We start from the raw sequence: 71552 nt of genomic DNA, 5'->3' as shown, positions 1-71552 counted from the left end.
TAGGCTAAAAGGGGTAAAAAACAAGGGTGATGTCCTGCTAGGAGTCTACTACAGGCCACCTAACCAGGTGGAAGAGGTGGATGAGGCTTTTTTTAAACAACTAACAAAATCATCCAAAGCCCCAGATTTGGTGGTGATGGGGGAACTATCCAGATATATGTTGGGAAAATAACACAGCGGGGCACAGACTATCCAATAAGTTCTTGGACTGCATTGCAGACAACTTTCTATTTCAGTAGGTTGAAAAAGCTACTGGGGGGAAGCTGTTCTAGATTTGATTTTAACAAACAGGGAGGAACTCGTTGAGAATTTGAAAGTGGAAGGCAGCTTGGGTGAAAGTGATCATGAAATCATAGAGTTCACAATTCTAAGGAAGGGTAGAAGAGAGTACAGCAAAATGGAGACAATGGATTTCAGGAAGGCGGATTTTGGTAAGCTCAGAGAGCTGATAGGTAAGGTCCCATGGGAATCAAGACTGAGGGGAAAAACAACTGAGGAGAGTTGGCAGTTTTTCAAAGGGACACTATTAAGGGCCCAAAAGCAAGCTATTCCGCTGAGTAGGAAAGATAGAAAATGTGGCAAAAGACCACCTTGGCTTACCCACGAGATCTTGCATGATCTAAAAAATAAAAAGGAGTCATATAAAAAATGGAAACTAGGACAAATTACAAAGGATGAATATAGGCAAACAACACAGGAATGCAGGGGCAAGATTAGAAAGGCAAAGACACAAAATGAGCTCAAACTAGCTACAGGAATATAGGGAAACAAGAAGACTTTTTATCAATACATTAGAAGCAAGAGGAAGACCAAGGACAGGGTAGGCCCACTGCTCAGTGAGGAGGGAGAAACAGTAACAGGAAACTTGGAAATGGTAGAGATGCTTAATGACTTCTTTGTTTCGGTCTTCATCGAGACGTCTGAAGGAATGCCTAATATAGTGAATGCTAATGGGAAGGGGTTTGGTTTAGAAGATAAAATAAAAAAAGAACAAGTTAAAAATCCCTTAGAAAAGTTAGATGCCTGCAAGTCACCAGGGCCTGATGAAATGCATCATAGAATACTCAAGGAGCTAATAGAGGAGGTATCTGAGCCTCTAGCTATTATCTTTGGAAAATCATGGGAGACAGGAAAGATTCCAGAAGACTGGAAAAAGGCTAAAATCGTGTCCATCTATAAAAAGGGAAATAAAAACAACCCAGGAAACTACAGACCAGTTAGTTTAACTTCTGTGCCAGGGAAGATAATGAAGCCAGTAATTAAGGAAATCATCTGCAAACACTTGGAAGGTGGTAAGGTGATAGGGAATAGCCAGCATGGATTTGTAAAGAACAAATCATGTCAAACCAATCTGATAGCTTTCTTTGATAGGATAATGAGTCTTGTGGATAAGGGAGAAGGTAGGATGTGGTATACCTAGACTTTAGTAAGGCATTTAATATGGTCTCGCATGATATTCTTATCAATAAACTAGGCAAATACAACTTAGATGGGGCTACTATAAGGTGGGTGCATAACTGGCTGGATAACCATACTCAGAGTAGTTATTAATGGTTCCCAATCCTGCTGGAAAGGTATAACAAGTGGGGTTCCGCAGGGGTCTGTTTTGGGACCGGCTCTGTTCAATATCTTCATCAACGACTTAGATATTGGCATAGAAAGTACGCTTAAAGTTTGCAGATGATACCAAACTGGGAGGGATTGCAACTGCTTTGGAGGATAGGGTCATAATTCAAAATGATCTGGACAAATTGGAGAAATGGTCTGAGGTAAACAGGATGAAGTTTAACAAAGAAAAATGCAAAGTACTCCACTTAGGAAGGAACAATCAGTTTCACACATACAGAATGGGAAGAGACTGTCTAGGAAGGAGTACGGCAGAAAGGGATCTAGGGGTTATAGTGGACCAAGCTAAACATAAGTCAACAGTGTGATGCTGTTGCAAAAAAAGCAAACATGATTCTGGGATGCATTAACAGGTGTGTTGTGAGCAAGACACAAGAAGTCATTCTTCCGCTCTACTCTGGCTGGTTAGGCCTCAACTGGAGTATTGTGTCCAGTTCTGGGCATCGCATTTCAAGAAAGATGAGAAATTGGAGAGGGTCCAGAGAAGAGCAACAAGAATGATTAAAGGTCTAGAGAACATGACCTATGAAGGAAGGCTGAAAGAATTGGGTTTGTTTAGTTTGGAAAAGAGAAGACTAAGAGGGGACATGATAGCAGTTTTCAGGTATCTAAAAGGGTGTCATAAGGAGGAGGAAGAAAACTTGTTCATCTTAGCCTCTAAGGATAGAACAAGAAGCAATGGGCTTAAACTGCAGCAAGGGAGGTTTAGGTTGGACATTAGGAAAAAGTTCCTAACTGTCAGGGTGGTTAAACACTGGAATAAATTGCCTAGGGAGGTTGTGGAATCTCAATCATTGGAAGTTTTTAGGAGCAGGTTAGACAAACACCTGTCAGGGATGGTCTAGATCAGGAGTCGGCAGCCTTTGGCACGTGGCTCGCCAGGGTAAGCACCCTGGCGGGCCAGGACAGTTTGTTTACCTGCCATGTCGGCAGGTTTGGCCGATCGCAGCTCCCACTGGCCATGGTTCGCCGCTCCAGGCCAATGGGGGCTGCGGGAAGCAGTGTGGGCCAAGGGATGTGCTGGCCGCTGCTTCCCATAGCCTCCATTGGCCTGGAGCGGCGAACTGCAGCCAGTGGGAGCTGCGATCTGCCGAACCTGCGGATGCGGCAGGTAAACAAACCGGCCTGGCCCGCCAGGGTGCTTATCCTGGCGCGCCACGTGCCAAAGGTTGCCAACCCCTGATCTAGATAATACTTAGTCCTGCCATGAGTGCAGGGGACTGGACTAGATGACCTCTCAACGTCTCTTCCAGTCCTACACTTCGATGATCTCTCAACTAGCTCTAGTATGAGCTGCAGAATTTTCAAAAGACATTAAAAAGCCATAAATTTAATTGTCTTGTTATACCCTTTTTTTTCAACAAGAGTCCAGAAAAGACTGAATGTCTTGGGAAAAAAACCAGAACATGCTCTGGGACTGAAGTTCAAATTAGTCCAACCTGGGAATACCAACTGGCTTTCTCATGAGCGATCCTTGGCTGATGCAATAATTTTAAGACAACTGTTATTACTGGCTTTGGAAAGTATCTACCCAGATGGGATGGATCTAATTAGTGAGGCTGTTGGACTACTTTTGCTACTGTATTCAGAGAAGACAATCACCATTCTCGCTCTTGTAAGTTTACTGTTGAAACCACTTGGGTTATTACACAATGCCATCCAGGCATCTGCTATAACAGTAGTAGATCTTTGTCCAGCAATGGAAGCTACATTTGGATCAATCAGAAAGCTATCCATTGAAAACATACTGGAAGAAGCAAAGACTTCAATCCAGAAGTTGACTAATGAAGACACTTATATTGACTCTTTAGTGAAGAGGACAAGAAATGTTTGTTAAACCAGCTGGAAAAGTACACAGACTTGATTTTTACAAATCTACAACAGCGACTTCTGGGTTCTACTCAACCTTTATGTAGCTTTTACAGATGCCTGTCTTATAAAACACTGACAGTTGAGTAGAGTGAGGCACTACCAGCAATGGGGCTGCCATGTGATCAGGACAGAATAGAGAATCGGAACACAGAGTGGAATGTCATACGACAAATGAATGAAGATTTTACTTCAGCTTCTTCTCCTTTATCATCATCACTAGTGGTTCAACCCAATCTTTGTGCTATGTTTCTTGGGATGAAAGAAGTAGGAATTTATCTCTTGCTACTCAGTCACAGCTCAGCATTCTTTTTCCTCAGTGAATAGAATTTTGTGTTCTGAAAGCAGTCAGCTTCTGCCTGCTCATGTGAATGAACTAATGAGCATATCAATTGAAGGAATGGAAGTACCAGACACACGAGAAGCCACCGAAGATGAATGTACTGCATTTGAGAAGTTCATTAGCAGAGTTGTGCAAAATTACAACAGGAAACCAGGAAGGATGTAAATATAGTGCTTCATAGAAGGCTTGAGTAGCCAACTCTAATTTCTGTGATGCTTTTAAAACAGGAGTTACATCTAATAAAATGGCAGGTTTCAGAGTAGCAGCCGTGTTAGTCTGTATCCGCAAAAATAACAGGAGTACTTGTGGCACCTTAGAGACTAACAAATTTATTAGAGCATAAGAAGTGGGTTGTAGCCTACGAAAGCTTATGCTCTAATAAATTTGTTAGTCTCTAAGGTGCCACAAGTACTCCTGTTGTTTTATCTAATAAAATGGTTGTGAAACATTTTTCAGTTTTTACTATGGTGCCATACAGCCCACCTTCACCCTCATGGTCTCATCCCTCACTCCCCTGTAAATGTGAATTCCTCCCCCCCCCTCCCGCCCATTTCAATTTCTGGGGGAAATATTGGACATGGGGCCAAAGTGGTTCCTACACAACAGCTTGGCTGGGTGGAGAGCTGGCTGGGCCAGGATGGACAGTGTCTTCACCTCTGCTTCTCTCTGCTAACCTGAGGACTTTCTGATGCTGCATTCCCATTGACTAATAAACACTGCTCTTGGAAAAGACTGCCGGGTGTCACTGCAAATACCTGCTGAGGCGCACTGATCCCTGAAGAGGTGAGAAGTCTGACCAGGAATCTATCTCAACTGGACTTGCTGGGCAGAGCTCACAGAGTGAAGCAGGAGGGCTGGACCCCCTGAAGGCTCAGTCTCAGGTGGCATTGAGGCCATGGGGACCACCCTTAAGGAACAGTGGAACCCTGTGGGGGGTCTGGCCCATTAAAGGGGTATCTTTAAGATACTGTTTAGAAGCTAGGACATAGCACAGAACCTGTGGATCCATGACCGTGGGTGGCAGAGGGTGGGATACTGAATGCACCAGGCGTATTTTGCAATAAGTGACTTGCAGCAGTAAAAACAAGTTTAGTCCCAGGAATCAGCGACAGTGACATACATCCACCTCCCTGAGATGAGCATCACTGAGCTGGATGGGGGGAGAAGGTTAAGTGTTGGGAAGGTAAACGAGCTGCAGCAGATTGCCTGGCTGGAGCAGGATGATCAAGCCAAGCTCCAGGGTCCAGACCCAGGCAGAGTTCCAAGAGACCCCAAGGACGATGGAAGCAGCAGCAGCTGAGCATCCTCATAACCTAAGTCCCCGTGCGGCAGGGCGTCCCAGGCCCAATGCCCCATGCAGCAGGGGACCCCATACCCAATTCCCTGTGCAGCAGGGCATCCCACAGCCCAGGTGGGGCAACATCACAGGTCAAGTGCGGGGAGCCTAGATACCAATTCGTTGCCCCAGTTTAAGGGGGTGGAGGTGGATATTGCTGCGTTCCTCACTGCCTTTGTGAAGACTTGTAATTTGAACCAGGTTGAACCTGCTGATCTGCTCTGCTGTCTCACCCCTTTACTCAATCCCACAGTGATAGAGGAGTAAAGTCAGATGGACAGAGTTGATACTGGGGACTGTGAACAGTTCAAAAAGTTTAAGCATCTGCTACAGTGTCTGCCTCGATGGAGAACAGATCCACTGCCTCGGGGTAGCGAGTGGCGAAATCTACCATGCTTATGTTTGAATTGATGCCTGGGGCTTATAGGAAAAGTTTTGGGGTACGCAGAAAACCAAGAGGATGATGTATATGGAAGACACCACCCTGGTGGGAGAGTATCTTCACCAATGGGGTAAAGGTGCTGGCGTCATTATGGCAGAAGGTTTATATCACCTAGTCGGGTTAGATCTGTCCTCACGCATTTAAAATGTGGTTATTGAACAGGGAGCCTAAGGAGCTACACAGTGCACTGCAGGCTGGTTGGCAGAGGAGTTTGTGGCCAGTAGATCCAGTGGTGTGACAAAGCCAAAGGGGACTGGCACAAGTCAGGGACCCAAAAGGGAGAGGGGCCACACAGGGTTCCCCAGAAGTGGTGCAGACTGCCACCCAGGGACCCCAGAGACCTGAACTGTGATATCTGTAGACAGGCAGGACACAAGTGGTTATATGCCTGAGGCTGCATGAAACGGGGTTTAAACAGGACCCTTAAAGGGTTAACTTGGCGAAAGCCCAGGTGGAGGGGATGCCAGCTCCCCAGGCCTGCCGGGCTGACGCCGGACCTGTGGTTCGGGATGAGGAGCCCTCCTAACCAACCCATCTGCTGGTTTCGATGTTCAGGCTTCTGCTCTCAACCCTCCCGCTCCTGCGTCTCCAATTCACAGGGCGTGGGCAGGGCAGGCCCAGGGCAGCAATCGCTGTCGCGTCCCATGGAGGTGCGGGAGGGGTAGGACTACAAAGCCCCATTGCTGAGGTGATTCTGGCCCGACCCAATGTGGTGGACCTGGGTCACTCAAGGACTATATAACCCTGAGAGGGTGTTGGCCCCTCGGTAAGGTGCCCGTAGCGAGGATGTACCCAAAATGGAGTGCCAAGGTGGGGCCCAAGGAGGTTGGGGTGCAGGATCAGTTACTGGCAGAGGTGCTGATGGGAAATGATCTGTATGACTGGCTGCACGGTCCCCAGAGTGCCCTGAGCCTTACCAGGGGCCAGAGCCACAGAGCGCCACCCAGCCCTGACCAGGGTCACAGAATGCCACACTTCGGGCTAGCGAGCCATCACCTCTGGCTTGGGGGAACTGTGCTCCCTGGGGCAGAGCTGAATGGGGCTGAGTCTCAGACTCCGTCCTGAGGGGGGAAACTGAGGCACAGCCAAGCCGTGCTGTGAATCCAGTCACCACCAGTGTGGAGGTACGGCTCACACTCCCCACCTCAGCAGCTGAATTTCAGACAGAGCTGCAGAAGGATCTCATCTTAGAGAAGCTGAGGGCCCTGGCTGGCTGCAGCCTTGCAAACCCCCTTAAGGAGGAGGGCAGGGAAGGATTCCTGTGGGAGAAGGATTCCTGTACCGGGAGTGGGGTCACTCCCGGTACAGGAATCAAATCCTGGGGGGTCAGAAGGCAGCTGGTGGTCCCCCAGACGTACAGCCATGGGCCATTGTACTTGGCCCACGATGTCCCTCTCTCAGGACACCAGGGGATTCAGCGTACCAGGCAGAGGCTGCTGCAGAACTTCAACTGGCCCGGAGACTTTGACACAGTCCAGCAGGACCTCAGGTCCTGCGACCCCTGCCAGAGGGTGGGGAAGGCCCAGGATAAGGGTAAAGGAGCCCTGAGAGCCCTCACCCCTGCCACCTGAGAGAAACTTTTCAGAAGGTGACTGTGGACATAGTAGGGCCCTTCAGCAAGGCAGGCTGGGCAGGGAAGAAATACATTCCGGTGGTGGCAGATTTCATCACCCGCTACCCTGAAGCGGCAGCTCTGTCCTCCAAGGCAGACACTGTGACAGACACGCTGCTGAACATTTTCAGCACGGTGGGGTTCCCCAGTGATGTCCCTAACGGGCTAATTTCAGTTCAGCCCTGCTCCGGTGCTTGTGGGAGAAATGTGGGGTCTTGCACACCTGGATATTACCCTAAGTCCAATGATTCCCCCCCACCTGGGATTTAACTCCCTGCCCCTCCCTCCCCTGGGATCTCACCTCCTCCCCCCCCCCCCCCCGTGTCCCTCCCTGGGATCTCACCCCCCTGTTCCCCTCCCTCCCCTGAGATCTCACCCCTCTGTGCCCCTCACTCCTCCAGAATCTCCCTCCCCCCCTCACCCCCCCCAGGATCTAACTCCCTGCTCCTCCTCCTCCCTCCCTTGGGATTTCATACCCCACTCCCAGGATCTCACTCTCTTCCCTCCCTCTTCCAGACTCTCACCCCTCACCCACCCTCCCTCCCCTGAGATCTCACTCTGCCCCAAGATCTTACCCTCTGCCCCTTCCCCTCCCTCTTCCAGAATCTCAGCCCCTCTTGTACCCTCCCTCCCTTGGGATCTCACCCCCCAGAGCCTCTTGTTTCCTTGGGATCTCACCCCCTGCCCCTCCCTCCTCCAGGATCTCACTCACCTGTGCCCCTTCCTCCCTTGGGATCTCACCCCCAGGAGCCCTTCCCTCCCCCAGGATCTCACTCCCCAGCCCTGCCCTCCCCTAGGATCTTACCCCTTGCCCCTCCCTTCACTGAGATCTCACCCCCTGCCCCTCCCTCCTCTGGGATCTCACTCCCCTGTGCCCCTCCCTCCCCTGGGAGCACTGCCCCCTTCTTACTCCTCTGTGCAGCTCCATCACTTCCAATTTCTCTCTTGATGAATGACCCTCTCCCCCTTTCCCTCTTTACCCCCCTTCCCCTTGCACCCCCTTATTCATGGGCTGCCTGAGCAATTCAGATCCCCGGAGTGCGTCACACAGAGCACTGGGACTGACCTGGGGCTCCACGAACCACTTGCTCAACATCCGGGGCTGCCCTGGGCAGTTGGAGGGACGCAGAATGTACACTGACCAGCGCGGGATCTGGTTGGCCTTGTCATAGAGGGTCGCAAAGCGGTATTGATTCTTGTACCTCTGGCAGATCTCTGCCGTTCTGGGCGTGTGAAATCCACTCGGCTCTGCTCCTCTGCAGAAATATTCTGTGCAATTACTGAACGATCCCACTTCAGCCAACGCCAGCCCAGCCCACAGTGAGACGCAGCCGAGGAGCACCAGCCAGTCCATGGTTCGGCGAGACATCAGTGCTGATTGCTAGGCACCTGCAATTTCTCAGACCCCTGCTAGGTCCCATCCTATTTATAGGATCCTAGGAGCTGCGCCTGATTCTTGTTCATTGCAGGCTTCCTGCCAGAGGCTGTCCAAGTAAACACAGTCAGCCTGCCCAGGCCTGTTTTATCTGTTCTCAGATCAAGATGAAATCTGGATCATGCCAGTTTATGGAGCCATTAACGTTAACATGCACCCAGGAGAGGCTGGGCTCTGTCCGCCAGCCCAGGCTATAGCTGGAGAGACTCTTGCTGAAGGAGTATGGAAATGGATCATGGGACCAGCCCTACTCGGTGTGGGGAGGCAGATCAAAAAGTGTTTTTAAAAATGAGAGATGCCCAAGGGAGAAGCAGTGTGGTGCAGTAGTGGAAGAGGAGTTCCTGGGATGGCGAAGTGTCAGGGATCAGCACTATGCCCCAGCTTTTACACTGTCCCTTGGAGGATCCCCTTTGGTGGGCCAGACCCCCAAGGGGTCCCACTCTTCCTTCAGGATAGGTCACATGGCCTCATCGCCTCCTAAGTGCCTGTCCTACCAGGGACTTCCAAGTTTCTTACAGCACAGTTTCCAGTCCATGGGTTAGAGCAGTTTTACATCCTCCCCTAGGTCTGGGCTGTTAGATGATACTCGTAGGGTGCACATGGGGAGTTTTCATGTGGCTCTTTTGCCACCCCAAAAGCTTTGGGTTTGAAACTGGGCTGGGGTTCTGCCATTACCACTTCCACCTTGTCAGCCAGGGAGTGCGGAGGGCAGTGAACCCACCTTCCTCCATGTATCACCCAAACTGGCTGCAGCCTGGAGTGTCTTCACCCCTTTGTTGGGGTAGGGCGTGACTCTTTGAGCATTTGGGAGGATCGGTGTAGGTTTGTCCCTGTGACGGGATCCCCGGAGTACAACCTGGAACTAGGGTACTGCTGTGCCCCTTAACTCTCCAGCTATGTGTCAGGATTGATGGACACTGGCAGAGCTGGGGTGGGGTGGATCCCAGAGCTGGTAGCAGGAGGCTGCAGGTTGGGCTTGAGGGGCACTGTTAGAGCTGGGGAGGGGGAGCTCAGGGCTGGGGTAGCAGGGGCCTGTGGGTCAGGAGTGAGGGGCACTGGCAGAGCAGGAGGGTGGAGCCCAGATCTGGGGTGGCAGGGGGCTGTGGGTTGGGATTGAGGGGCACCGTTAGAGCTGGGGAGGGGGAGCCCTGAGCTGGGGTAGCAGGGGGATGTGGGATGGGATTGAGGGGCACTGTTAGAGCCGGGGATGGGGAGCCCTGAGCTGGGGTAGCAGGGGGATGTGGGATGGGATTGAGGGGCACTGTTAGAGCCGGGGATGGGGAGCCCAGGGCTGGGGTAACAGTAGCCAATCCCCCTTCCCCACTTTTCCTTCCCATGTGCGTACCAAGCATTTCTTCATCCATCGAAGGCAACATCAAACTTTCAGTCTATCCACCTACCCTATGACCTATCTCCTGACCTGGCAGGTGTTAAAGTTTCTTACTCCCCCTTCTCCCCACACTCTCATCCACTCCCACCAGAACGGCACCCTGATCTACCTAGCAGCTCCAAGCCCACTGACAGCTTCCCCACCTCCTGACCAGCAACCGGCCCTCACCCGCTCCCAGCTTCACCTGTCCCCATGCGCCAGCTGTAGATATAAAGAGGGTGCCCCCTTGAAGCTGTTGGACACAGACAGGCTCTCCAGCGCCCAGCCCAATGGGTACAGTCGGAGCTGCCCAGCATCAGCTCACAGGGCCACCCTAATGCCACCGGAGCAGAGCTGGGTGAAAAGCTGAGTTTTTGGTTCGCTGGCTGTTCTGTACAATGTGTGGGAGGAAAGGGAAACTCATTTCAGGTCAACCCAAAACTGAAACTTTTTGGCAGATCAGGAAGTAGGGGGAAAAAATGTTGTGCTTGTAGAAGGGCTCGGCCGAGTCTTGTCCCTCTGCGGGGCTGTGGGGTATCCCACCGCCTCGCAATAGTTCGCTATGGGCCCAGGCCCTGGGTCAGGGCGGGGCAGCAAACAAACAGTCAGGAGCTCATGGTTCTGAGCGTCTGGTGCAAGGGGGAGACTGCCACCCGCGAGGTGGGTGGCAGGGGGGACGCAGGCCCACCCACTCCACTGAGTCCCAGCCCAGGGCCCTAACAGCGGCAGAAGACTCGCTGCTGTGTCAGTGGGGATCCTGACCACAACACACTGACATTGGTTCTGGCAGTGCTGCGGCCAGACCAGGGTCAGCTGCCCCCGGGCTACTTCCGGACTCCCCCTCGTAAGGTACCTGGGTTAGGGCAGTGTCCTCGGAGGTTTCCAGCACCATTGGTTCCTCCAGGTAACTGGCGAGGGGTAGGCTCGGCTGCTCCTCGGGGTAGCTGGCAAGGGGTAGGCTCGGCTGGCCCGGCCAGTCCTCGGGTCGGCCGCAGCCTGCCAGCGTCTCCCAACCCGGAGCTAGGCCAGAGGCGTCTGGCCTCTCCGGTGGCTGTCTTTCAAGTGAGCTCTGCAGTTGGGCTTTTATACTTCCTGTCCTGCGCTGTGACCTCTGGGGGGCGGGCGCAGGATCCACCTGCTCCGCCCACGTTGGTGCTAGGGGAGGCTGGTCCCTCCATGGGGCTGTGGGGTATCCCACCGCCTCGCTACAGTGCCACACAAAATGTTCCATGTGGATTTTGAGTGGGGTTCCCGTGCAGCCGGGTTTTCCCTCTTTTTGGGCCGCCAGTCTCTGTCCGGGTGGATTTTTCAAATAAGAGGCAACATCTGGGATTTTTCCTTGCAGAGCAGATGTTGCAGCTCAGAAAGAGCCGTCTCCGCGCTCTGATTGGTCCCTTCACTGAAGTCACAGCTGCCGGATCCTGCCCGACGCGACTGCCTGCCCCACCTCGAGTGTGAGGCTGCAGGTACCCCCTCCAGTACCCTCCAAATACACTCTGCAGCACCTCCCAAATACCTCTCCCCGTACACACACACCTCCAGCCCCCCCAATACCCCTCCAGCATCCCCAAATACCCCCTCCAGTGCCCCCAAATACCGCTCCAGTACATACATATCTCCTGCACCCCCAAATATGCTCTGCAGCACCCCCAAATACCCTCCCCATACACACCCCCTCCAGTGCCCCCAAATACCCCCTCCAGCACTCCCAAATACCCCTCCAGCACACAGACACTCCTCCAGCAACCCCCAAATATGCTCTGCAGCACCCCCAATACCCCTCCCCATAGACACACCCCTCCAGCACCCCCCCACCCTCTCCAGCACTCCCAACTGTACTCCCCATCTCCCCCTCCCCTGGCAGCATCCTCTATTTGGACTTTTTAACCCTTTAACCCTTTACAGGTAGAGCAATTAGAGAACAGTGCACACCCAGAGCAGGAGGGCTGGTGGGGCTCACAACACCAGCAGGATGCATGACTAATTAAGTACATACTCTCTTCTGTCGAGGCAGGACAATGGATGCTAGGTCCCATTGACCTGAGCTGGGGCCAGGCAGCTCTGATGTCACACAAAATTGCAAAGATGAAGATATGCCCAAGAACTACAACGGCAACAGGATTTGCTGCTCTTCAGTGTTGCAACAGTGGGACAAGCCAGCATGAGCCAAGCAGCAGAGAACCTACTGGGCACAGGATGCCCCAGCTCCTGAGCTGGTATAAATCGGTGTCGCTCACGTGGCTTCAGAGAAACTGTGTTGATTCACACCAGCTGGGAATTTGGCCCAGGGGTGCCATTAATGGGGTGCAGGAGGGGTTTCTGCCCCCCCCAAGTTTTGTATCCGAGGTCTGCTCACACTGCACACCCTAACCCCAGATGGAGCTTGAGTGTGGAATGTGATAAATTCTGTGCTGCTCCCAGCTTGTGCCCTTGGAGAAGAGAGTTTGTTTATAAACAGAGGCAGGGCGATTAAGATAACAAAAGACTTATTGTTATTAAATTAAATTAAATTAAGGCTCATTAGATGATCCTGAAAGCATTCTCAGGCACTCCAGTTAAAAGGCAACAAAGGATAGAAATAAATGGTCAATTTGCAGAATGTAGAGAGGCAAATAGTGGTGTCCCCCAGGTGACCAGTCCTAATCAACATATTATGGCAAATAGCCGGCACTACTATGATGGGTCTCGCGCTTTCTCTTCTGGGGGGGGGGGTTTCAGGGTGCCATTTCTTGCCCCTGAACTGGAATATTAACTGCCCCACTAGTGTCCTAGAGGAGGGGAGTGGAGAGGGAGGAACCCGGGCTACTTGCCTCTCCTGCCCTTCAGCTTGTGGGGGGGCTTCCTGCCCTCCCTCGGCACAAGCCAGGTGCCCCTTTACCTAGGGTCTTGGTCTTCTTAGCCCACCACAGCACTTCTCCAAACTTTCCTCTGCTTCCCTCCAAACTGCTCTCTGCTCCAACACCAATCCTCTCTGCTCCAACTCCTTCCCCTGTCTGATTGAAGCAGGGGGGTTTTATCAGGTGACTGGCTTCAGGTGCTCTAATTGGCTTCAGGTGCTCTAATTAATCTATAGTAAACTTTCTTCCCTCTACAGGGAATAAGGCTCCCTTCTAACCCTCTCCTGCTGCCCTCAGCCCATGCTGTATCACAATATTCATAAATGATCTGGAAAAAGGGGTAAACAGTGAGGTGGCAAAATTTGCAGATGATACAAAATTACTCAAGTATCAGAGGGGTAGCCATGTTAGTCTGTATCCACAAAAACAACGAGGCGTCCGGTGGCACCTTAAAGACTAACAGATTTATTTCGGCATAAACTTTTGTGGGTAAAAAACCCCACTTCTTCAAATGCATGGAGTGAAAATTACAGATACAGACATAAATATACTGACATATGAAGAGAAGGGAGTTACCTTACAAGCGGAGAACCAGCGTTGACAAGGCCAATTCAATCAGGGCGGATGTGGTCCACTCCCAATAATTGATGAGGAGATGTCAATCCCAAGACAGGGAAAATTGCTTTTGTAGTGAGCCAGCCTCACCCACTCCCTATTCAAGCCCAAATTAATCGTGTTAATCATAGAATCATAGAATAGAATATTAGGGTTGGAAGAGACCTCAGGAGGTCATCTAGTCCAATCCCCTGCTCAAACCAGGACCAACACCAACCAAATCATCCCAGCCAGGGCTTTGTCAAGCCGGGCCTTAAAAACCTCGAAGGATGGAGATTCCACCACCTCCCTATCTAACCCATTCCAGTGCTTCACCACCCTCCTAGTGAAATACTGTTTCCTAATATCCAACCTAGACCTCCCACATACCACTGCTTCTTGTTCTGTCATCTGCCACCACTGAGAATAGCCGAGCTCCATCCTCTTTGGAACCCCCCTTCAGGTAGTTGAAGGCTGCTATCAAATCTCCCCTCACTCTTCTCTTCTGCAGACTAAATAACTCCAGTTCCCTCAGCCTCTCCTCGTAACTCATGTGCCCCAGCCTCCTAATAATTTCCGTTGCCCTCCGCTGGACTCTCTCCAATTTGTCCACATGCCTTCTATAGTGGGGGGATGAAATACTCCAGGTGTGGCCTCACCAGTGCCAAATAAAGGGAATAATCACTTCCCTCGATCTGCTGGTAATGCTCCTACTAATGAACCCAATATGCCGTTAGCCTTCTTGGCAACAAGGGCACACTGCTGACTCATATCCAGCTTCTCATTCACTGTAATCCCCAGGTCCTTTTCTGCAGAACTGCTGCTTAGCCAGTCGGTCCCCAGCCTGTAGCGGTGCATGGGATTCTTCCTTCCTAAGTGTGGAACTCTGCAATTGTCCTTGTTGAACCTCATCAGATTTCTTTTGGCCCAATCCTCCAATTTTTCTAGGTCATTCTGGACCCTATCACTACCCTTCATCATATCTACCTCTTCCCGCAGCTTAGTGTCATCTGTGAACTTGCTGAGGGTGCAATTAATCCCATCATCCAGATCCTTAATAAAGATTTTGAACAAAACTGGCCCCAGGACCGATCCCTGGGGCACTCCGCTTGATACCGGCTGCCAACTAGACATTGAGCCGTTGATCCCTACCCGTTGAGCCCGACAATCTAGCCAGATTTCTATCCACCTTATAGTCCATTCATCCAATCCATACTTTTTTAACTTGCTGGCAAGAATACTGTGGGAGACCGTATCAAAAGCTTTGCTAAAGTCAAGATATATCACATCCACCACTTTCCCCATATCCACAGAGCCAGTTATCTCATCATAGAAGGCAATCAAGTTGGTCAGGCATGACTTGCCCTTGGTGAATCCATGTTGACTGTTCCTGATCACCTTCCTCTCCTCCAAGTGCTTCAAAATGGATTCCTTGAGGACCTGCTCCATGATTTTTCCAGGGACTGAAGTGAGGCTGACTGGTCTGTAGTTTCCCGGGTTCTCTTTTTTCCCTTTTTAAAATATGGACACTATATTTGCCTTTTTCCAATCATCCGGGACCTCCCCCGATCGCCACGAATTTTCAAAGATAATGGCCAATGGCTCTGCAGTCACATCAACCAACTGCCTCAGCACCCTTGGATGCATTAGATCTGGACCCATTGACTTGTGCATGTCCAGTTTTTCTAAATAGTTCTTAACCTGTTCTTTCACCACTGAGGGCTGCTCACCTCCTCCCCATACTGTGTTGCCCAGTGCAGCAGTCTGGGAGCTGACCTTGTCTGTGAAGACCGAGGCAAAAAAAGCATTGAGTACTTCCGCTTTTTCCACATCATCTGTCACTAGGTTGCCTCCCCCATTCAGTAAGGGTCCCACACTTTCCCTGACCTTCTTCTTGTTGCTAACATACCTGTAGAAACCCTTCTTGTTACCCTTCACATCACTTGCTAGCTGCAACTCCAATTGTGCCTTGGCCTTCCTGATTACACCCCTGCATGCTCTAGCAATATTTTTATACTCCTCCCTAGTCATCTGTCCAAATTTCCACTTCTTGTAAGCTTCCTTTTTGAGTTTAAGCTCACCGAAGTTTTCACTGTTAAGCCAAGCTGGTCGCCTGCCATATTTGCTATTCTTTCTTCACTTCGGGATAGTTTGTTCCTGCGCCCTCAATAAGCCTTCTTTAAAATACAGCCAGCTCTCCTGGACTCCTTGCCCGCTCATATTAGCCTCCCAGGGAATCCTGCCCATCAGTTCCCTAAGAGAGTCTAAGTCTGCTTTTCTGAAGTCCGGGGTCCGTATTTTGCTACTCTCGTTTCTTTCTTTTGTTACAATCCTGAACTCAACCATCTCATGGTCACTGCTGCCTAGGATGCCACCCACTTCTACTTCTATTTCCCCTACCAATTCTTCCCTGTTTGTAAGCAGCAGGTCAAGAGGAGCTCGGCCCCTAGTTGGTTGCAGCACTTGTACCAGGAAGTTGTCCCCGACACTCTCCAAAAACTTCATTTAAGTTTGCAAATGAATTGTAGCTCTGAAGTTTCTCTCTAAAATCTGTTTTTGAAGTTTTTTTTTTAAGGATGGCTACTTTTAAATCTGTTATTGAATGTCCAGGGAGATTGAAGTGTTCTCTTACTGGCTTTTGTATGTTACCATTCCTGATGTCTGATTTGTGTCCATTTATTCTTTTACGTAGAGACTGTCTGGTTTGGTCAATGTACATGGCAGAGGGGCATTGCTGGCACATGATGGCATATATCACATTAGTAGATGTGCAGGTGAATGAGCCCCTGATGGTGTGGCTGATGTGGTTGGGTCCTCTGATGGTGTCGCTAGAGTAGATATGAGGACAGAGTAGGCAACGGGGTTTGTTACAGGGATTGGTTCCTGGGTTAGTGTTTCTGTGGTGTGGTGTGTAGTTGCTGGTGAGTATTTGCTTCAGGATGGGGGGCTGTCTGTAAGTGAGGACTGGCCTGTCTCCCAAGGTCTGAGAGAGTGAGGGATCATTTTCCAGGATAGGTTGTAGATTGTTGATGATGTGCTGGAGAGGTTTTAGCTGGGGGCTGTACGTGATGGCCAGTGGTGTTCTGTTATTTTCCTTGTTGGGCCTGTCCTGTAGTAGGTGACTTCTGGGTACCCGTCTCGCTCTGTCAATCTGTTTCCTCACTTCCCCAGGTGGATACTGTAGTTTTAAGAGTGATAACAATCTTGAAGGTGTTTGTCTTTGTCTGAGGGATTGGAGCAAATACGGTTGTATCTTAGGGCCTGGCTGTAGACAATGGATTGTGTGATGTGTCCTGGATGGAAGCTGGAGGCATGTAGGTAAGTATAGCAGTCAGTAGGTTTCTGGTATAGTGTCCAGGAAGTGGATCTCTTGCGTGGACTGGTCCAGACTGAGGTTGATGGTGGGGTGGAAATTGTTGAAATCCAGGTGGAATTCTTCAAGGGCCTCCTTCCCATGGGTCCATATGATGAAGATGTCATCCATGTAGCGCAAGTAGAGGAGTTGTGCTAGGGGACAAAAGCTGAGGAAGCGTTGTTCTAAGTCAGCCATAAAAATGTTGGCATACTGTGGGGCCATGTGGATACTCATAGCAGTGCTGCTGACTTGCAGGTATAAATTGTCTCCAAATCTGAAATGGTTATGGGTGAGGACAAAATCAACATACAACATAACATACAAAAACCAGTAGGAGAACACTTCAGTCTCCCTGGACATTCAATAACAGGTTTAAAAGTAGCCATCCTTCAACACAATACTTCAAAAACAGACTTCAAAGAGAAACTGCAGAGCTACAGTGAGTGGCTGGCTCACTACAAAAGCAATTTTCCCTCTCTTGGGATTGACACCTCCTCATCAATTATTGGGAATGGACCACATCCACCCTGACTGAATTGGCCTTGTCAACATTGGTTCTCAACTTGTAATGTAACTCTCTTCTCTTCATATGTCAGTATGTTTATGCCTGTATCTGTAATTTTCACTCCATGCATCTGAAGAAGTGGGGTTTTTTACCCACGAAAGTTTATGCCAAAATTACTCAAGATAGATAAATCCAAAGCTGACTGCAAAATGTTACAAAGGGATCTCACAAAACTGGGTGTCTGACAGATGAAAATTCAATGCTGATAAATGCAAATTAATGGACATGGTAAAATATAATCCTAACTATACATACAAAATGATGGGGTCTAAATTAGCTGTTACCCATTGTAGCGGGGTGGTTACCAGCTCCTGCCCTAAGGGGTTTAAAAAGTAGGGTTACCATATTTCCACAATCAAAAAAGAGGACACTGGGGGGGGGAAGCCCCACCCTAGCCCCGCCCCCATCCACTCCCTCCCACTTCCCACCCCCTGACTGCCCCCCTCAGAACCCCAACCGCCCCTGCTTCTTGTCCCCTGACTGCCCTGACCCTTATCCACTCGCATGGGTGGCAGGATTGTAGAAATTTTGGTGGTGCCCAGAACCCCCCCCCCACGTGCCTAAGGCTCTGGGAGGGGGGTTGGGTGGGGGTAGGAGGTCTGGGGTGCAGGTCCTGGGCTGGGGATTAGGGTGCAGGAGGGGTGCTCGGTGCAGGCTCCGGGCTGGGGCAGGGGGTGGGTGTGCAGGAGGGGGTGAGGGGTGCAGGCTCTGGGATGGAGTTTGGGGGTGGGAGGCGGTGCAAAGGGAGGGGGTGCAGGCTTTGGGAGGGAGTTTGAGGGCAGGAGGGGATGTGTGGGAAGGGGGGAGGGGTTTGGGAGGGAGTTTGGAGATAGGAGGGGATGCATGGGTGAGGGTTGTGGGTCTGAGGATGAGGGGTTCATGATGCAGGAGGGGGCTCAGGGCTGGGGCAGAGGATTAGGGTGCGGGGGGATGAGGGGTTTGGGGCATTGGAGAGGCTCGGTGCTAGAGTGGAAGGGCAGGGTAAGGGCAGCCTGTCTTCCCATTAGGGGATGGGGGACGCTAGGACCCGGGGGCAGCAGACAGCAGTTGCCTCTGGCTCTGGCAGTACAAGCAGGCAAGGGAGAGGTGGGGGGGGGCAGGGCCGGCTCTAGGTTTTTTGCTGCCCCAAGCAAAAAAAAATTTGGCTGCTCCCCCTCCCCCCCCCACTGCACCCTCCTGCCGCCCCAGCCCTGGGTCACTGGTAACTCGCTCCCAGGGTGGGTCATTCAGCAGGAATTTTGGATGTGCACAGAACACAGACAGGATTGGTTCCCATATGGTTACAGAACTGCAGTAAAGTGGAACAATTTTCAGCTTGTGTGATTGGAGGATATCTGGATGCATATTATAGACTGTCCTACATAAATGAGGAAAAGTTGAGGTGCCTTTATTATTCTTTTGTTCCATTCTTTGTTTCTATGGGGAATTTGCCAATGCAATATCACTGTCTTCCTTTTAAACAAATAAAACTAAAACTTAAAAAAAATAATAATAATAAAAAAAGCAATGGCTGTTGAAAATAGCAATTCCAGTCCTAATAACCACTGGGAAGCATTTCTTGCTCAATTTATTCTACTTTTTCTACAGCAAGTTACAGTGGATCAGTATATTTGATTTGGGAGAAATGAAGTAACAGCTGCCCAAATTGAGCTTGAGCCCTCCTGAATTTTGAGGGTGTTAAAATCTGGAAGGCAGGTGCTAGATTCTCTTTCTGAATATTAGCTAAATCTGGAAAAGAAAGGTCAATTTCTGCTTCCATGGCTCAGAAGTGTAAATCCTCCTACGTGCCTGGTACTGTATCTAAAGCTGCCCAGTCTAGTAGAGCCTCCCTTCCCTTACTTTTCATTTTAAATTCTAGTGGGATCCACGTACCTGCCTTGCTAGGCTTCAGATAGAGAGGTGCAATGTCCATTTAGTCCACCCAGTTCTTTCTTTGGGGGAGAGCCCAGAGCTGGAGCAGCAGGAGGTGCAGGTGGGGGCCAGAGCTGGGGCAGCAGGGAGTGCGGGTGTGGGGGGGAGGGGGAGAAGAGCTCAGGGCTGGGGTGGCAGGAGGTGCAGGTGGGGGCTAGAGCTGGGGCAGCAGGGAGAGCGGGTGCGGCGGGGGGGGGGGGAGAAGAGCCCAGGGCTGGGGTGGCAGGAGGTGCAGGTGGGGGCCAGAGCTGGGGCGGCAGGGAGTGCGGGTGCAGGGGGGGGAGAAGAGCCCAGGGCTGGGACAGCAGGAGATGCGGGTGGGGGGAGAGCCCAGGGCTGGGGCAGCAGGGGGTGCGGGTGGGGGCCAGGGCTGGGATGGCAGGAGATGCGGGTGGGGGGAGAGCCCAGGGCTGGGGCAGCAGGGGGGTGCAGGTGGGGGCCAGAGCTGGGACAGCAGGGGGTGTGGGCGGGGGAGAGTCCAGGGCTGGGGTGGGGAGTGACAAAAAACTTAGAGCTGGCTCTGTCCCTACCATTTACAGCAAGCTGCAGCATGAGGTTTCACAAAAAGAACAGGAGTATTTGTGGCACCTTAGAGACTAACAGATTTATTAGAGCATAAGCTTTCGTGGGCTACATCCCACTTCTTCGAACATGAGGTTTCAGTTCCACACTCCTTCCCTTTCCTGTTAATTGCAGTCAGGGAATGCTGGGAAATGTAGTTCTTTCCCTGCTCCAGGGCTGGCTCTATAGGCAGGGAGCTACCGAAGGAACTACAGCTCCCAGGGCTCCCTGTTGGTTCTCAGCTCCCATGCTGGATTCTTGTGCCCCTGCAAATTTGCCGCCCCAAGCACCTGCTTGCTTTGCTGGTGCCTAGAGCCGGCCCTGGGGGGACCCTACGGGGGGGGGACACGCGGAGGGGGGGTGGCAGGTGGAGGCCGGGGAAAATGAAAAAATGGGGGTGGTGGTGGAAGATAAGAGAGAATGTTCTTTTTCTTGGCTGGGTCCCAAGGAGGGACCCCAAAAATGAAGCTGAGCACAGGGCCCCACTAACTCTAAATCCACCACTGGGACTGACCTAGGGTGACCAGATGTCCTGATTTTATAGGAACAGTCCCGATATTTGGGGCTTTTTCTTATATAGGCTCCTATTACCCCCCCACCCTCTGTCTCGATTTTTCACACTTGCTGTCTGGTCACCCTAGGCTGACCCCCCCGAGCGCCACATGCCGCTGCCAGGAGCTGGGGCTGACACCCTCCTCACACTGCTGCCAGGGGCTGGGCTGCCCCTAACCCCCCCAAGCTCCATTCTGGCTGGGGCTGACCCCCCAAGCCCTGCTGCCTGACGCCTCGCATCGCCACCCCCCCCCACACACACACGTTCCTCCACGCACCGCTAGGGGGACACAGTAAACTGGGCATTTGTTCATTTGCTCTTGCCAATTGATCAGTTGGCAAGAGCAAACGGGATAAATGACCGTTTTTGTCAAAAAAGTCAGGATGGCCGGACAGAGCTTAAAAAGGGAACTGTTCTGGCCAAACAAGGACCTGTGGTCACCCCATCTCCAGGCAAGAGGGTCCTGACCCTGGCCTGGCTAATCGCGTCACTCCCGAGACACTGGAGTGATTCCCCGCCCTTGCACTGGACTGTCCCCGGCCACACTGCCAGCTCAGCCTGGCAGACGCCGTCCCCTTCCAGCAGGGCCGGTGAGTGTGGCCAGGGGGCAGGGTGTGAGGGAATGGGTCTCTGGAGGTGTGTGTGGGGGGGCTGCTGGCCAGTGGGGGGTCTCTTGGGGGGCAGTGGGGGAGGTCTGTGTGTTGGGATGCTGGCCAGTGGGGGGTCTGAGTGGGTGCTGTGTAGCTGTGGTGGTGAGATGTGGGGAAGTGCATTGGGCAGTAGTGGTGCGGCTGTGTGTGTGGGGGTGCTGGGCAGGGGTGGGGGTGTGCAGGCGGCTGTGCATTTGTGGTGGAGGGTCTGCGTGTGGGGATGCTGGGCATAGCAGTTCCAGGGGACGCTGGGCATAGGGAGTCAGGGGCTGTGTGGCACGGCATGGGCCCACCCCTAAGGGGAAGGGGCACACTGGCAGCACAGGGCTGGGCGGGGCACGCTGGCAGCACAGGGCTGGGCAGGCCAGTGTGCGTCTGGCAACTGCGAGTTTGTACATTGCCCTTGTACTGGGCTGGGTGGAGCGGGGCCGGCCCCACCATGCTATGCCTCATTGCCCCTGGCTGGCCCCTTGCTCTGGGGACCAACCTCCCCATGTCATGCTCCTTTGCCCGCATGGGAGCCCACAAATATGTTTGGTGCTGGGCCCACAAAAGGTTAATCCAGCCCTGTGTGATGGAACCTCCAGAAATACATCCAACCACAGCTGGCAACCCTAAGAGGTTTCCTGCTGCTTGTGCATGCAAACTCTCCTTTAGCCACAGGGTGAGCAGACGTCCTGATAGTATCAGTAGAGCCATGTTTGCGGATCAGATGTGGATACAAATTGTGTCCTTGCAGGGCTGTAATTATCGGGACCGACTCGACATTAGGGGCTTTGCAACTATATCCGCCCCGACCCCTGCAAAAAAAAGTGTCCCGATTTTTCACACCTGCTACTGGGTCACGCTAGCTGTACTTAGGGTGCAGCAGTTTCTGGTACTGTCCTGCAACCAGGGCAAAGAGTGCTAGGAAAGTCTAACACTGAACCAGGGGCTTTGCCGCTTTGGTACAGTAAGAGGAGCAGCATTAATCCCACAGCGGCTCTCTCTGCCTCCCTGTAAGAGTTCTGTCTAGCTCCCCCACAGTCCCCTGCTGCTACACTTTTAAAAAGCGTCTTGGTTCTTGTGCCCAATTTCTTCCTCGGGAAGGGTTGGATTTCATTAGCTGTTACCACCAGAGGGCTCTGGATGTGGCGCAGGGAGGGGAAGCTGTTCTCTGCCTCTCTTTCTGCTCATTGTATCCGGGGGTTGCACTTCCCAGGTCGCACGGTGGCTGCTGCATCCATAGTGAGCCGGGAGCCCAGGTTGTGCCGCTGCTGCTCCTCCTCAGCGGGGTCTGTGGGGGGACAGACCTGCACTAACCCCCCTCTGTGCCCAGCCGGGGGGACCTTTTCCGGTGGCTGCAACCAGCCCCTGGGGCAGCCCCGGGCTCTGCCGACACCAGCCCCTGAGCCAGAGCCTGCAGGTGAGGGGAGAGACCCGGGGGAAAGGGGCCGGGGCCGGTCAGGAAAGTGACTCTGCACCAACGGCCCCTCCTCGCCCCAGCTCCGCTCCCGGGGGGGGCGGGGGTCTGCGAGTCCCAGAGCTGCTGCCCTCCCTGACACACCCCCCCCCCAGGCTCTGCTTCCCTGAGCGCCTGCAGGAGCCGAGCCAGCTCCGGGAGAGCGAACGCCCCGGGCCGGGCCAGGGACCGAGTCTCTCAGCCCGAGGAGAGGGGGCAGGAGGGAGACAGGGATAGAGACTGGAAGGGGCAGCAGGAGCAATCAGTGGGGAGGGAGGTTCCCGGCTCCCAGCCCTGCCCAGACCCATTCCCTGCAGCACCCCGGGGCAGATTGACTTTCCTGGGACAAGGTGAGGAGCAGGGAGAGGAAAAGCCAGTTCCTGCCTCTGCCTGGTCCGTGCGCTGCTGGGGGGATGCGCTGCCCAGGGGATGGTGTCAGGAGGGATCCCCCAGAGCGGCTCCTTTGGTTCTGCGCTTGGCTAAGAGGCTCTGTGCCTGGGGGGGGGGGGGGGGTACTAATGTCTGGGTGGGTTTAGTCTCGGTGGGAGGGGCCGGGTCTGCCCAGGAATAAAGTTACCCAGGGTTTTCCCAGCATCACAGAGTCTAGTGCGTCTGTCTGCGGGGAAAGGACCTGGGGGAACCGGGCTGCAAAATGGACCAAAGTCCTTCCTGGAACCTACTCCATCCCCCTTTCCCCCCCACGCTTCATGGAGGTGTGCCGGATCCGAATTTGCATCCAGCTGAGCTGAACAAAGCTGAACTGCAGCCAATGGGGGAATTCACATTTGAAGCTGCTATTTGGAGCCAGCCCTCTGCCTCACTGGAGGCAGCTCTATAGGGCAGCCCTTGCCTCTTACCAGCCTCCTCTTTCACCTACAATTACAGCTGGCTGCCTCCACAGCTTCCCTTTGCTGCATCCCGAGCGCCACCCCTCAGCCTTGCTATACGCCCTAGTGCCTTAGCTGCTGTACTCGGTGTCACAGATCTACGGGACTAGTGCTATGCCCCAGCTTTTCAACAGTCCCTTGTAGGAACCTGTCAGTGACCAGACCCCCAAGGGGTCCCACTCATCCTTCAGAATCTCACTTCCTCCCAGGCTGAGCCTCTGAGCTCCAGCCTCCCTGCTGCACACCCGAGTGCAGATAAGCCAGGCTCCTGGGCAGAGACCTGTCGTAGAATCATAGAAGATTAGGGTTGGAAGAGACCTCAGGAGGTCATCTAGTCCAACCCCCTGCTCAAAGCAGGACCAACACCAACTAAATCATCCCAGCCAGGGCTTTGTCTCTGCCCACTTCCTAGGGCCCAGCGCACCTCAGTCAGGATTTGCAGTGACACCCAAGCAGTATTTTCAAACCGGAGCAGGGTTGGTTAGTCCCCTGAACACAGCCCTGGAAGGCCTGAAGTTAGCACGGAGAAGCAACGGTAGCTTCTCCCAGAACACCCTGCTCCATGCCCTGCTGGTCAACTCCCAGTCCTGCTGCAAGGCTCGGTCCAACTCTTTTCTCTGGGTGGCTGGTTGCGAGGTGTCGATGTGCAGCCCATTGGGGTTTTCCATTGTCTTCTCGTGTTTTCCATTGTGATGGGTCGGCCTTTTAATGACCCATGCAGTCCATGACGACTCTCACTAACACCCGAGTCTCTTAGTCCTGCCCTGAGAGCAAACTTCATCCCCTCCCCGCCGCTGAGAAGCAATGCAAAGTACAGAGGGAAACTGAGCCATGAAAATCTTGCAGAACATTCCCACTTCATCGCTGTCAGTCTGTGCATGCCTTTCCCTTTCGCTGCGTCCCAGTGTAGCGGCTGGGCCCAATTCGCCCCCAGCGTGGGGGAAACACAACGCAAAGGCGCAGACCAGGGGACATGGAGGAGGCAGCGGTTTGGCAGAGGAATGAATGTGGTCGTGCTGCTGCGCCACTGTGCGGTGGGGATCGCCCCTAGCAGAGGGGAGCTGTGACTGAGCTGGGGGGGTTGTGGCTGGGGCAGCAGGTTCTGATTCAGGGGGGTCTCTGACTGTTTCAGGAGCTGGTGACCTTTGAGGAGGCGGCTGTGTATTCAACCGAGGGGCACGTCTCACCGCAGGGCCCCCTGCAGGTTCGCCATGCAGGAGAACTACGAGAACGTGATCTCGCTGGGTAAGGATCCTGCCCATGATGATTTCCAGGAGGCATGGGAAGCGCCCGGCTCGGCTTCTGCTCAGGGCCCTTCCCTGGTCCCTTGGTCAGCCCCATGGTCTCCAGAACCTGTGTAGGGGAGGTGGTCCCCTCCGCATGTCCTCCCACAGCAGCGGTGCTGGGCTTTGCATGCCCGGGGCCTTCCGTGGGGCAGCAGAGCTGCATTTCCAGGTTCATTTTTATAAACATCTTTCCAGAACAAGCTGCCTCTTCAGAGAGGACCTGGGCCCAGAGGAGACAGGCTGGGATTGAGGGAACCTGGATTCTTTTCTGGGCCCTGCTGTGGGACCCTGGGCACATCCTGATCCTTCTCTGTGACTCTGTTTCCTCTCCCATCCTTCGTCTTCTCTAATTAGAGGATCCACTCTTCAGGGCAGGGACTGTGTCTCAACGTGTGTCTGTCTAGGCAGCATCCTGCACGATGCGGTCCTGATTGCGGCTGGGGGATCGACGTTGTACTAGAACACACTAACAATCAATAGGCTAGTAGTGGCTTATTATTTGTTCTCTGCCTTAGCTGTTGTTTCATCTCTGGGGTGTAAATCCCTGATTCTCTTATAGGGGGCACAGTACCGCAGACGCCTGGCCTTCCCAGTGGATAAGCCATGACCACACACCCAATACACAGCTTGTGCAAATCAGCATAATCCATTCAAGTCAATGAGGCAACACTGATTTACACTAGTTGGGGATCTGGCCCCATTGACTCAATGGAGCTACGGCCCATTGACCCCAGCTGGGGTGTGGCCCCATTGACTCCAGCGGAGCTTTGCTTGAGTGACACCAACTGGGAATCTGGCCCCATTGACTCCAGTGGAGCTCTGGCCCATTAATCCCTGCTGGGGAGCTGGCCCACAAGATGTAAGAGCAGCACTTTAGCCTTAATGTTGAAACCCGGAGACATAAAGTGAGGCTTCTAAATCCATGTGGACTCTAAACGCACCTGTCTGGATTTGGGGACGGGCAAGAGAAAGAGAAGTGAGTGACAATAAGGCTGCCCATTTAGGACCCGAGATAGGGATTTAGGAGCCTGGCGTTAGGCTCCCAAGAAGGAAAGAGCATGTAATTGCATGTACTAAAGCAGACGAACGTCCGTAGCAGCAAACAGGCAGCTAGCGTGAAGAGCGTCAACAGACTCAGGCCCTTCGCCAAACACAGTGCAGCCACAGTCCGTACGGTGACAACCAAAGAACGGTGCATTTTGTGCAAATGTCGGCAGATAAGAACGTCTGATCATCTCGTGAGCCTGGCTCGCCTCTCCCCCCCCCTGGGGTACCTGCATTGGAGTCACTTGGTGTCATAGAATCATAGAGCCATATGGTCACAAGGGACCACAAGGGTCATCCAGTCTAACCCCTTGCCAAGGTGTAGGATTTGTTGTATCTAAACCATTCAAGACAGATGGCTATCCAGCCTCCTTTTGAAAACCTCCAGCGAAGGAGCTTCCACGACCTCCCCAGGCAGTCTGGGCCATTGTCCTACTGTTCTTACAGTGAGGAAGTTTGTCCAGAGATTTAATGTAAATCTGCTTTGCTGCAGTTTGAACCCATTGTGGGGAGGGATAGCTCAGTGGTTTGAGCATTGGTCTGCTAAACCCAGGGTTGTGAGTTCAATCCTTGAGGGGGCCACTTAGGGATCTGGGGCAAAAATCTGTCTGGGGGTTGGTCCTGCTTTGAGCAGGGGGTTGGACTAGATGACAACCTGAGGTCCTTTCCAACCCTGATATTCTATGATTCATTGTCTCTTGTCCTGCCCTCTGTGGCAAGAGAGAACAACTTTTCCTCCATCCTTTTAGGGCAGCCTTTCAAGTATTTGAAGCCTGCTAGCATCTCCCCCCTACTCTATGACCGCTATCATGTCACAGCATCACACAGTCTGGTCTATGCCCCAGCCTCTCACCAGTCCCCTGGGAGTGACCCCATTAGTGGCCGGGCCCCAAGGACCAGCACAGCTCCACCGGGTCCTCCAAGACTCCCAGACTGGAGCATTGGCATGAGTGCTCCCTGTCTCTCTCCGGGGCTCCTGGCAGTGAATCCAGCCCAGCCAGATTCCTGCAGGAGGCCTGTACAGCAACCCTTCAGGATGCAATGCTCAGTGAATATTGGCAGCGACACAGGCAGCCTTTGCAAAGCAAGGTACCAATTTATTAATCCCCTGGCTACAGAATGTGGAAGTCCTTAGGGTAGCACAAAGAGCTGTGTCCATGCTGGCCAAAGCAGTGCTATGATGGGCCAGCCAAGCTGTGATGGACCCCATCCCTGGCTCCTTCTCCTGTCCCTCCAAAAAGCCGCCTCCTTCCAGTCACCTGACACCATGTTCTCCAGCTCTGTTGGGCTGGGTTTTCCTGCTGTTCATTGTTCAGTGGTTGGGGCATCTCTTTGTCTTGCTGGATCCTCTGATTTGGGTTGGTTTCAGCCCGTTCTTTAATGACAATACGCATTCCCCCCCCAGACCGGGTGGTGACACGCACATGCCTCCTGTGCTGTTCCAGGAGCAGCATTAACCCTTTGGCACCCATTGGGGAGCGATGCAATTTACAGAGAGACACTGAGGCACGCAGAGGCTTCATAAAAATATTACAGAAAATTCCCACTGGGCTTCATTCCCCTCTTGCTCACCCTGGGGTATATCAGGAGTAAGCCACTGACGCAGGATACTCCTCAGGTGTAAATCAGCATCAGGCCTTTGACTTCAATGGAGCTGTTTTAAGTCATACCAGCTGGGGATCTGACCTCTTGAAATTGCATTTGTGTAGTCTCGGAGAGCAGCCTGGAGCTCTCCAACCTGCATAGGAGCAGCATGACACTTGTGAAGAGGCCGAAATGTAGGTCAAGACAAAAGGGCAGCTGCTCAGACTCAGCCTTCTAGCCAGATTCCAGACCCAGCTGCTTTTCATTAAACCTTCGTTCTCAACAGGGGCTGAGAGCCAGGGGCCTCCTGGAAGACTGTGGCTTTCCATGACCTTACCCCGGATACCAACAGCCCTTTCTCAAGCTGCAGATTTTAACCTCTCCATGTTTGGCAGCTGTAGTTTTATGCAGGTGTGAGCCGGCGGAGGTGTTTATTTCAAATCCTACCCAAGGCTTTTTATACCCACATCATTATTTTTTATGCTACAGAGGCTCATAATCAGGGCCCCGTCGCGCTGGGCGCTGCACAGACACATAGTGACCGTGACCGGGGCCCCGTTGCGCTGGGCGCTGCACAGACACACAGTGACCGAGGTCAGGGGCCCCGTCATGCCGGGCACTGCACAGACACACAGTGACTGAGGTCAGAGCCCTGTCACGCCAGGCACTGCACAGACACACAGTGACCGAGGTCAGAGCCCCGTTGCGCCGGGCGCTGCACAGACACATAGTGACCGAGGCCAGGGCCCTGTTGGGCCGAGCACTGCACAGACACACTGACTGAGGTCAGGGCCCCGTCATGCTGTGCGCTGCACAAACAGACAATAAGAGGTAGTCTCTCCCTGAAGAGCTAAATAGACAAGAATTATTATCAAATGGGGAAACTGAGGCACCAAGCAGTAAGGCAATTTATAGAAGGTGTCAGAGGCAGATCTGGGAATGAAACCCTGCTCTCCTGAATCGCAGGCAAATGCTTTTAAACATAAGGCTGGCCTACCTCTCCTTGTCTGCCTTATAAAATCATTCACTTTCTTTCAACCTTAACAAAAAATCATGGGGCTATTCAGTCAGAAGGGGAAGTGGCTAAGAACTGGGTGGTATCCCTTTAGAGTCACAGAGTTTAAGGCCAGATGGGACCATCAGATCGTAGTCTGAGCTCCTGTGTATCACAGGCTGCCAGCACTGCCTGGCACCTGCACACTCAACCCAGCAACCGAGGTGAGACTAAAGTCAATGAGACCACTGGTTATTTTTGACAGTAATTTCCAAGGATGGATTTCGTTGCTGTGCTGTCCAAGCAGCCCAGCTCCACTCCCATGATGTTATCTAGATAATGTAATTAAGAGACCCCTTCTTCCCCACCTGTGCCAGGGAAAGAGGGAGGTGCCGACAGCTTCAGAAGCATATCTCTCCCAGCTGCCTCGCTTACTAGCCTTCAGTTTTCACTCCTCTCCCCCCCCCCCCTCCCTTCATGGCTGCAAGAAGGACTCCAGCTCCGGTTCCCAGTCTCCTGTGCTGTAACCCAATTCACTGTCCTTTGCAGTGAAAACTAGAGAGCAAGAGGCAGCTGCCGACAGGTCCCGGCAGGGGAGGGAAACAGAAAACAGTATCCGGCTGCAGCCAGATGCTGAACTCTGTGCTGTCTTGGAGAAAATACCATATTCACAGTCACGAAATGAAGGAGTCCATCTGGCCCTGATCCAAATGAGTGAAGCAGCTGAGAGCTCATTTATTTTGGGCTCTCCGCAATCATAAGGAACTCAATACTTATTTTTATCTAAATGAACACTGAGATTCTGAACCACAATTCTGTGTCAAGGTGTGATTAAAAACTACATCCAGATGAAGTTTGGTTGATAATAGTACATACCAGTAATTGAGGGTAAGATACATTACAAGGATGTTATCCCAAAAACCAAACATTATAATTCTAGGAGGTTCAGTTAAGGTTAAACTTAAAAAGAAATCAGCACACACATTGAGGTACGGATATGCACAGCTAAGTCACCCAAACAACCTTAACTCTGCCCTCTAGCAACACCATGAAATAGCCACATGTGTGTGATTAATCCAGTTTCATGTTTGTGGGTCATCCCTTTATCCATTTAAAGGGCTATCACCCAATTCCTGTACCCTACAGAAGGAGGGATAAGTAAAGGCAGCTAGGGAATGAAGGCCATCTCAGAGGTGGTCATATGTCCTAGCAAACCAATTAACATACTGAGCTGTGAGTCAAGATCTGAGGCTGTTTGTTTTGGGAATGATGTTAGCCTGCCATTAAATTTTAGTATTTGGAGATAGGAGATAACACCCCCCACCTCTTTAAAATCACCAGGTTAAAATTCAGCCCCTAAATCCTTGTTCAAGCACCTAAGTAAGGCCAGGTGTTTAAGCATGTGCGTGGTTCTCAGGACGTGAGTAGTCCCATTGGAATCCTACTCATGCGCTTAAAGTTTGGCACCTACTTAAGTGCCTTGCTGACCTGGGTCCTAAAAGCTAGAGCCGGTTTCTTCAGCTGCTCCGAGGACTCTTAGGTCTGGGATGGTCCACTGACGTCACACACCATGGGGAGGGCTGTTGGCTATTTTGACAGCCAGTGGCGGGAGGGGGAATGGACCATTTGGGTTAACCACTCAGGAGCCAAATTAAATAAGGAAAAGTGTATTGCCATGTCCAAGGTGCCCGAGCTGCATAGCTCTGGGCATGGCTACTCCACCTGATCCAATGACTGTTCAGCATCACAGAGGATGTTGTACGAGAGCCACCAAGCGACCAGAGAGAGCAGGGAATATTGATGTTACTCAATACCGCACACTTTTCAACAGGAGTTCTCAAAGCACTTGCCAAAGGAGGTCACTATTTTTATCCCCCTTTAACAATTGGGGAAACTGAGGCACGGAACAAGACAGTGACTTGCTCAAGGTCAGCCAGTCGGCCGGAGTTGTGCATAGAACCCTGGTCTCCTGAGTCCCAGTCCAGTGGACTATCCATTAGGCAGCCGCACTGCTTATTACAGTCACTAGGAGCAGCTGTCCTGGCCTGCATGATAAAACCAGAGCTAATGGATGTGATCAGCCTGTAACCAGCCCATTCATCCTAGACTCACAGATTCCAGGGCCAGAAGGGAGCCTCTTAATTTTCCTGCTTCTGGAAAAAGGGCGCTACATCAGCTTCCTCCATTAGCATGGCTGGTAGGAAGCCATGGAGGAATCCAAGTAGCTGGGCTAAGTTCTTCAGACTCTCATATTTTCTAGAAGTCTGTTCCTGAATCAGTGGGGATTTTTCCATCGCATTCAGAGAGCACAGGATTAAGCTTAGATCCTGCCATGCTGAGCTCCCTACTCAGCTTTCTAGAGCTCCCTCTATGTAGCTGATAACCGAAGTGAAGAGGGTCACTTGATCATGGTTTATCAATACTGATCTGAGAAGGAGATTTCTGATAGCAGATTGGCTCCTTGATCTAGCAAACAAAGGCAGGCAGAGATCCAGCAGCTGGAAACTGAGGCTAGATATGTCCGAATGGAAAATAAGGGGCATGTTTTCAACAGAGAAGGGAATTAACCATTGGAACAGTAACATAGGGCTGGGGTGAAGTCATAGATTCATAGAATATCAGGGTTGGAAGGGACCTCAGGAGGTCATCTAGTCCAACCCCCTGCTCAAAGCAGGACCAATTCCCAACTAAATCATCAAAATCTGTAGGAGAGCAGGGAACTGAATATGGGTCTTCAGAGTCCCAGGCGAACACCCTGCCTGCTGGACCATCAACAGAGAGCCAAGCTTGAAGGCTCTACTTCTTGGGCTCTGTGAATGAAGCTTGGCTCTCTGTTGATGGTCCAGCAGGCAGGGTGTTCGCCTGGGACTCTGAAGACCCATATTCAGTTCCCTGCTCTCCTACAGATTTTTTCCTAGGGACTTATTCTCTCTGTGCCTTAGTTTCCCATTTGTAACATGGGGATAATAGCATTGTGTTACCTCACAGGGGTGTTGTGAGGATGAGAGCAGCGAAGGCTGAGGGGTGGCTCAGATGTTCTGATAATGGGGGCTGTGTAAGTACCTTAGCGCTCTTTCTAAAGAGTTGTTCTAGTTCAACCGCAAGATATGGCTCTCTCAAGATATGAGAGGTTCTCTGGCCTGTGTGATATAGGAGGTCAGACTAGATGGCCATAAAGGTCTCATCTGGCCTGAAAATCTAATCTAACCACCCGTCTCTGTCTCCTTTATCTGTGTCATCTATTGATCTGGGTTTGGGTTTTTGCCCTTATATCTAAGCACTTCTGATGTCTAATGCTAGTCCAATCCGTGTTTCCCTTAGCGGAGGAGATTGCGATCAGCTGGCCCCGGATAACCGCTTTTGCCGAGTCCCACAGGAGGAGAGGATTGGTATCCGGTAAGTTGTTCTGGGTTGGGTAGAAATAGGCCTGTGCATTCTTCACACTACAGAAGTGCTCCTCAGGGTAAATCAAGGGGCGGTCCATGGAGAACACCCCTCATTCACACAGGGAATCAGTGTCAGCAACCCAAGTGCATTACTCCTAATTTATACACAGACCCCTCTAGGTTACCTTCACTTTCCCTCACATCAGAGCAGCATGCTGATAGCCTGGTTCCCTTTCAGGCATAGAGATGGAGTCAGAGCAGGGCCAGCTGGAGCCAGCCCAGGTGCAGAACTCAGCCACGGCTGGGCCCAGCGAAGGAGGGATGACCCCTGACTTGCGTCGGCAGCTGGGTCTCATCCTGCAGACCGCCGGCCGGAGCCAGGTGGAGAAGATGCTGCGGGAGCTGGTGAGGGAGCAGAGCCAGGAGGGCAAGCGCAAGGCTCGCAAGAAAGCCACAAGGAGTGCCAAGGATGGAGGTCAGTGGCAGATGGGAGGGCTGGGGGCATTAATGGAGAGGAGGGAGGGAGGTGCCTGGGGCGTGGAGAGCAGCAAGATGCTGTGTATGTGCATTTGTACCTGAGTGGTGTTATACTCTAGTGGCTGGGCCGACAGAGAAAATAAGAGACCTACTACTGCTACAGCTAAGGGGAGTTCCCCTTTAGTTCACATGGGCAAGGCCTGTGTTTGTGGAGCAGAACGACCTGGGTTCATGACCCTAGTCCTCCAGCATTGAGGTGTGTGGTTATTAAATATTTAACCTGTAGCGAAGTCCCTGTTTTAAGGACAGATCCCCAGCTGGCATACCTCCCTTGACTGGATGTGAGCCTACACTGATTTATACCAGCAGAGGATCTGGCCAGAGTTTTGTCTCTCTCTGCAAAATCTCCATACAAATAAAGTCAGATGAGCTTGAAAATTATTGGGTGAGTGGGGAAAATTTGAAGGCAATTGATCAAGGGATTCCTGAGATCCAGTGCTCTAAAATGAGCCCATGTGGCAAAAATTAAGCCATATCTAAACAGCAAAGTTGCACTAAATTGGTTTTTAAACTGGTTTAATTAAACCAATGTGAACCCCTATGCAGACACACTCTGGGCTTATGTGTAAATGGACAACAAGGAGTCTGGTGGCACCTTAAAAACTAACAGATTTATTTGGGCATAAGCTTTCGTGGGTAAAAACCTCACTTCTTCAGATGCATAGAGTAAAAGTCTGTGTAAATGGAGTTATTTTGGAATAGCTTTAAATTCATAGAGTGCAAGGCCAGAAGGGACTTGTCATGACTTGAAAGAGGGCAGTCAGACCTAGTGGTCAGAGCAAGCATCAGGCAGAGTCAGGAGGTCAGAGTCCGAGACAGGCCAGAGAGCAAACTGAGAGTCAGGTGTCAGGAGGCAGGCCTGGTCAGGTTACCAGGAGATCGGGGTCAGGCACCAGCCATTGAGTAGCGAAGTCAAGGACAAGTCAGGGTCAGAAACCGGAGTCTAGGGTCTATTGCAGGCATGGTCTGGAGCAGAGACAGACAGGCAGTCTGTGTTGTTGCTCAGACAGCTTCCCTTCATGGCTTCCTGGTTTAAGTACTGGTTATCAGCCAGCGAGGGAGTTGTGAGGGGCCCCCACTCCTGTCCTGCTGGGCGGTACGTACCGCTGAGCACAGCCTCACACGGTCCTCCCATGGGAGCCCTGCCTAAGCCTCCTGTGGTGACACAGAGGTGTCAGTGGCCCAGAACCCCCTGGGCCCAGATTCCAACCCTTTACGGTGGTGCCGGCACAGGCATGTCTGGGTGAGCCTTGTGGATTTCTTCTATCGCATCAGGGCTGTAGACATGGGAGGCAGGCTCCCAAATGCGTTCTTCGGGGCCATAGCCATTCCAGATAATACAGGTGTCCATCGGGAATTGAGGAAGGCATGCACTTCGCATTCCTCATGACCCTGGATTTCAACTGGTGAAGGCAGTGGTGTGGTTCAAGCTCAGTGTAGGGCTTCAGAAGGGAGACATGGAAAACTGGGTGTATTTTGAGAGACTGGGGAAGCTGGAGTTTGAAGGTAACGGGTTAATTTGCTGGCATGTTGGGAAGGGTCCAAGGAGCTGGTAGTCCAATTTGCAAGTGGGTCGCCTGGTCTGGAGGTGTATGGTGGCAAGCCACACCTTCTGGCCTACCATAAATACTGGAGCTTCTTGTCACTGATGGTCTGCATGCCTCTTGTAGGCCGCCTTAGCCACTTCTAGGTGGTTCTTGAGCTCTTCCTGAATGAGTTGGATCTGTTGGACCCAGTTGGTGGTGACTGGGGTTGGGGAGGCTGCTGGTAACGCTGGATTGGAACCTGTAATTAGCGAAGAAGGGGCTCCAACCCGTGGAGGCATTGTCAGCATTGTTGTAAGAACACTCTGCATAAGGCAGGAGCATAGACCAGTTATCTTGACGATAATTTACAAAGCACCTCAAGTACTCCTCCAGTATTTTGTTCACCTGTTTAGTTTTTCCTTCTATTTGGGGGTGGTATGCAGTAGAGATGGATATGCGGATGTCCAGTAGCCTGAACATTTCACACCAGAAGCAAGAGGGGAACTGTGGGCATTGATCGGAAACTATGTGGCTTGGAGTCCGTGGAGCCGGACCATGTTGTGCAGTAGGAGTTAGGCCGTAGCCTCAGCAGAGGGCAGCTGGTTGCAGGAGATGAAGTGGGCCATTTTGGTCAGGCGGTCCACAACCATTAAGACTATGGTGTGCCATCTGACAGTGGGAACTCCACAATAAAACCTAGGCTGATGGCGGACCAAAGACTAGCTGGAGTCTCCAGGGGTCCTAAGGCGCCACGGGCTCTGATTCAGGGTATCTTGGTACGTGCACAGCACTCACAGGAGTCCACGTTTGCTTGGACCTCAGTCCACGTGCGGGGCTACCAGAAAAAATGGGCAACCATGCAGAGGTCTTCCAGCGGCCAAAGTGAGCTGCCATTGGAGTGTCATGGCACAGCCATTACAGCTTCAGTCAGGGGCGTTTTGGGGACACATATATGTGCTTGTCGAAGTACGTTATCTCATCCCACATGGTGCACCTTAGCCACAGGGGCATGGGCTGTGTCCCTTGGGCAAGCAGGTCTTCTTTCGCGGAGGACTGGATGAGGGAGAGCAGGTCTTGCTGAATTGTGGCATTGGCAAATTACCGGGCTTGAAGAGGTAGGGAGGCTCGGAAGTCAGTTCTTCACTTCCCAGTAGAATTCCCCCTTCTGTGACAGAGCATCGGCTTTCCCATTTTGCTTTCCTGGCAGTAGGTGATTGTAAATTCAAACCAAGAAAAGAACAAGACCCAACTTAGCTGCCTCTGGTTGAACGTTCGGGCATTGGGAAGGTGCTCGAGGTTCTTATGGTCGGTGAAGACCTGTACTGGGTGCTGAGCTCCCTACAGGTGGTGATTCCATTCTTCAAATAAAGTTTTTATGGTAAGCAGCTGTTTGTCCATATTTCATCTCAGCTGGGGTAAATTTTTGGGAATTGATTGCACAACTGAGCAGAACTGATGGGGGTCTGAGTTGCTGTGAGAGTGCCACCCCATGCACCACGTTAGATGCATCTGTTTCTACTACTGATGGACGAATTGGGTCAGGGTGTGCTGGGATTGGGGCCATGGTGAAGGCAGTCTTTAGCTGGTCAAAAGCAAGCTGGGCTTTGGGCGACCAAGCAAATCACACAGCTTTGCGGAGGAGGAAAGTTAAGTGAGAAGAGATGTTAGTGATGAATCTCCTATAAAAATTTGCAAAGCCCAGGAAGCGCCGAAGTTCCCGGAGAGTTCGGGATGCTGTCCAGTTGCAAATGGCTTCCACCTTCTGCGGATCCATCCTAATTCCCTCTGGGAAGATGATGCATCGCAAAAATCAATTGGTGGTTTGGTTGAAGGTGCACTTTTCCAGTTTGGCATACAAACCATACTTCCATAGTCTCCCCAGGACATGGTGGCAGTTCTGCTCCAGGTTCTCAGGAAATACCAGTTTATGGATGAGGTAGGTAATCACATACTGGTCTAGGAGTTCCCTGAACACATCGTTCACAAAATGCTGAAATGTTGTAGGAGCACTGGTTAAGCCAAATGGCATCACCAAGTATTCAAAGTGCCCATATTGGGTACAAATATGGTCAGTGGTCTTCCATTCGGCTCCAGGTCTTATGTGCTCTAGATTGTATGCCCCCTCCCCCAAGGTCTAGTTTTGTGAAGATCCTGGTGATCCTCAGGCAGTCCAGCAATTCCAGAATAAGGGGTAAGGGGTACTGGTTATGAATAGTCACTTGGTTAAGTGTACAATAGTCTACACAGAGGTGTAGTGATCCATCCTTCTTCACAAAGAGGGCTGGTGCCCCCACTGGAGAGGTGGATCTCCAAATGAAGCCGTTGGTGAGGTTTTCCTGGATATACACACGTAGCGACTCCAGCTCTGGATCAGACATGGAGTATATCTGCCGGTAGGGCACCTTTACCCTGGCATGTAGGTCTATCAGGCAGTCAAAGTTTCTGTGTGGGGGTAGTGAGTCTGCATTTTTCTTTTCGAACACATCCAGGTAGTCGTAGTACTTGTCAGGGAGGCTGAGGTTCTGGCCTGTTGCCACTCACATCTGGGTAGACCCCGCAATCCAGTGTTCTGCTTGTGAGAGTCTCCTCCCATCCTAAGGCCTAAGTACGGGTCATTTTGGGATTGGTTGCATCATTGGAGACATGCTTTCTGACCATATTCAAAGGAGAAGCTAATGCTCCACCACCACCAGGAGATACATGGGTCATGCTGCTCCAACCAAGGAATGCCAAGAATTATCAGGAAGAATGGGGAGCAGATCACATCAAAGCATATTGTTGCTCGGTGCCCTTCCACTACGGATGGTCTCTTGAATCACTGGTCCCAACGATCAAGGTGACCCATCAATCATCTCCACAAGGTCCGGTGTGGGTTTTGGCCGGACCTAGAGGGTTTTGGCTGCCTCAGCAGCTATGAAGTTGGCAGCAGCCCCAGAGTCTATCATCGCTAGCTATGGGGAGATCTACTGTGCCTGTCCCAAGACCTGCTACCTCAGTAGCAACTGGAAATACGGAGAGGCATCATGGTTCCCAGGTGGGGTTCTACTAGAGGGTGGGGGTGGTTCCGGATCATGGAGTTCATACACACACCTAGTTCATACAATGGCCTAGGCTGGTCCATTGCCCAAATTATTCTGAGCTGGGCAGGAGGCAAGGGTGTGTCCTGGTCTCCCCTCCCCCACCCCATGTAAAAACGGAGGGCAGGTGCGGGGTGTCGGGCCACCCCTCCTTTCATAGAATCATAGAATATCAGGGTTGGAAAGGACCTCAGGAGGTCATCTAGTCCAACCCCCTGCTCAAAGCAGAACCAATCCCCAACTAAATCATCCCAGACAGGGCTTTGTCAAGCCTGACCTTAAAAACCTCTTAGGAAGGAGATTCCACCACCTCCCGAGGTAACCCATTCCAGTGCTTCACCACCCTCCTAGTGAAAAAGTTTTTCCTAATATCCAACCTAAACCTCCCCCACTTCAACTTGTTCTGTCATCTGCTACCACTGAGAACAGCCTAGATCCATCCTCTTTGGAACTCCCTTTCAGGTAGTTGAAAGCAGCTATCAATTCCCCCCTCACTCTTCTCTTCTGCAGACTAAATAATCCCAGTTCCCTCAGCCTCTCCTCATAAGTCATGTGCTCCAGCCCCCTAATCATTTTTGTTGCCCTCCGCTGGACTCTTTCCAATTTTTCCACATCCTTCTTGTAGTGTGGGGCCCAAAACTGGACACAGTACTCCAGATGAGGCCTCACCAATGCTGAATAGAGGGGAATAATCACGTCCCTCGATCTGCTGGCAATGCTCCTACTTATACAACCCAAAATGCCATTAGCCTTCTTGGCAACAAGGGCACACTGTTCACTCATATCCAGCTTCTCATCCACTGTAACTCCTAGGTCATTTACCGCAGAGCTGCTGCCTAGCCACTCGGTCCCTAGTCTGTAACAGTGCATAGGATTCTTCCATCCTAAGTGCAGGACTCTGCACTTGTCCTTGTTGAACTTCATCAGATTTCTTTTGGTCCAATCCTCTAATTTGTCTAGGTCCCTCTGTATCCTGTCCCTTTCCTCCTTCTGTTCTCACAGCCAAGAGCCAATGCGCAGGGCGAGGTCAATAAAGGCGCCTAGGTGGGTCAGTTTTCGACATGGGCTAGTTAGTCTTTGACCCCATCATTGAGTCCCCAGTGGAACTGGTAACGTTGGGCTGCCTCCTTCCATTCAATATCAGCCATGAGCTGTCAGAAATGGGAGGTGTAGGAGGTGGCTGGCTCTTGCCCCTGGCAAAGCTTCTGGAGGGCAGACTCTGCTGTGCGGATGCAATGCCGGTCATCAAAGAGGGTCACAAAGGCTTGCAGGAAGGCATCCCAGTCGGAGAGTGCAGGGCCGTTCCGCACCAACAGCGGGGAAGCCCAATGGAGCACTTTGCCAGAGAGCAGGCTGATGACTAGCTTCACCTTAGTCTGGTCTGTGGGTACGCTCGGGGGCGGAACAGGAAGAGCAGCCTGCATTGGTCCAGAAAATCCCAGAATTTCTGAAGATCCCCATCGAACCGTTCGGGCAGTGGCGCCGTGGGGCCTGGTTCAGGCGATGGGTGGTTTGTTCGGGCACAGAGTGTCACTGCTTCTCCCTGTGAGTGTGCTAGCTGCTCACCTAGGGTCTGTGCATTGAGGGCATGCTGCACAGCGTGGGTCTGTAGTGCGAGGTCCTCCGCCTGCAGAGAGGTGACTTGTTCCTGCAGGTCCCAGGCCATCGGGGGGGGGGGAGCGGCTGATTGGAGGGTGGCCAGCCCCTTTCATCATCTGTGGAGGGGTTGGATGGATGTTGGGGAGAGGCAAAAATGGTCTGAGCATACTGTCATGACAGGGATGAGGGCAGTCAGGCCTAGTGGACAGAGCAGTAGTCAGGCCATGTCAGCTACTGGAAGGTCTGAGTCTGAGACGTGCCACAGAGAGAACCGAGGGTCAGGTGTCAGGAGGCAGACAGGGCCAGGTTACCAGGAGATCGGGCATCAGCCATCCAGTAGCAAAGTTGAGGACAAACCAGAGTCAGAAGCCGCAGTCTCGGGACTATTGCAGGCAGGGTCTGGAGCAGAGACAGGCAGGTAGTCTGTGCTATTGCTCAGACAGCTCCCCTGCATGGCTTCCCAGTTTAAGTACTGGTATCAGCCAGTCAGGGAGCTGTGAGGGGCCACCGCTCCCATCCTGCTGGGCGGTACGTCCTGCTGAGCCCAGCCTCACAGAGTCCTCCCATGGGATCCCAGCCTAAGCCTCCCGTGGCAATGTGGAGACATCAGTGTCCCAGAGTCTCCATGGTCCTTGTTCCAGCCCTGCAGATTATAACAGGATCATCTAGTCTGACTTCTTGGATAACACAGGCCAAAGAACTGCCCCAAAACAATTCCTCGAGTAGAGCTTTTAGAAAAACACCCAGTCTTGATTTTTAAATGGTCAGTGATGGAGAATCTGCCACGACCCCTTGGTAAGTAGTTCCAATGGTTAATTACCCTCACTGTTAAAAATTTATGCCTGATTCCCAGTCTGAGTTTCTCTAGCTTCATCTTCCAGCCATTGGATCGTGTTCTGCCTTTCTCTGCTAGATTGAAGAGCCCATTATCAAATATTTGTTCCCCATGTTGGTACGCCACATTTCACCTTAATCCAAATTAACTTTCAGTGGTAGACAAGCCCTTATTTTGGATTGAGAGGGGCTTATTTTGGTTTAATTTAAACTGTTTCTGAATCAATGAAAGCTCTACTGGTCCAACCAAAAGGTTTGCACTGGTTTAACTAAATTGGTTTAAATTTGCACCTTAAGTTAAATCAGTAGAACTTTCTCGCCCCTAATTTGCAGCTGGCCACCGCACCTGGTCAGTGTGTGTGTTAAACAAGGATCTGTTACAGCCCTGGGGGGTAGGCGGATCAGGTAGGGCACCGAGACCACAAGAGTCGAGTGCTGCAAGCCAGCAAGTGTGAGGAAAGGGAGGAAGGACAAGGGGTCATCTAGGCAGAGAAGGAGCCAGAAGGGCTGGGAGTGAGAGACAGGGATCTGATCTGACACCACTGTCCCCACCGGGAGTGAAGGAAAGGATGCTGCAGCCAGGGCGTGGGTGTAATCTGGATTTCCCAGCCAGGAGGACCTCCGCAGTTATGGATAAGAGACGATTCGGATGTGGGGCGATTTAAGGAGAGTCGGGAGGGCAATTATGAGAAACTCGAGGGGGCAGGGGCTGGAGGGAGCGGGAAGTTTGAGGAGATTTTGGGGAGGAGGGTCCAGAAGGAGAGGGGGGGATTGGGGGGAGGGGCTACAGGCAAAGGGAGGATTTGGGGGGAGAAGGCATTAGAGGAAATTTGGGGAGGAGGGGCCACAGGGAAAGGGGGATTTTGAGGAGATGTGGGGGGTATGAGGGGAGGGGCAGGGGAACAAGGGGGGGGGTGAGGAGATTTGGGAGATATGAGAGGAGGGGCAGGGGAACATGAGGGGATTTGAGGCGATTTGGGGGGCATGGGAACAAGAAGGGTTTTGAGGCAATTTGGGTGATATGAAGGGAGGGGCAGGGGAACAAGAGGGCATTTGAAGAGATTTGGAGGATGCGAGTGGCTGGGGAACAAGGGGGGATTTGAGCAGATTTGGGGGGACATGAGGGGGGCAGTGGAACAAGGGGGATTTGAGGAGATTTGGGGGTCTGAGAGGAGGGGCAGGGGGACAAGGGGGGATTTGAGATTTCGGGGATATGAGGGGAGGGGCAGGAGAACAAGGGGGGATTTGAGATTTTGGGGGAAGGGAAGGGCAGGGGAACAAGGGGGGATTTGAGGAGATTTGTGGGGATGCAAGGGGAGGGGCAGGGAAACAAGGGGGGATTTGAGGAGATTTGTGGGATGCGAGGGGAGGGGCAGGGGAACAAGGGGGGATTTGAGGAGATTTGTGGGATGCGAGGGGAGGGGCAGGGGAACAAGGGGGGATTTGAGGAGATTTCTGGGGATGCGAGGGGAGGGGCAGGGGAACAAGGGGGGATTTGAGATTTGTGGGGATGCAAGGAGAGGGGCTGGGGAACAAGGGGGGGATTTGAGGAAATTTTGGGGGCTATGAGGGGAGGGGCAAGGGAACAAGGGGGATTTGAGGAGATTTGTGGGGATGCGAGGGTAGGGGCAGGGGAACAAGGGGGATTTGAGGACATTTGGGAGGTATGAGGGGAGGGGCAAGGGGACAAGAGGGGATTTGAGGAGATTTGGGGGTATGAGAGGAGGGGCAGGGGAACAAGAGGATTTGAGGAGATTTCTGGGGATGCGAGGGGAGGGGAACAAGGGGGGATTTGAGGAAATTTGGGGGGCTATGAGGGGAGGGGCAAGGGAATGAGGGGGATTTGAGGAGATTTGTGGGGATGCGAGGGCAGGGGAACAAGGGGGGGATTTGAAGAGAGTTGTGACAGGGGGTCGGGGGGGTCAGGGAGGGGTGGCTGAGAGCTTTCTGAACTGAGGAGGAATTATCTTATTGACAGAATTTATGTATTTAGAGCTGGGAAGAAATGGACATTTCAGAGACAGTAGAAGCATAGAGTTGATGGCTTTGATGGTGATAGGATTCAAGTACATTAATCAGGGCCGCCCAGAGGGGGGGGTCAAGTGGGGCAATTTGCCCCAGGCCCCGTGCCCCACAGGGGCCCCCACGAGAATATAGTATTCTATCGTATTGCAACTTTTTTTTATAGAAGGGGCCCCCAAAATTGCTTTGCCCCAGGCCCCCTTAATCCTCTGGGCGGCCCTGACATTAATCAAATATTCTAATCAGTTAATTACATAATTTGCGTGGCATCTCCAGATGTGCTGATAGGCTTACTGGGTGCGTGCCAGGCAGTGCTGCAGGGCTGGGAGTCAGGAGCTCTGGGCTCTGGCAGAGGGTGTGAACTAGTCGGGAGAGAAGTGGCTACAGAGAATAGTCCAGCACATAGGTTTGGCATATTCATTCTAAAAGGCAGTATGTCTGAGGGCCTGTCTACACGGGCCACAGTCCAGATTACAGGGGTGCAAATTGCAGAGGGCACTGAAATGTTGCACTCTGCCCTATGCTGGTGTGAGCTAAAAGGTACCTAATCCGCATTAACGTCGTCCGTTCTGGAACAGGATTACATCAGTGCACGCTGGGCACTTCTTAGTTTGTACCAGCAGGGTCTACGTGGGGCAGTTAGAACGCAACATTTTGATGCTCTCTGCAGTTCACATCCCCGTAGTCTGCCCTGCAGCGCCATGTAGACAGGCCCCGAGTCGGGGGGGCTGCTGTATTAGAGACCTAGGTTCTGTTCCCAACTCTGCTTGAAGTGACCTTGTGCAAACTCAGCAATCATAGCTGTAAAATGAGGGGAACGATTGTTATCTCCCCTCGGGTTAAGGTCAGGGGCACCGGAAATGGGGCGGGCTATGCCTCCCCTCCACTTTAAAAAGCCCTTTTAATAGTCCTCTCACTTTTTACCGGTGTAAGGACAAGGACGCAGGGAGGGGGCAGGGTTTTGGGAGGAAGAGGCGGTGCGGGGGCAGGGCTGGGGGAAGGGGAAACCCCCTCCGCTGTTAGGAAGCTTCCGCCATCTCTGATTAAGGTTGTGAGTCCTTGGTCAATAAGAGCTCTGAACACACAGAAATTATTAACAGCAGTCAATGGAGACTTGACCTCCTAGCCTTCCGGCTCTTAGCCCGTGGCCCCTCCCCTTAGGCTACAGGCTCCTCTGTAAAGTAGCTTCTCTTTCTGTGAGCTCTCCAGTGGTTCATTCCTCCCCTCCTGGAGGCATAGCTAAGAGCAGGTTTTCTCAAACTTGGGGTCGGGCCCCCTCAGGGAGTCAAGAGGTTATTACATGGGGGTTGTGAGCTGTCAGCCTCCAGCCCAAACCCTGCTTTGCCTCCAACATTTATAATGGTGTTAAATATATTAAAAAGTGATTTTAATTTATAAGGTGGGTTGCAATCAGAGGCTTGCTATATGAAAGGTGTCACCAGTACAAAAGTTTGAGAACCACTGGCTAAGAGCTTTGTAGCAACTGGTTTTGGCGGCTTGTTTGTTGTGCTGCATTTCTGTTTTGCCTGTTCTGAGAAAGGTGATGTTTGACAAACAGGGAGTTCCAGGGGACCTCTGTCTCTCGGGAACCCTTGGACCAAATGACTCCAAATTTGTCACAGATTCTACCCTTGTCCCTGAGCTGCCGTTAGGGTTGGCACCCATTCAGGTTTTACCTGACAGTCTGGTTTTTGGCTTCGGTGTCCGGGTTGTCAGGTGCCCGGTTTTCGACAGGAAAGTCCGGTCGAGAAAAGGGGACCTGGCAGTGTCTGGTCAGATGTACTGACTGGACACCAACAGTCCGGTTACCATGGGGCAGGGGGCAGCGTTGGGTCATTAACCTGTGCCAACTCCTGCTCAGCTGGGGCTGCCTCCTACCTGCAGGCAAGCTCCCTGTCAGGCTGCAGCAGCTCCTGTCTCAGCCCCGAAGCAGAGGGAGCCTAGCTGGGGTGGGAGGTGGCAATGATCCAGCAAACGACAGGGGAGAGGAGGGAGAGACGGGCGCAGGGCCTTGGGGAATGAGGCAGAGAAGGGGGTGGGGCCATGAGGGACGAGGTGGAGCAAGGGTGGGGCCTTGTGGGGAATGGGCGGGGCAGAGGTGGGGCCTCAGGGGTCCAGTTACCAGCAATTAGAAAGGTGGCAACCCTAGCTGGCATGCCAGTTTCCAAGCTGATCTCACTGTTCGTCTGGATTTCAGAGTGGTTTGATAATTAGTTTTAAATCAAAACCTTGTCGCAACCATCCTTAACTATGTCCCCCACCATCGTCGCGTCAGAGTGCCTTTTCTCACCACGACTTCAAGGCTACTTAGCCTGGAATCTCCACCTTTGCTTTAAACCATTGTGGAAAGTGGAAGGTTTGGTGCTCCGTGCGGCTCTGACTAGAGGAATGGGGTGGTATGAAGCGAGATGAGTGCAGGGGCTGGGTTGGGCGGTCCTGCAGACCAGGAGAAGTTGAGTGGGGATTGGAGACAGCACAGAGAAGCTCAAGGCAAGGAGAGATGGTTTTAAGTGAGAGTGAGCAGGCAGTTGTAGACAACTGAGGTGCAGAATAAACAAAGGCAGAATGGGTGGTTCCCCCATCGCCACCACCACCAGTTCTGCCACATCTCACCCAGGTCAGGATTGTTCCCAACAGCTGTTGGATCCTCCTGGCAGCCATCACTCACAGTTTCCCACAACACCCGGGAGTAGTCCCCTCCCCTTGAGAGCTCAGATGGGGTGTGGATGCAGAGTAGGTCCCCTCCTCTCTCTCCACTGGGGCAGGGTGTTGGGGGTGGGGGGGATTCAGCTCCTGATTTTTCGATCTCCCCAGCAGCTCTCTGGGCTAATCCCCACCTTGGCCGATCTCCCTTCCCCCTCGGTGCAGGGACTGACTTGTGTCTGGGTTCTCCAGCAGGTGACGGGGCGCCAAGTGACAATGAGGAGGCGACCCCCCCCCAGGAAGGCTCTGAGAAGGCGGAGTCACCCGAGGCCTTGCCAGGAAAAACTGAGGGCCCGGATCAGGGTAAAGCCAGCGGGAGCCAGTGCCGGTCGGAAGGGCAGCCACCGCAGCAGAAGAGCCCCACGCCGGGGAAGCAAGAGGGCAAAGCCACTCGCCGCACCAGCCTCAAGAAGGGGAAAGAGCCCCCACTGTCGCAGCAGCAGCGGGGGGCAGGCGTCTGCACCGAGTGTGGGAAGGACTACGGCTGTGGGCGGGCAGCGCAGCGGGTGCAGACACCGGAGAAGCCGCACCAGTGCGGGGAGTGTGGGCGCTGCTTCCGCCAGCGCTCCATCCTGGCCAAGCACCAGAAGATACACACGGGGGAGAAGCCCTACCGCTGTGACGACTGTGGCAAGTGCTTTAGCCGCGGCTCCAACCTGACACAGCACCAGCGCATCCACACCGGCGAGCGCCCCTTCCATTGCGGCGACTGCGGCAAGAGCTTCATCCAGAAGTCGGACCTGGAGCGGCACCAGCGTGTCCACACCGGCGAGCGCCCCTATCAGTGCGGCCAGTGTGGCAAGTGCTTCAGTGTCAGTTCCCACCTGGACCGGCACCGGCGCACCCACCTGGGGGAACAGCGCCGCCACCATGCCTGCGGAGGAAGCAAGGGCTGCGGCGGCGGCCCGGCAGCCCGTCACCGGGCCTGCCAGGCTGAGGAGGAGGACGAGGAGGAGGCGGTGGCTGCCCACCAGTGTCCCGAGTGCGGGAAGTGCTTTGCCCAGCGGGCCTCACTCTCCAAGCACCGCAAGACCCACAGCGGCGAGCGGCCCTACCAGTGCGGTGACTGCGGCAAGCGCTTCAGCCGCAGCTCCAACCTGACCCAGCACCAGCGCATCCACACCGGCGAGCGCCCCTTCCAGTGTGGCGACTGCGGCAAGCGCTTCATCCAGCGCTCCGACCTGGAGCGGCACCAGCGCGTCCACACCGGCGAGCGGCCTTACACCTGCCCCGACTGCGGCAAGAGTTTCAGCGTCAGTTCCCACCTGGACCGGCACCAGAAGATCCATGCTGCTGAGCAGGCCTCCTACCGCTGCCCCGAGCACCTCAAGGGCTTCCTGGCCGCCCACCAGCACGGCAAACTCTTCAAGTGCTCTGACTGTGGACGCTGCTTCAGCCAGAGCGCGGCACTGATCAAGCACCAGCGGGTGCACGCCAGCGAGAGGCCCCACCAGTGCACGGACTGCGGGAAGAGCTATGTGGCCTGCGGCGCTGGCCCCAAGGCCCAGGCGGCGGCCGGAGGGAAGCCCCACAAATGCACCGACTGCGGAAAGAGCCTGGGCGGCATCTCGCCCCCCGTGCTGCACCCCAGGCTGCGCGCCCAGCAGTGCATGGACTGCGGGAAGAGCCTGGCAGCAGGGAAGCCCCCGCCACCACCGGCGGAGAAGCCATTCAAGTGCACGGACTGTGGGAAGGGCTTTGGGCAGCGCTCGGCCCTGGTGAAACACCAGCGGATCCACACGGGTGAGAAGCCCTACGCCTGCCCTGACTGCGGCAAGGGCTTCATCCAGAAGTCGGACCTGACCATCCACCGGCGCATGCACACCGGGGAGAAGCCCTACCGCTGCCCCGAGTGCGGGAAGTGCTTCAGCGTCAGCTCCAACCTCATCACCCACCAGCGCACTCACCTGGGCGAGAAGCCCTACCAGTGCTCCGAGTGCGGCAAGAGCTTCATCCAGCGCTCAGAGCTCACCATCCACCAGCGCGTGCACACCGGCGAGAAGCCCTACAAGTGCCCCGAGTGCGGGAAGTGTTTCAGCCGTAGCTCCCACCTCAACCGGCACCAGCGCACCCACGCCGGCGACAAGCCCTCGCTGCTCTCCGCCACCAAGAACTCGGTCGCTGCCACCAGCAACCCCCTGCAGGCCTCCTCCGCCTTCTCCTCTGCCTCCTTCTCCTCCCCGCTGGGCACCTCCTCTGCCCCCCTCCCCGCCCTCCCCTCTTTCCCTTCCTCACCCTCACCCATCTCCATCCCTGCCCTCTCCAATAACCCACTGGATCTGCCCTGGGCCCTGTCCTTCCCATCCCGTGCCTTCCCCCACCCTTCCTTCCCCTCGCCTGCTCCGTCCGGGGCCCCGGCCTCATCACTGATAAACTAACCGCCCCCCGCAGCCTCTCTGTTCCCCCTCGCTCCCCCTAATTCTTGCCTGCCTCCCTCCTTACTCCCCATGAATCTTGCCTCTCCCCCTCCAATCTCCCACTGGGCACCACATAATCTCAACTCTCCCCCCCCGGTACCCCATGAATCTCGCCTTTCTCTCCAACACCCCCACTGTCTCCCCACTCCTCCCCTTCCCCCCCCCCCCCCCCCAATCCCCACCAGCACTGCCAAATCTCTTGCAGTTTCATGGTGAGTCTCGTGATATTTGGCATTTTCCCTAAAGCCTCAGTTCCTGGAGCCAGGGGATTTTCATGAGAATCTCAGCTTTGAAAATTTCTCATCCTCCTGGTTGCAGGGAAAGACAGGAAAACATGATCCCTGGTGGCTCAGACACCAGAAGGCAAATAATCCCAACGCTGAATTTAGTATTTTTAAGTCAAATTCCTGATTGTTTTGGGGCCTGCGAAGGCATGGGGCTGGTGATACTGCAATGGGGCTGTGGCGATGAAGCTGGTCTTGTCTTTCTCCTTTCCCCAGTCCTTCTCTTCCTTCGGCATTCACACCATCCACCTCCTCTCTCCTTACCATCCTTTTGGCCTTTCCCCCGGACACTCCTGGTTCCTCCACTTCTCCCTTCCATGTCCCCAATGCCTGTACCAGTTGCCCCTCTGATTCTGCCGCACGACATCCTCATTCAGCCTTGCAGCACTGGACCAGATCCCCTTCCTGGCTCGTCACCAGCTTTGGCCCCTCTCTGGGCAAGGCGGTTGCTGAGCCCTCTCCATCTCTGATCTTCTCTGTCTTCACTCTGTGTGATCCCCACAGGGATCACGGTGCTGTTGTAAACGGAATCTTAGGAGGCCCAGGCCAGAATGGAAAGGCAGATAGGCCGAGACTGGAAGCATCCTGTGCTGAGAGCAGCAGCAAAGTCCCATGCTCCTCCGGTGAGTGGAGTGAACAATTCAATCCCTACCCTGCAGAGTTCAAGTGTCCAGAGACACAACAGCCTAGCAAGCCAAGCCTCTGACTGCGTGGGCTACTGGAGGGCTGGCATCTCCATACCTGTAGCCAAGCATAGGTTGGCGGGGGAAGGTTAGAGTTAGAGCTGGTCAACAATTGTCACATTCTGATGAAAAATTATGTTGACCTCTTGAATTTTGATGGAAAAGAGAAGAAATTAATTTTCCAACATTGTGAATCCCCCCCCCCCTTTTTTGTTTCCCCCCTTCTTTTTGAACATCTCTAGAGCATGGCCAACATTGTCTGGACTTTCAAAACTTCTGTGCAAATTTTAGAATTTTGAAATTTTGAAAACTGGACCTGACATTTTTATTTTTATTTTTTTGCTTCCCCTCCCCTTCCACGGTGTTTTTCAACTGCCTCTAGTTAGGATCATCACTGAAAAGCTAGGTAACAGTTATCACTCAAACTAATTTCATTTGGCTCGTCCCGTATTTCTGCTTCTGTCTTGGATCAATTACTATCTCTGACTGCTCTTGCAACTCTGTTTTCCAAGTCTGTTTCGATTTTCCTTTTTTTAAATTTTTGTAACCTTGTAAATAGACCGGTGATAGTTTTAGACTCTGTAAATATTTTTTTAAAATCTATTTTCCTGTTACTCGTAGAGGAGAATGCTGTGTTTTAAACACCTGCTGTACTGTAATGAAGAAGGAGGGAGTCTGGGAGGACTGATCCGGACTTAGCCACCCTCCCAGCACACTACTTGATACCCAAAGAGAGATTCCCCTTCAGCCCCAGACCATTTAAGAAACTAAAGAGTCAGTGTGGTAGCAGGTAGCAGCAAATACTTGAGGCTACTTAAATCCATATTTAGGCTGGTGTATCCAAACGCCAAGTGTCCAGCATATCCCAAATCACCCTTGCATTTTGCAACTGCTGTCATGTATTCTCACATCCCAGCTGGAATTTCATGCACCCCCCCCTCCCTGCCCCCCAAGTGTTTGCCTTCAGCTCCCTCTTTCTGCCACACGTGAGCAGGCAAGGCGCCTCCCTGGCTTGCCTTTCGCTGCCCCCTGGCACTGGATCCCAGCAGGGAAGAAACGCATGGGAAAAGCAGAAGGCAGCAGCAGTGTGCCCAGCTGGCAGGGATGGAATATGAGGAGATTCAGTACAAGCGACATGATCCCCTGGCTGCCTCCCAGACAGCAGCCCTGACACTTCAGCATCCATCCCCCCCAGCATTTTCAGCACCCTTCAGACAGCACCAAGACGCTCTCTCCACACTCAACAACCCACCCATCTCCCTGCAGCTTTCCAAAGTTTGTGCAGCCCCATGTCCTGCCCCATCATTGCTGGGGGCACGGCAGTGTTAGAAGATAAGAACATAAGAACGGCCATACTGCGTCAGACCAATGGTCCATCTAGCCCAGTATCCTGTCTTCCAACAGTGGCCAACGCCAGGTGCCCCAGAGGGAATGAACAGAACAGGTAATCATCAAATGATCCAACCCCTGGATCATTTGCCCCAGCTTCCGGCAAACAGAATCTAGGGACACCATCCCTGTCCATCCTGGCCAATAGCCATTGATGGACCTATCTTCCATGAATTTATTTAGTTCTTTTTTTGAACCCTGTTATAGTCTTGGCTTTCACAACATCCTCTGGCAAAGAGTTCCACAGATTGACTGTGCGTTGTGTGAAAAAATACTTCCTTTTGTTTGTTTTAAACCTGCTGCCTATTTATTTCATTTGGTGACCCCTAGTTCTTGTGTTATGAGAAGGAGTAAATAACACTTCCTTATTGACTTTCTCCACACAAGTCATGATTTTATAGACCTCTATCATATTCCCTCTTAGTCGTCTCTTTTCCAAGCTGAAAAGTCCCAGTCTTATTAATCTCTCCTTATATGGAAGCCGTTCCATACCCCTAATCATTTTTGTTGCCCTTTTCTGAATCTTTTCCAATTCCAATATATCTTTTTTGAGGTGAGGCAACCACATCTGCACGCAGTATTCAAGTTGTGGGTGTATCATGTATTATATAGAGGCAATATATTTTCTGTCTTATTATCTATCCTTTTTTTAATGATTCCCAATATTCTGTTCGCCAGAAGCTGCAGTTTATGATGACATGCAAAGTGGTTGCAAGCATGCAGATTAACTTATTAAATCATTAGAGAGCCAAGGTGGGGGAGGTAATATCTTTTATTGGACCAACTTCTCTTGGTGAGAGAAACACGCTTATAAGCTACATAGAGCTCTTCTTCAGATCTGGGAAACTTAGACCTGGTCTACACTGCAGAATTATTTGATATAACTACATCAATCAGGGTTGTGAATGATCCACACCCTTAAGCGACATAGTTGTACTGGCCAGACAATCACTTCGTTCTCGAATGAACTGTCACAGAAAAATGATAAAAGACAAAAACTCTATCACCAGTGTGTGAGCACTTGTCACAAAGTAATCCCCCCATATCTGACCTGCTGAACACCTTCAAAACATGAGCCTGGGAGTTTAAATTCATAACTTTGCTAGACACTTAAAATCATGGTCTTAATAAAGACACTGGATTTATGACTTATTATATTTATGTAACCCACTAACCCCCTTTTTGTTCTGTGACTACAAGGGTGTTAGTCACACTTTGCCTTGAATGGTCCCTTAGAATAAGGACTTAGTACTTATGCTGAACTATCTTTTCAATCTTGTATTTAGCTGTGACACTCTGAGCCCTGGTCTACACCACAGAATTACTTCGGTATAACTACATCGCTCACACCCCAAGTGGTGTTATACTGACCTAAGTGCCAATGTAGACAGTGCTATGTTGGCATCGCGGATTAACTGTGCCACTGAGAGAGTTCTCTCCTGTCAGCGTAGAACGTCTTCATTGAAGCACTACAGCTGTGCCGATGCAGAGTTTTAAGTGTAGACTTAAAACTGTACCTTTCACACCCCTGAAGGAGAGCTCCATGTCGCTCGAAAGCTTGTCTCTCTCCCCAGCAGAAGTTTGTCCAACAAAAGATATTACCTCACCCACCTTGTCTTTCTAACATCCTGGGACCGACACGGCTACAACAACACTGCATACATCATTACATCTTTGGAAAACTCCAGCCTACATGAGTGGCCTAATTTTTCAGAGGTGCTGTGCTCCTGGCCCATGACTGGGGCCCCAAGTATTACACCCATGATAGTAATAAATGAAATACTGCTGCTTCTCCTTGACACTGATAGTCTTTATGGCTGCCCAGTGCCCCTGAGAACCAGGCAGATTTCATTTAGATGCCTTCATATGGCTATAGGGACCAAATCCTCAGCTGGTGTACATTAGTGTTGTGTCATTGACCTGAAGGCAGTGAAAAACTCTAACTGAGAATTCTATTCTAGTAAAGAAGTGGGGTTTTTTACCCACAAAAGCTCATGCCCAAATAAATCTGTTAGTCTTTAAGGTGTCACCGGACTCCTCGTTGTTTTTGTGGATTCAGACTAACACGGCTACCCCTCTGATACTATTCTATCCGAGTGGTTTTTATACCACTTTCATCACCGTAGCATCTGAGTGCCTTCCAGTAGTGCATTAAACATCTGTCTAATATCTAACAGTTTAGGCACCGAAGTCTAACAATTCGGGCCTAAATATATGTTTTTAACCCTCCCATAAAAAGACCCAGAAAACTGTACTGTACCGCTGACTAAAGAACCAGGCTTCATTTGGACTCTTGTGTTTTGGGATGATCCTAGCTTTTTTGTGGGTCATGAAAGAGAAGGAAAATGAGATTTGGAATCCCCAAGCATTTTCAAATTTGGGTTTTGGCTTGGAGCGTCTGTTTCTGACAGTGGGGCTTGGCGCTTCAGAGTATAAACACCCCACAGCCCAGTGAAAAAACCAATCCTCACACGAAGTCTATGAATGGGTTTTGCATCATCAGGCTGGGAAACTTGGAACCAGAATGCAAGTGCCAGCTGATCCAGAGTTCTGTTCGAATATTCAGAGCTACTTGGTCCAGGAAGTTCCTTGTTCTTAAAGAAACAGACACTTGAAGTGACAGAAGAAAACCTTTGTTGTTTTTGGTTTGAAGTTTGATTTCATGCATACGGTGAGGAACCATAAAATCAATTAACCTGATTAAGTGACAAACATTAAACTTAGATGTTAAATTATTTGCAGCCTTTAATTTTGTGCTAGCACCTTAGGTGCCACAATGACGGGATGCTTTGAAGACAGACACTTAGATAGACCTATTAAATAGAAAGACAGGTGGAAAGACGTGGGATATCAAGAAGGAACTGCATCAGGAGAGGTATAGCCTACATAACAGAGGCCTTTGTGCAACCTGAGACTCAACCTCGTGTGTGAACTAGAAGACCAAAAGATTCAGACTTGTGATCTTGTTCAGCAATAAGGATGAGGTATTTTTTGGTGGGAGACGAGTGTGTGGTATTGCAGCTGGAACTGGAAATGTTACACATGGAATGAACCCTCAAGAACCAGAGAAGTATCAATGCCAGGAGGAATGTTACATTGACAAGGAGCAAGATCTCGAGGGATGGCATTATCAGGAAGAGCCACAGGACTGTCGCGGTCATGAGCAGAGAGACTGTTCCAGCAGCTGTTGGTCTTTCACCTGAGGGTGATGGTGAAAGATGAAGAATAACCTCCACAGCTTTAAACAGTTATTCTGTAAACACACCGCTGAAGGATGCCTGATCTGGGGTGGGTTTGTTATGTGCCTTCGAGAAAGTTTGTGAATGGTGCAAATTGAAAGAAGAAACAGGAGTTTTCCACCTGTCACCGCTGTTTCTGGGGAAGCGCATATGGCTGATGCTAGAACGAGCTCTTGTGCTACAATGAGAGCTGTTCTGCTGGTGACGGAAGCATAGTGCAGATGCTTCTGCCTGCTCAGTAAAGGGGCTGGTACAAATTGTATGCAGGGTTTCCATGCCAGTGACTTTGAGAAGCCGTCAGAGGCGTCTCCCTAGAAAAACTGAGATGTATCTCTTCGTGGACAGTTTGAGGGCATGTCACAGGGATCTGAGAGTCTGAAAGCTGAACCCAGTCGGAAAGGCCGATGGGCTGGTAGATCGGTACCGTATCTGCCAAGGCTCAGTGGCACAGTGAGCCCTTGGAAACGCTGGCCAGTTTGCCTGCTGGTGCTTCCTTTTGGAATGATAAATGCTCCAGTGGCATTTCAAAGGGTGGGCAACAAAGAGGCACCAGGGCTGAATGGGAATACGTTTGTCTGCAGCTAGAGGTGTGAGGTATGCCCAAACCATGGACCAACTCTGTCTGCGAGGCCACTACCGAGAGCAGCAGACCTGTTGCTGGGGTGCTAAAGTGGGCAGGGTGGAGGTGCTAAAGTGGTGAGCCTGCTAGAGTGGGGTGTACCAAAGACTGGCCCACTATGAAGAAGGCTTTTTGGGAGCAGGGGGGTTACTGCTGCAGTACCATTGGGAGCACTTGACACAGACCAGCCTGCGCTGAACCGCATCCAGCCAAAGGAGACAGAAGGCTGTACTGAGAGTATTACTGGAAACGTAATGGGGGTGTTTTCTGAAATGATTCCCTGAGTCTGCTCTCGCTGAAATTAATGGGAAGACTAGGCAGCTCGGTCAACGCCACTTGCCTTTGAAAATCCCAGCCTCTAAGGCCACGCCCTAAAGGGTCAACCCACCCCTCATCTTGGGTACTGCAGCCAACTGCACACAGGAGAAAGGATATGGCACAAATAGAGATGTGATGCAGAAGAGCAAAGAAAAATATCAGGGTCTTGGATAGATTTATAAAGGTCAGGACTTAGTGTAGAGGGGAGGTGGCATGATGGAGGAAATGAACGGTGCAGTGGGTGCTCCCCTTCATGCCATTCCCATAACACAACCACTATAGGGAGCACACGGTGGAATTGAAAAAGCCACCTATTTAAAGATGGTAAAAGAAAAAAAGTAGTTACGCCCAGTGCGTAATTAACCTGTGGAACTCATTCCCACTAGATAGTACTGTGGCAATGGGCTGAGTAGTAAGTGTTTCATGAATGGGCTACATTTTCCAAAGTGGCTTAAGACGCCTTTGAAAGTGGCCTGGTTTTCAGAAAGGTGCTGAGCCCCCACTCTCTGAAAAGCAGTCCCCGGAAAGGGTCTCAAGTCATGCTTCCAAAAATGGAGGCATCGAAAATCAATAGTCACTTCAGAAAAGTCAGGCCTGCTGCAGGTAACGAGCTCTGCCATTCCACGACCAAAGCGAAAAAATGTGGGCATGTTATAATGCTCCTGCTACTGGGAAATGAGCCAGTCACTGGCTGATGGAGGTAAGGAACAAAATTCCCCCTGGGGCAGGGAATTGTATAAATGCATCTTCATCTAAAGCAGCTGATGCTGGCCACTGTGAGAGACTGGATATGGGGCTATGTGGTGCCTAATCCAGTGTGGCAGTTCCTCCTTTCCTAGGGCATGAGCAGGTTTTAACTCACTAAAGTGAATGGCAGAGATTGTGACACCTCTGTAGGCAGCATTACTGAAATACTGTGTCCAGACCAAAAAAACCCTATTCCCTAGTTAAACCTTTTCAGCAGAGCTAGTGTCAGGGTCCTTGTAGCATTGCTATTCCAAGATAATACAATGACTTCGCACACCGATGAGTTGCTGTGAAAATGGGGCTGAATGATACTAAACATAGGGTTGCCAACTCTCACAATTTTAGCGTGAGTCTCGTGACATTTGATGTTTTCCTTTAAGCCCCAGCTCCTGGAGGCATGTGATTAGGGGTGAACCTGAGCTTTCATTTAAAACAGTTTCTAGCCTTTGTGGTTGAAGAGAAAAACTTGAAAATTGGACCCCAATGTGAACCGAAAGCAAAATAAAAATCCTTAACTTGATTTTTTTTTTAAAGAACCTCTTGATTTTTTAAATCAGTCTGATGATTTTTGGAGCTTGACTCTTGATTTTTTAACATCCTGGGATTGGCCGCGCGGTAAATGTGTCCTGAGGCCATAGGAAGTCTAAGCCAGTGGGGCTATGGAAACGAAAAGGGAGGGATGAAAATGGATAGGTGGGTGACAAAGATTTCTGGCCACATGCACTGCCAAAGAAATGCACTATGCCCGTTCTCTTGTGGGGAACAAAGAGGCAGCTGAAGTGCGGTTCTAACTTGGGGAAGTGACTGCAAAATTGTATTGGGTTTATCGTCTCTCAGTGACTCCTCAGTGGAGAAGTCGAAAGATCCTGCTTTTAAATGCCAGCCCTGCAAACTCAGCTTGGGAGCTGAGTGTGGAGCTGGGCTCTTTTTGTATTGTCAATACTGACACTGAGTCTGCAACTGGACTCAGCTCTGGAGATGATGCACGAACCAGATGAGAAGCATGGGAGAGGGGTGGGCTTGTCTGGTCTGGAGGGGACTGAGCACAGGGCTGGGCCTGGGGAAGCCCTGAGTTCCAATCCTCACTCTGCCGGAGATCTGTCTGGGGTGGGGTTAGTCATTGTTGCCTTCTTGTGCCTCAGTTTCCCCATCTGTAACCTGGGGGTGGATAACAGTGCTACCCACTCACCTTGCATTGGCGCTGTGAGGGTGAATTGCATAACATCTGCCCTGCATTTTGAGCCTGTAAATCGCTATATCCCTTCTGGGTCATGTTATCAGGAGTATAAAGTAGGGAAAACTTGCTCCAGTAAAGACATACATGGGGAATAGGATGATGCAGTAAGAAGAGGCCTGTTTAAACTCTGTCTAACCCTTTTCTCATTGTAGCATCTCACACACCCCTGTGAAGTAGGCAAACGCTAACATGCCTATGTTACAGATGGGGAACAGGGGCACAGAGACGCTATGGGGCAGACCACACTACATACATCACTAGTATCCCAGCTGAGAGCCCACCTCCCCATGGAGAGACAGCTGTTTTCCCAGTATAGTTAAACCACTTCCCCGAACGACATAAGCTATGCCAGCAAAAGAGCTTGTTGGCCAGGGTAAGCTGTGGCTACATGGGGGTTTTGCTGGCACAGCTCTGGGGACATGATTTTGTCTCACTCCCAACTGACAAAGCTTTGCTGGAAAAACTGGTAGCATAGACCTGGCCTAAGTGATTTTCCCAAGGTCATGCAGAAAGGCGGTGGCAGAGAAGGGACCTGAACCAAGAGCTGGGGAGTCTCAAGCCAGTGATCTAACCACTGGGCCATCCTTGCTCCCTGAAAAGCTGCTCTTGAGAGCAATATTGCACTTAGTGGTTCGTCTGGGCAGCATCTTTGCTGAAGGACTGGCCCAGCGGAGGGTTTGTCTGTGGGGGAGGGGAAATGGCCAGCGTAGCTGTAGTGCAATAACTATTGTACGATAGCTTTTCTAGAATAACACTACAGTGTGGACACACTATTGGGAAATAAAAAGTGACTTTACTCTGGAGTCAGCATTCCATGTAATTATTCCAAAATAAAAACACCTTTATTTCGGACAAGAGTGTCCACCTGGGAGAGTTAGGATGGAATAGCTAAACTAGACCAGAGTGGAATAGCCATGCCAGGAAATCTCTCCCATGTCGACATGGTCTCAGTATTCGCCCTAAATGCTCTCACGTGTCCCTCCTGGACAGCAGAGGCCGGACGAGCTTGCGTATTTGCCTGGGTGAGGGATGATGGGAACGACCTATCTCCAGGACTAGGATCCTAGATGCGGAGCTGGTTGATGGTTATAGAAGCAAACGAGTTTCATTTTGATAGTCCTGTATTTTACTTATGTGTCGGCCCCTTGGAGTGTTTTTATGAGTGTTGCTGTTTGTTTTCTGAGCCTGTTTCCATTTTGCTATGCTTTTGTATCCTCTGTAAATAGCCCAAGCGGTAGCATTAGAGCCTGTAAATAAATAAACTTGACCTTTTTATCTGTTTGTCCCCAACCTTGTGGAGGCTGCTTTATTGGAGCCCCTTGTTGCCATGTGCGGAAGAAGAGAGCAGAGCTAAAGGAGACATCCTTGAACCCTGGAGAAGCTAAGCCAGTACCTGCTCTATTCGGGCTTGGCTACACTAGGGGAATTTGCACTGGTGTGACTATAGCAATGTACTGGGGAGCTCGCTGGTGCAATGAGAACCGCTCTCTGTCTATTGAAAAAATTGGGTCTAGGTGATAATCAGTGATAGAGAAACCCAGGCTTCTTCATCTCCTTCCCCCACTTTTATTAACTAGTTCACATTCCTTCCCCCCCCAACCCATCCCACCGATAGAACCCAGGAGTCCTGGCTCCCAGCCCCTCCTGCTCTAACCCACTAGATGCCATTCCCCTCCCCCAGAGCCAGGAACACAACCCAGGACTCCTGATTCCAAGCCCCCCACCTCTATCCCACTAGACCCCACTCCTCTCTCCGAGCCAGGGATAGAATCCAGGAGTCCTGGCTCCCAGGCCCCCCGCCTCTAACCCACTAGATCCCACTCCCCTCCTAGAGCCAGAGAGAGAACCCAGGAGGTGTTCCAGGGTTACATCAACTCCTCTAGATAGTTGCCTAGTTTTACAGCAAGCTACATGAAAAGCACTAGCAAAGTCAGTACAAACTAAAATTTCATAGACAATGACTTGTTTATACTGCTCTATGTATGAGATCAGCGGTTCTCAAACTGTGGGCGAGTTTGTTTAACGGGTTCGCCAGGGCCAGTGTTACACTCGCTGGGGCCCAGGGCAGCAAGCCAAAGCCCGAACCCCGCCACCCGGGGCCAAAGCCGAAGTTTTTAAGTGAGGTGAACCTTAGGGGTAGGCAAGACAAATCAGCCACCTGAAAGGGGGCCAGTTGTCTGGAAAGGTTGAGAGATAACTGTTTAGAGCATGTGCTGATCCTCCCCCCTCCCTTCCCCCCCGCCCCGCCTCTGAGTAAGAAATTGAACATCAGCTGTGTGCTGCCCTTAGGAAAGGAGTGACGGCTGCTGTCAGCCTGTCAGGTTGTCTCCAAGACAAGGCTACATGCACCGTCTGTCTGGAGTATTTCCAACATCCGGTCATTTTAGACAGTGTGGCCACATCTTCCGCTGCTCCTGCATCAGCCAGTGCTGGGAGGAGTGGGAGACAAATGTCCGCCATGTGGAGAAACCGCCCAGCATAGACACCTGAGGCCCAACAGGCAGCTGGCGAGCATGCTGGAGCTAGTGAGTAGCCAGCAGCAGAAAAGCCCGAGGGAAGGTGTGTGAGACAGATACAGAGAGAGGTTGAAGCTATTCTCCAAGGAGGATCAAGCCCCCATCAGTATCATCTGCAGGGATGCTGGGATCACAGGGCTCTCACTGTGGTCCCCAGCCAGGGGGCTGGAGTCATAAGGAATGACCCTGTAGTGTCGCACTTCCAATGGGTCATTTTAACCAGCTCTCCAGCAGGCCCAACCCTACCTGGGTAACTTGGCCGCAGTTAAAGCATTGTCTTTCACAGAGTTGGGCAGCTCAGCCTGGCAGATGCAGTATCTGTGTGCAGATGTAGGGACCGATTCCCCTCTAATTAACCCCGGTGTAAATCAGGAGTAACTCCCATTAGCATCACCAGGGCCAATTCCCCCTCACTCACCTGGTATAAATCAGGAGTAATCCCATTGGAGTCACCAGGGCCAATTCCTCTCCTGCTTGCCCTCATGTAAACCAGGAGTAACCCCACTGGAGTCACTGGGGCTTATTCCCCTCCCCTGGTGTAAATCAGGAGTAACCCCACTGGAATCACTGGGGCTGATTCTCTTCTCACTCGCCCTGGTGTAAACCAGGAGTAATGTCACTGGGGCCAATTCCTCTCTCGCTCACCCCGGTGTAAACCAGGAATAAGCCCATTCTGCAAATTGAAAGCAGCACCAAACCTTTTCAATTTGAAACAAAGTGGACAAGTTTTGTTTTGTTTGTATTTTTGTGTGTGTGTGGATTATTTTAAACAGAAAAATTTGAGACAAACCCAAAGTGTTCATTTTGTTTCCGTGTTTTTCCCATTTAAAAAAAAAGCTTCACAACAAATTTCAAACTAAAGAAAAGGTTTTCGTTGCATGTGAAATTCTTGGTTAAGGATAATTTGGAGTTTGGGTCCAGTCCTAATATTAAATGACATATCACTGGCCTTTTGTGATGGAGTCAAGGTCATAGCTTCCTTGATGAAACTCTTGAATGGATTCAGAGTCACTCTTGTGTCCATACAGAACCTCCTTGAAGATTGGCGCCATCAAGGAGTTCTTGGCTGTGTCCTCCAACAGAACGCTCAGAGGACAACTCTGCAAGGAGAGCCTCCAGGAGTTGTCCACCTGCTCCTATTGCGATTTCCATTGGAAGGGGTGAGCCAGGCCTATGTACATATCAGTAGCAGAGCTGCAATACTGCTAACCCCAAGCAGTCAAAAGTCATGAGCCAGCTCCCCCAAAAGTCATGACATTGGCTTAGAGATCAAGAAATTTTCAAAATAATTAATGTTGCGTTCTGGTTATTTATCTTCCGGGTTGTGAGCCTATAACGGTTGTGCTGTGAAACTTTTTTCTGCCCCTGCACAGCATGAAAGTTACTTTCCTAAAGATTCTCACCTGACACCTGGAGTTCAGGGAGGAGGTGAATGGGAAAGGGGCTTAAGAAAACACCAAGTGTCATGAAACTTGTGAGAAAAATTGGCAAGACGAGGTGGTTGAAAGTTTGTATTAAAAAATTGTGGGGAGAAAGGCTGCATTTCCCCCCCCCCCCCCAAAATGGAATTATTTTTTGGCAAAACCCACTAAGATTTCCTTGACTTTCCTCCCCCCCCTTTCTGGATGGGCGGAGGATTTGTTTGGCATAGAAACATAGGTATCAGGCACCAGACTGGATCAGAACCGCAACCCATTTAGCTCCATATCCCATCTCTGATAATGACCAGCGGCAGCTGCTTCAGAGGAAAGTGTAAACTCCACAGTGGCAGACGTGGGATAATTTGCCCCCCGATTTAGATCTCATCCTGGTCTCTAATAGCTAAAGATCGGCCCAAACTCTGGAGCAAGAGGTTCAATATCCCTTCCAAAAACAGCTGGTAGCACCAGCTGTCATAACTCTGGCTATTTTGGGCTATCCACAGCCATTTCTGGTTTTCAGATTGCCAGTTTCGATTGGCTAGCTCAGTCACATGGCGGGTTTGTTGGGTTATTCCCAAAATAGAAATATTTTCAGTTTCTGTGATTGACCGATGTTGGAAAAGAACAACATTTGAGTGAAAACAAAATCTACAGAAAACTTCAGGGAAAAAATTAATCTGCTTTGGAAATGGAAGGCGTTTGACATTTTTTTTAAGTTTTCATGGTTAAGAACATGAGAATGGCCATACTGGGTCAGACCAAAGGTCCACCTAGCCCAGTAGCCTGTCTTCTGACAGTGGCCAATGCCAGATGCCCCAGAGGGAATGAACAGAACAGGTAATCATCAAGTGATCCATCCCCTGCTGCCCATAAATACATTTTTGCTTGTTCTAACAAACTTCTTTTTTTCCTACATAAGGAACAATGAAACACACTGGCAACAGGGCATGTGTTGTTGCTCTCCAATCTACTCCAGCCAGCCAACCTAAATCACCCAGATGCTTTTTAATGAGATGCTGCTTTTTAATGAGTAAAACAATACCCCAAACAAACTGCAACCAATGGAGAGCTGCAGTCTCTCCATACATGTCTTTCCCAGTCAGCAGAAAAAAATTGATGGTTAAAAGTGACACTAAACTAATAATCTTTGCCAAGCTCTGGAAACTTACCAGTTGCAAACTTGACACTTTAGAAAGATCGGACTCTGGCTCTCTTTATTGTATTTCTTAGGTCTGGTCACACAGTTTTTGTATGGGTTTAACTGTTTCGGTTAGGAGTATGATTTTTCTAGTTACATCAGCTCAACTCCTAGTGTAGACACAGTTAGACGAGTACTGCTTTATCCTCGTCAAATACAAGAATAAACTATTGATTTAACTGTTTCCACACTACGGGAGTGTTGTGTCACTTTCACTATGCGGGTGTAGTTTAGGTAGTACGATATTTGTGTGTAGACAAGGCCTTACAAAGACATCCAATTTGGATTCATTTGAAGCCTGGGATTTCTAAGGAAGCTGGGCAAATTTTTAAAATCCCAGTATGAATTGAGGTTGGAGGTCTCTTTCCAAAAGATATGCTCTAGTTCAATCACAAGCTATGGGCTAGGTGTAGGACTCACTGATTAAGTTTCTATGACTGTGTTATACAGGCGATCAGACTAAATGATCACAATGGTCCCTTTTGGCCTTGGACTCTATCAATCTATAAAACTCAGTCCTTTCTTTCTCAGGAATGAAGGGACAAGAGATATTATTATTGTTTATTATTATTATTATTTTATTTTTATTATATTTAATTGATAAATTAAACAATAATAAGTCACCAGGACCAGATGGTATTCACCCAAGAGTTCTGAAGAAACGCAAATGTGAAATTGCAGAACTACTAACTGTGGTATGTAACCTATTATTTAAATCTGCTTCTGTACCAGATGAATAAAGGATAGCTTATTAGCATAATTTTTTTAAAAAGGCTTCAGAGGCAATCCTGGCAATTACAGGCCAGGAAGCCTAACCTCAGTACCAGGCAAATTTGTTGAAACTATAGTGAAGAACAAAATTATCAGACACATAGATGAACACAATTTGTTGGGGAAGAGACAACATGATTTTTGTCAAGGGAAATCGTGCCTCACCACTCTACTAGAATTCTTTGAGGGGATCAACAAGCATGTGGACAAGGGTGATCCAGCAGATATAGTGTACTTAGACTTTCAGAAAGCCTTTGACAACGTCCCTCACCAAAGGCTCTTAAGCAAAGTAAACTGTCATGGGGTAAGAGGGAAGGTCCTCTCCTGGATCAGTAACTGGTTAAAAGACAGGAAACAACGGGTAGAAATAAATTATCAGTTTTCAGAATGGAGAGAGGTAAGTAGTGGTGTCCCCCGGGGTCTGTACTGGGACCAGTACTGTTCATCATATTCATAAATGATCTGGAAAAAGAATTAAACAGTGACGTGGCAAAATTTGCAGACGATACAAAATTAATCAAAATAGTTAAGTCCACAGCAGACTGCAAAGAGCTACAAAGGGACCTCACAAAACTGGGTGACTGGGCAACAAAATGGCAGATGAAATTCAGTGTTTATAAATGCAAAGTAATACACATTGGAAAACATAAGCCCAACTATACATATACAATGATGGGAGTCTAAATTATCTGCTACCACTCAAAAGAGAGATCTTGGAGTCATTGTGGATAGTTCTCTGAAAACATCTAATCAATGTGCAGTGGCAGTCAAAAAAGCTAACAGGATGTCAGGAACCTTTAGGAAAGGGATAAATAATAAGAAAGTAAATATCACAATGCATCGTAATTTTCATAATGCAAATTATTAGTAAATATCATAATGCAAATATCATAATGGGATGCCCATACCTTGACTACTGTACACAGTTGTGTTTGCCCTATCTCAAAGAAGATATATTGGAATTGGAAAAGGTATAGAGAAGGGCAACAAAAATGATTAGGGGTATGGAGCAGCTTCCATATGAGGAGAGATTAAAAAGACTGGGACTTTTCAGCTTGGAAAAGGGATGACGAAGGGGGGATATGATAGAGGTCTATAAAATCATGAATGATGTGAAGAAAGTAAAGAAGTGTTATTTACTCCTTCCAATAACACAAGAACCAAGGGGTCACCTGATGAATTTAATAGGCAGCAGATTTAAAACTAACAAAAGGAAGTATTTCTTCACATAACACTGTCAACCTGTGGAACTCATTGCCGGGGGATGTTGTGAAGGCCAAGACTATAACAGGGTTAAAAAAATAATTTGATCAGTTCATGGAGGTTAGGTCCATCAAAGGTTATTAGCCAGGATAGGCAGGGATGCAACCCCATGCTCTGGGTGTCCCTAGCTTCTATTTGCCAGAAGCTGGCAGTGGACAACAGGGGATGGATCACTGGATGATTGCCTGTTCTGCTCAGTCCCTCTGAAGCACCTGGCATTGGCCACTGTCGGAAGACAGGATACTGGGCTAGATGGACCATTGGTCCGACCCAGTATGGCTGTCTCATGTTCTTATTAACAAAACCCTAGGACTGATAACACACATACAATGGGATGTCACATCTTTCACTCTTTCTTTCCTCTAGAGAATCTGCTATCAGAACCAGGGAAACGACAAGGTAAAATTCTGGGAACTGAGGAGATAAGTGAAAAAAATATTGGGCTGAAACCTCAGCTGCTATAAAATGGGCTTGCACCAATGAAGCCAATGGAGAAATGTTGATTCACACCAGCTGGGGACCTGGTCTATTGACCCCAATGGAGCTACAGCTAATTGATACTTTCTGGGGGTCTGGACCCATTGACTCCAAAAAAGCTACGGCCCATTGACACCAGCTGGGAATCTGGCCCCATTGACTCCAACGGAGCGATGCCCATTGACACCAACTGTGGATCTGGTCCATTATGTGAAAGATGAAGATTAACTAAAAGTATAACTTTAATTCCATATGCAGTTACATTTCCCTTGACCGAACATCCTAGCTTGAAACCTAGAGCTAGAGATCAAATAAATGACATCAAAATCATCATTACTAATAAATATTTTGTGCTCCCACCTACAGCTCGTGGCAAAGATGGGTAAAGTAAATGCTTCCCCCCTCGCAGCAATTGGCTCAGGCTCTCTGCAGACACAGGAAGTGTCGTTGTGCCAGTTACACTCATGTCACATTTCCTAGCATTTGATCACAACCTTGAGGGCTTAAATTGACAGCTGAGATTCTGGTGCAATCATACAGCTCCAGGAGCATGGGTCCTAAATACGGGTCTTAACATGGCTCTTGGCTGCTCCAGGGGATAATACTAAGAATAGGGCAGGAATCTCTCTCTCTCTCTTTCTCTCTTGAAGATTTGACTCTGATTCCTAAGACATCAGCTTTTCTAAATCTCTCTGATGGATGTGTGTAGATGAAGGGATGGCGCGGGAGGAATTATTGGTGACATAGATCTTCTCCCAGACTATTGAGGAGTTGCAGGGTGGATGTGCTCCCCTGGTGCCAGCTGTGTCTGGAACATCATTCACTGCATAGAGTCCAGTTTGCCCCCCTGGGCAGAGAGCCCAGTAAAAACCCTTGACATTCCTTAAAGAGGCTGCTTTGGAGGTCTCGTTTCATAGTCACTTTCAGATCCTCAGCTCCCAGGCACCAACCCTGCAGCCTGATCGGTGCAAGAGCCAGGCTCCAAATGCAGGGACAGGGCCGTAATTTCTGTATCACCAGGCCCAAGTTCATTTGAAATGTTGCAGGAGGTTTTTGTTCTTCATCTACAAACATCATTCCGATTGAGATCTGTTGTCCTTTCAATTTTTATAAAAACATATTTTTCACTTTCCTTCAGTGAGGCAGAAAAAAATCATTTCCCACAAAAAGCCATCACAAATGTTTCCATTACCATTTTCCCACTCTCGATTTACTATGGTGGTGAATTTTTTTTGGCCTGTAACATCACTGCTGGGATGGGCTGTTGTCCAGTTGGGATGTCTGCACTTCAGAAAGGTGTGGACTAATTGGGAAAGGTTCAAAGAAGAGCCACAAGAATGAGTCAAGGTCTGGAAAACCTGCTTGACAGTGAGATACTAAAGTAACCCAGTAAATTTAGATTATCCAGGAGAACGTTAACATTGGTGTGTGATTTGATCCCAGTCAATAGGAAGAGATGTCTGGTAGCAGAGAGCTCTTTAATCTAGCAGACAAAGGTAGGATGAGATCCAACAGCTGGAAGCTGGAGCTACATAAATTCAGACTGGAGATAAGGTGCAGATTTTTGACAGCAATCAGGGGAATTAGCCCATGGCACAGCTGTCCCAGGGAAATGGTGAATTCTCCATCAGTCACGTGGATTCTTTTAAATCGAGGTTGCCCGTCTGTTTCTAAGAGATCTGCTCTAGCTCAGCCAGACACATCCCTGGGGGAGGGTGTTTGCTGGTCGTTATGGTCGTTTATGGCCTTCAAATCTAGTTCTGTGCTGCACCAAGGGGCACTGGAATGGGAGGGGGGAGGGCTATGGTCCTCCCACTTTTTGCTGGCTGTAAGAATGAGTGATGCGAGGAGGGTGGCCTTGGGGAGAAGAGGCGGTGAGGGAGCAGGGCCTCAGGGGGAAGAGGCAGCACAAGGCGGGGACTTGGGGAGAAGGGGTGATGTGGAGGCGGGGCCTCAGGGGAAGGAATGGCATGAGGGTGGGCCTTTGGGAGAACGGGCAGTGCAGCGGCGGAGGCTCAGGGGGAAGGGGCGGTGCAGGGGGTGGGGCCATGGTTTGGGCATCGGTGACCCCCTCCCACTGTTAGAAAGCTTCCGCCGCACCTGTCAGGGGAAGGGCAGGCTCTAGGGTGGCTTTAAGCCATCCTTGCACCTCCTAACTATGGGCCGCTCGGGGGGTCTTTTAGCCAGGTCTGGAGGCCGGCTCCCCCCTGCTTATATCAGCCATGATGCCCACAACATGCCGCTCAAACCCTCAGCTCTACCCCCCCAGCATGCCCAGGACATGGGAGGGTGGCTGGTGGCTGTCTCTATGTTCCTGCCACAATTCAGTTCTGAGGCAGCCTCCATTCCTCTGCGAAGCCTTTCACAGCTTCCCAGGCCAGAAGGGACCCTCCTGTGTGACCTCCTGTATAGCACAGGCTGGAGAATTACACCAAACTAGTTTCTCCATCCAGACCAGTAACATCTGGCTAAGCTAGAGCAGCTGTCGTTCAATTTCAGTTGGAGGGTTTCAAATGACGGAGCAGGCTGAAGGTTTGTTTTGAAGTAAATAAATAAAAAAGCCTGGGATCCAATTTGACCCGGCAACATCCTGTCAACATTTTTAAATGTGATTCAGGAAGAGAAATTGAGGGGATTTTCTTTGGGCTCTTGAATAGGAAGATCAAAAGCCCACAAATCTGGGAGACTGGGAGGTTAGAAACTGAATAAAAATAAATAATTGTGCCCTCTTTCTGCTGGGTGATTTCAAAGTGGATTAAAATAGGCACGTGGGTAAAATACTTCCAAATTCAGCCTGAGGAGGAAGGGGAACTGGATTAGGGTTGCCAACTTTCTAATTCCAGAAAACTGAACACCCTTGCCCTGCCACTGCCCCGCCCATTCCCTGAGGCCTTGCCTCTTCCCAAGGCCCCACCCCCTGCTCACTCCATCCCCCACCCTCTCTCACATGCTCATTTTCACTGCAAGGCCCAAAACAGGCATATTTATTGTTTTGACAGCTGTATTATGCTAAATTCAGGTTTTATTTGTTACAGGATGCTAGAGCTGGCAGCAAAATAGTTTAAAAGGGTAATTTTTAGGGCTGTCAAGCGATTAAAAAAGTTAATCGCGATTAATCGTGCGATTAATCACACTGTTAAAACAATAATAGAATACCATTTATTTAAATATTTTTGGACGTTTTCTACATTTTCAAATATATTGATTTCAATTACAACACAGAATACAAAGTGTACAGTGCTTACTTTATATTTATTTTTGATTACAAATATTTGCACTGTAAAAAACAAAAGAAATAGTATATTTCAATTCACCTAATACAAGTACTGTAGTGCAATCTCTTTATAATGAAAGTTGAGCTTATAAATGTAGAATTATGTACAAAAAATAACTGCATTCAAAAATAATACAATGTAAAACTTTAGAACCTACAAGTCCACTCAGTCCTACTTCAGCCAATCGCTCAGACAAAAAAGTTTGGTTACAATTTGCAGGAGCTAAAGCTGCCCACGTCTTGTTTACAATGTCATCTGAAAGTGAGAACAGGCGTTTGCATGGCACTGTTGTAGCTGGCATCGCAAGATATTTACATGCCAGATGTGCTAAAGATTCATATGTCCCTTCATTCTTCAACCATCATTCCAGAACATATGTGTCCATGCTGATGACGGGTTCTGCTCGATAACGATCCAAAGTAGAGCGGACCGACGCATGTTCATTTTCATCATTTGTTTCAGATGCCACCAGCAGAAGGTTGATTTTTGATGGTTCAGGTTCTGTAGTTTCTGAATTGGAGTGTTGCTCTTTTAAGACATCCGAAAGCATTTTCCACACCTCATCCCTCTCAGATTTTGGAAGGCACTTCAGATTCTTAAACCTTGGGTCAAATGCTGTAGCTATCCTTAGAAATCTCACATTGGTACCTTCTTTGCGTTTTGTCAAATCTGCCGTGAAAGTGTTCTTAAAACGAACATGCGCTGGGGTCATCATCCGAGACTGCTATAACATGAAATATATGGCAGAATGAGGGTAAAACAGAACAGGAGACATATAATTCTTTCCCAAGGAGTTCAGTCACAAATTTAATTAATGCATTATTTTTTTAACGAGCATGGAAGCATGTCCTCTGGAATGGTGGCCGAAGGGGCATATGAATGTTTAGCATATATGGCATGTAAATACCTTGCAGCGCCGGCTACAAAAGTGCCATGCAAACTGAAAAATACCATTTCTTTTGTTTATCATTTTTACAGTGCAAATATTTGTAATAAAAAATAATAATGTAAAGTGAGCACTGTACACTTTGTATTCTGTGTTGTAATAGAAATCAATATATTTGAAAATGTAGAAAACATCCAAAAATATTTAATAAATTTAAATTGGTATTCTATTGTTTAACAGTGCGATTAATTGCGTTTAATTTTTTTAATTGCAGTTAATTTTTTGAGTTAATCATGTGAGTTAACTGTGATTAATCGACAGCCCTAGTAATTTAAAAAAAAATGAAATTTCACAAAGGTTTTCATGATTCTTTCCCTCCCCTCTTTCCATTTTTTGTAACCAGCTCCATGTTTTTTGTTCACTAAAGTTATTGTCCTAATTCCACACATAAAATTACCACACGTTATCACAGCTGCAATGGATCCATTAAAGGCCCACTCCTGAAGCCCAAATACACATCCATAGAGCACAACCACAGAAATGCACCTGTCAGATACCTATATAAATAAATCTGTGGAAACGGACTCCCATACCTACATGCAGATACACACGTGTATTCATGTGTACACATCTAGCATGCACTAACACATATACTTCCACATTATTTAATATTAAAATTGTTGTTTAATGCCTAGAGACCCCAACTAAGATCAGGGCTTCAGGGTGGTAGGTGCTGGACATACACATAAAAAGAGAGAGTCGGCAATAGTTTGTAATGTAGCTAGACAAAGGTGGGGAGAAATGTATGATACATTGGCTCTGCTGCAATTACTAGTCAACAACATTCACTTTTTAAGAAATAATACATTTCTCTTCGAGTTCCCTTCTCTTTTAAAAACTTGTTATGAAATGAATACACATATTTTATGTCATCAGTTTTTTGTGCACAAGCCAGCAAAAGGAATAAAAGTCAAAGAGTTAGGCTGCAAATTTTATTCACACAGGTATATACACATGGCAATACACGCACCTCCCTACACAAAGACACACAGTCTCTTACACACATACAATGCATGCATGCACACACTTGCCTACACAGAGACACTTTTTCATACACTTTTCCAGGGGCTGCCTAGATCACCCAGCAGGGAATGGAGGAGGGTGGGCTGGAAGGGAAAAGTTGGGGGGTGGGGTGGAGGAGAGAGGATGGGGAGGAAAAGAGGCCAAAGATGAGAGCAGGGTAGGGGTGAAAGGGGGCAGTGAAGCAGAGAAGAGGGGTGTGGGGGACATGTGGGGTGGATGGGGATGCAGGGGGAGGCAGAAGGCTACAGGTGCATGAGGATGTGGGGGGCACAGGGGTGTATAGGGACATAATGGGAGTGCAGCAGTGTATGGAGGTGAATGGGGTGCAGGGCTGTGGAGGAAGAGGGCCATGGGGGTGGCGGCTCTGGGAGGTGGAGAGGATGGGTGGGAGAGCACTGTAAGGGGTACAGGGCTGGGATGGGTAGGTGTGGGGGGCAGGACAGGATGGGATGGATGCAGTGAGGGGGATGAGGGGGAAGGGCTGGGATGGGGAAGGATGCAGTGAGGGAGATGGGGGTGCAGCCCCATTCCCAGCACTCAGAGATGAGGATACACATGCCTCGAACTCCTGGGTGCCGGCAATGGGGCTAGAGACAGACTGCCGTTTGCTGCAGGGCATGCGCTGCAGCTTGAGCCCAGCCACACGAGGAGAAGAGGGCCAGGCAGCAGCGGGAGAAGCGCGAGCCATGCAACCCCTCAACAGCCGCCTGCTGAGCACTCGAGTCGTGCTTGCACTAGTTCTCCCCTGGCCTGGCTTAGCCAATGGGAGCTGCGCCAGACATGCCAGCTGCTTCCCAACCTGGGAGCCTGCCAGCCCCGCTGCGCGGCGGAGCCGCCAACTGCACAGTCAACGGTGCTAACGGGAGTTGCCAGGATCCCTTTTTGACTGGGTGTTCTGGTCCAAAACTGGACACTTGGTCACCCTAAACTGCAGTGAAATATCCCCTGGAGCCATTCTAGAAAGAAATTCCAGGAGCACAAGCCTTTAATCTGGATTCACTTTAGAACCTGGATTTATAACCTTTGCTGGTAACTTTGACAGCACGTCCATGCCAACCCGCATAGGGAGGGGCTGCTTTGGAGCATCTTCCTTCGTCAAATGAAGAACTAGATTTTGTTGCATAAGGGATTTTCTTGAAATAGACCATCCCCCACTCAGATCTAGTGCTGGAGATTATCCTAAATCTGAAAGCAAACCCACTCAGGGTCAGGATGAGCTCTCCCCTGACATCTAGTGAGGCCTGGGAGGAGAGACGCCAGGAGCAGACTGGACTTGCAATGGACACACCTACTCCGCCTAGGCACTCAAAGTGATCAACTTTGGCTGGTGTTGAGTTATAAATCACTTTAGCATTGAGCACAGGGGGAGTGACATGTTATCCTGACTGTAGGAGCAAAGGGCAGCAGAACTGTGTCCTGATTGAGGGGGTCACCCTCACCTGAACCTCACTTGCTAAGCAGATGTCAGATCCCACTGAAGGTGGGAGGGTGGTGTGTGCAGAAGTTCTTCCATGCTGCAGATTCTGCCTAAAGAGCCCTAGACAGTATTTGACTCTCCCCTCTCCAGTGGCTAAAGACAGAGCTGATGAGACTCAATTGAGAGCACTTGCTTCTGTTCAGAGGTTCCTAGAGCTGCAGTCACTGAGGAGCAGGTCTAGGGGCTAAGCCTTAGCCCCAGTGACAGGACAGTGTTGCAGAGAAAGACAACGAAGGGGCAGCAGCACGGAGGAACCCCCCCACACACACACACACATACACACTCAGGGAAATCACTAAGAGTTGGGCTGAGTGGGGGGACCTCAGAACGGGGCATCGCAGATGTGGCAGCGAGTGGCCAACAGCAGAGGTGACAGCAAGCGGCCAGTGTGACATTTGTTCGTGGGACTTTCACATGGGCAGGTGGGCACATGAGAAGACATGCTTTTGAATCAGTGGGTGTGGTGGTTTCACAAACTAATGCTGGGATCCTTTCCCCGTTTTTATTTAAAAGTTTCTTTGCTGTGCACAGTTTCAGGGTTTAGTTTCCCCAGATTACTGGTGGGGGCTTGAGCTGGTTCTGTGTTGTATTGTCAAGAGGAACCCCTAGATATTGAATCTGGCCCTTGTTGCTGCCGACTCCACCTGGCAGAAGGGTTACACGTGTGATTTTGCTGAGAATAGTGAGCACCTATTGGCTGCTTCAGAAGACAGGCAGCTCTCCGAAGCAAAGATCCCTCAGGCCCAGAGGAGTTAGGAGCCTAAATACCTTGGAGGATCTGGGCCTCAGTTAAGACAGTGGAGCTGGTTGGATTTGACAATGGATGAAGGAGAAATAGCACAGACTGTAACATTTTTCTGAGTCTAGAACCCTTGTGATATTTTGTCACTCAGTGCCAAAGCTTCCCCTGCAGATGAGGTTTGTTATAACCAGAGCTAAGGGGCATTTTTTGAATTTTGAAATGTTTTATAAGTTGCCACAAGGCCAATATTGAACTTTCAAATTTTGCTGCAAATAAAAAAAAGGGGACAAAACTTTTGTGAAAATATTAAAACAAATGGCATTTGAGGGTTTTCTCTGTGCATGTGAAAATGCCAATAAAGTACAATTTAAACTTTTAAATTAGTTTAACTTTTTTAACTATTTAACTTTCTAAAACTATTTTTAAAACTATTTTAACCATTTCAACTTTTGAAAACTATTTTAATTTTTACTTAAACTATTTTTGTGTGTTTTTATTTTATGATTGCATGTGCATTTTTAAATTATTTTAAACTTTTAACTCTTTCAATTTATGCCATTTGGTAGATTGTCTTCCTTCTGCAGTCTTGTGCACCAGTACAGAGTGGATGTAAAATGTGACTGTCCTGATCTCACTTTACACGGCATGTACATTTTTGTGCTCACTTTACACTAGTATACATGGCCACACATTGTGAAGAATGGGGAAAAGGGCCTTGAGAAAATCAGTGTTGCCAGCGCTTGCAATTTTTTTGCATTTCCTAAAGACTCAGGGCCCGAATCAAGAGACTGCATGAGAATTGCAGAACAGCTGGGCAAATAAGGAATGTACCAGTTCACTAGCAATGACGAAAAATAAACAATAAAACATTTGATTTTGAGTTGAATGAATTTTTTTTTTTTTAAATTGACAAATCAAAAAGTGAAAACAAAATGTTCAGGTCAGAACAAAACATTTCACTTGGACATTTCCAAAATACTTCATTTTTTTCTGGCACAATTTTGCAAATAGTTTCCAGCTGACAAAAATGACTGTATTTGATGAAAAAAATCCACCCAGCTCTAAATCTCAGCTCTCAACAGTGGTGCTGGAATGTTTTTTATAGTGGGGGTGCTGAAAGCCAGCAGAATTGTCCCCAAACTTTTTACCTCGCATCTCCCTTACCCCTATCTGCACACCCCCCACCCAGAGCTGAGGCCGGGAGCAGGGCTGTGTCTCTGGAAGGGGGGGACTCGAACAGGGGTAAGGGGGCCAAGGCTGGGGCCACAGCTGGTGGTGGATGCAGGGCCAGGAGCGGAGCCTTGCATGCGGGGCCAAGAGCAGATCCCCAGCTGCAGGGTTGGCAGCCAGGACCCCGGATGCGCGGCTGGGAATGGAACCCCAGGAGCGGGGCCAACAGCCAGGACCCCACGTAAAACCTGGGGGTGCTGCAGCACCCCCTGCACCCCTACTTCCCATGCTTATGGCTCTCACAAAGAGCAAGTTTCTCGCCCTGGAGACTGTGGGGAAAAGCCTGAGACCCCTAAAGGCTT

General features: G+C 50.4%; 1 protein-coding gene across 1 annotated transcript; it reads left to right on the top strand.

Annotated features, from left to right (window-relative positions):
* The first annotated feature begins 24597 nt into the window (after positions 1–24597).
* Positions 24598–46356, top strand: LOC135887561 (zinc finger protein ZFP2-like). Its single transcript, XM_065415287.1, is given in 7 exon segments — positions 24598–24631; positions 31616–31690; positions 31919–32155; positions 44174–44790; positions 44953–45456; positions 45614–45649; positions 45652–46356. Coding segments are annotated over 7 exon segments (2208 nt in total).
* Positions 46357–71552: the final 25196 nt, after the last annotated feature.

Source organism: Emys orbicularis, chromosome 13 (genome assembly GCF_028017835.1).
Source record: "Emys orbicularis isolate rEmyOrb1 chromosome 13, rEmyOrb1.hap1, whole genome shotgun sequence".
In the NCBI taxonomy this organism is placed as follows: domain Eukaryota; kingdom Metazoa; phylum Chordata; order Testudines; family Emydidae; genus Emys; species Emys orbicularis.
The sequence above is the reverse complement of the archived record's forward strand: the minus strand, read 5'-3'. Positions and strand labels throughout refer to the sequence as shown.